This window comes from Hyperolius riggenbachi, chromosome 2, assembly GCF_040937935.1.
Source record: "Hyperolius riggenbachi isolate aHypRig1 chromosome 2, aHypRig1.pri, whole genome shotgun sequence".
Taxonomy (NCBI): domain Eukaryota; kingdom Metazoa; phylum Chordata; class Amphibia; order Anura; family Hyperoliidae; genus Hyperolius; species Hyperolius riggenbachi.
The window spans coordinates 101,589,686-101,644,140 of NC_090647.1; the positions used below are offsets into that span (position 1 = coordinate 101,589,686).

The following is a 54,455-nucleotide window of genomic DNA, read 5'->3' on the forward strand; positions in this document are numbered from 1 at the left end:
CTACACAGGTAAATTAACACCCAAACTGATCCGTTTGTGTCACAGCCTGGGGGGCCTCCATGCTGGAGGGTGATAGCAGGCAGGAAGGAGTGGGAGGGGGGATGTTCCCCCACCCCCCTCACCGGGGTCCCCGTCCCTGCTACCCCTTCAGCTAGTTTCAGAAAACTTGTTACCATAGCAGGGAGCCAGGAGCTTACCTACTCATTCGGTCCACGATCCGGTTCTTTTTAATTAATCGATTTGGATGAATCGATTTATTGAAAAGAGCCAAACTTCCCATCATTACAAGCCACTGCCTGCAATGCCGCCCTCTAAGGGCATTGCAGGTAGTAACACACAGCGATGGGAAGTTTGGCTCTTTTCAATTATTCTATTCATTCAAAAGAACCGGATCGTGAACCGAAGGAGTAGGTAAGCTCCTGGCTCCCTGCTATTGTAACAAGTTTTCTGAAACTAGCTGGGGGGGTAGCAGGTCTTGTCTGCTATACCCCTCCAGCATGACGGCTGCCACTCCCCTATGACTGGGCATACGTTTCCACGGACTGGAAACGTATGCTGCAAAAATATCTTTAGGAAAAAATGGGTGAAGGAAACAAAAATTTGATCTGCAACGGACCAGTGTGGACCTAGCCTTAATGGACAACTGAGGTGAGAAGTCTGGTATTGAATAAAAGGAAATATAGCAGTTGCCTGGCAGTGCTGCTGATCTATTTGGCTCCAGTAGTGTTTGCATAACACCAGAAACAAGCATGTGGCTACTAATCTTGTCAACCATCTGATCTGCTACATGCTTGTTCAGGGTCTGTGGCTAAAAGTATTATAGGCAAAGAATCAGCAGGATAGCCAGGACACTGGTATTGTTTAAAAGGAAATAAATAGGACAGTCTCCATATCCCTCTTGTTACAGTTGTCATTTAAAGTGTAACTGTCAGGCATAAAATGAAAAATCAAGGTACTTATCAGTTAGCCGGGCGCATCCGGCAGGGCCAACATGGATAGGGAAAGATGTAACTCTGGTGGAGTTTTGTCGCCACCTGCCGGATGCGCCCGGCTAACGGATAAGTACCAAAATCAATTCTTTATTATCTGGTAAACAAGTAATAAGCATGCTAACCAGGCAATCCAAAAGTTAAAATCTCTTACTTTTATTGTTTATAAATGATCATTCCCCAGTTTACCTGACTCTTACTTGGTACGTTGCTGCAAAAAGGAAGTTGCAGGGCATGCTGAGCTGTCGGTTTTTGTTTTTTTTTGCTTTTTTCTTTCCCCTCAGACCTAAACTAATGTACAGAAGCAAAAAAGGGCAACCCAGCATGCCCTGCAACTTCCTTTGTGCGGCAATGTACCAAATAAGTCAGGTAAACTGGGGAATGATCATTTATAAACAAGAAAAGGAATAGAGATTTTAACGTTTGGATTGCCTGGTTAGCATCCTTATTACTTGTTTACCAGATACAAATAAAGAATGGATTTTTGATTTTATACCCGACAGTTGCACTTTAAAGTTCCTCTTTAAAATCAAATCCTTATCAGTCAGACCAGCTTTTACTGATTGTCACTCTGGTCATGCTGGATGAGCTCACATAACCTGACTGGAAGGAGATGAAGCAGTCTGCTATGACACCTATAGGCAGGAAACTGATTACCACTCTTACAGAAACAGCAATGTACTGAACACTGGACAAATGGTTAAATTAATAATCATTGAAATGGAAGGTGTTATACCAATATGCATGATCAGGTCAGCTCACACAATACAGCCAAAACCTGTAACAAGTCCTATGAAGATGACCAAACACTAAAGGCCGGGTCACACTATACCTCATTGAAACTGAAAACAGGTGAGTTTCACCCTGCACACTGCAAATACATTTTCTGATTCTGATTTCCCCTGAATACATTCAACAGAAAAACGGATCAAAAAACGCAGCATGCAGTAAAGATTAAAAATCGGAATCTGAGGTAAAAAACGATTAAAAATCAGAAATGCATGCAGTGTGCAAGAGGCCTTAAACAGGTCAGTTATGTTGGCATCAGTTTCTCATCCATTCACGTTTGGTTCTGCTTTGCCACCTGCTTGTCATACCTGTCGCAATAAGTGTTCCTCAGCCACAGCTGCCACAATTGGTCGATACACGAGAGAAGTACCGCTATCTGTATTGGGGCCAATTAAACTAACGGCAACAAGCTTGTGTAGACGCTGACACTGTAGACACTAGTGCATTGTGGGTAACCACAAATATTCACTTATAGCTGAATAATTGCAAATTTCCTTCTGTTTTAAGAAGGCAAATACACCAAGCTTTGCTTTTTTAGTAGAAGGTCTTTTTTGTCCCTTTTATCCACCTAGGCTATATACATTCCGAGTGGTTTGGGTCACCCTGAGCTGCTTGGTTACTCTGTTGTACTGGTCCAAGCCCTATTTCATACAGCCTTATCAATCCCTGCTATGTACTGATGAGGACCAAAAGTCTGAAACAGGCTGTCACATGTGGGTTTGATATGGCTGTGTAAAACTTAAAGCTATAAGCTTGCTGTACACCAGCGGTTCTGGATGCTTGCTTGGCTTACCAAGGGCCAAAAGGGATAATTTGCATATTCAGTAGTAGTGCATTGTGGGTAACCACAAATGTTTACTTATAGCTGAATTATTGCAGATTTCCTTCTTTTTTAACCTCTTGCCGACTGCTCCATGCCAATTGGTGTGAGCAGTGTGGCAGCCCCGGGGACCGCTCCACGCCCATTGGCGTGAATGGTCTTCTATGGGGCTAGCAGGAGATGGCACGCATCTCCTGCTCGGGGGGCGGAGCTCCACCCCACCTTCAGTCTCAGATCGCCGCTCGGGAGGACTATTAGACGCCGTCTAACTACTTTGTACAGCGCCGCGGTCTGCAGCAGCGCTGTACTGGGGACAGCCGTGCGACACGGCTGTCCCCCTGGGGGACAAGAAAGCGATCGGCTCTCATAGGCAGAAGCCTATGACAGCTGATTGCGTGATTGGCCGGCAAGAGGGAGGGAGGGAGGGTAAAGTTTAAAAAAAAGTAAAATTTATTTAAAAATAAACAAATATTTATATAAAAAAATAATGTGGGGGCAATAAGACCCCCACCAACAGAGGCTCTGTTGGTGGGGAGAAAAGGAGGGGGGAATCACTTGTGAGCTGAGTTGTGCGGTCCTGCAGCTTTGCCTTAAAGCTGCAGTGGCCCAATTAAGTAAAATGGCCTGGTCACTGCGTTTACATTTAGTCTGCGAGCCGCGATCAGCGGCTCGCAGGCTATTCATGGAGACCTGCTCCGTGATCTAACAGGAAACGGCCGCTCGCGCGAGCGGCCTTTCCTGATTAATTAGGGAGGCACCTGGCGACGCAGATGTGCGTCGCTGGTCCTCCAGCTACCACTTTGCCGCCGCACGGTATGAGTGTGCGGTCGGCAAGTGGTTAAGCCACATTTCCATCATTCATAAAGCGAAAACAGCTGACTTTACCGAGCACATAGCTAAATCTCTATTCATAAAGATTCCCGAGCAGAGCGATAAATTACCGCCTTGTGCGGTGATTATGTTAACAAATGTTCCTAAATATCAATTCATAAAGATTAGAGCAAGCGGTATGAGGATGGGGAATACCGCTTCCTTGGATGGAACAGTAACCATGAGGATTACATTTATAGTGGATCCTAGATTAACTTTTACACACTGCATAATTGTGTTCCTTTCCTATTGTTTATAAGGCATTCCTCAAGCCAAATACATTTTTGTTTTAATACTCTAGTTCCCTATAAACTAAATGAGCCACACCCACAGGTTTTCAGAGAGCCTTGGCATTTTCAGACAGTAGCAAGGGCTTATGGGAGCTCAGTCTGGGTAGGACTGAGGAGGGGGAGGTATTACTAGCCAGAGGATTTCAGAGGCAGAGCGGAGGAGGGGGGATTAGGTTGGGGTTTTTTTTTTGCTCAAAATGCTGATAAGCCTGCCGCTGTGTAATGTTTACAAACATGGCTGCTGTCATTGTATCACAGGATTAAATAATCATATTCTATTAAAGCTGTTTGCAGCTAGATTTGCTGTGTAAATGATCTAAACTTTAGATAAGATGTATAGACAAGTTACTTGTTAAAGCGGATCCGAGATGAAAAACGAACTAAGTTAATGGACAGACCTCCCAAGCAGCAGCGAGAGCAGCGCACGGAGGGACTCGGGCAGCTTCTCCTGTTACGCCAGCCTAGTTCGGGAAATCACCATACTTCTAGCGCAATTGTAAACATTTTTTATGAATGACCACACAGAAGTCTAAACTACCAAATGCAGTGCTTTCCTGCACTGATTTTGTTTACCGAACACCCTTTATGAATGATAGCCATGTGCTTCTGTCTGCTTTTCAGTAACATGTATCAATCTGTTACATTGATGTGCTGATAAAGAGGACAGAAGCCCACTATGGAACGAGCCCTTAGAGCTGGAACTCACTAGAGCGTTTTGTTCTTTTTTAGCATTTAGGGAAATTGCTAGCGTTTCAAAGCGATGCCTAAATGCTCTGCCAATGTAAATGGATGAGACAGATTCCACTGGAGCAAGTGCGATTAGGCATATTGCAGTCGCAGGACATGCAGCATTTCGGGAGCATTTCCATTCTAATGTATAGGAGCAGGAAAATCGCTCCCAAAATTGCTTGCAAAGTATACTAAAAATAGCTAGCGATTGCGATAGTGCTTTGTAGTGGATCTCAGGCCTGAGGCCCTGTTTCCAATGGGGGGCTGTTTGTGCCCAATTTTACATGCACGAATGCAGATCCGGAATCTCAGACTTTCCAGATAAGTGTTTCAGATTTTTTTTTCACGCACTCCGCTTCACAGGTGCTGGCATCCGTCTTTGAGATGGACAGCTGGGGCTAGTTGAAACCCACCTTTAAGCCTGGTACACACATCCAATCCTTCATGTAGTGGGACAGCTTATCTATTCAAGCTTTTCATAGAATTAAGTCTGCTACATGAAGGTGGTAAAATCGGTCAGTCATTGGCCAATTAAAATGTGATGTGTATACCAGGCTTCATTCACCCCAAATGAATTTCAACTATCCTAGTAGGGATTAGACATTTACATCCCATTGACATCCCTGGCAAGCAACTGCGTGTAAATGTCAGGAAATTCTTTCTATGACTGAACTGCATTTAGTGTTGATGATTTTTACAGTATAATCTTGTTGTAGTGTGAATTAGCCCCAAGAGTTTACTATAAGAGCTTTTCTAAGCGTTTTGTGATTTTAAAAGCTCTTGGTAATGTTATCCTATGTGAGTGTTCACACTGGAGCGATGTGATTTTGTGAAAATCCCCCATAGCATTGCATTAGCAAGAGCTTTTCAAAGCACTATCGTTTAAAAAGCTCTTGTAGTGTGAATCAACCCTAAGGGACCGCATGGAAAGTGGTTTACTGTATCAGAAATTCTACTATAAATGGCCCAGCATGCCTGTACTTTATCTACTGCAAAGGACCAATTCTGTCCTCCCATTGGAGGTACAGTACTAGCACTTGCATTTGGACTACAAGGTTAAGTATACCTTAGAGCTGCATAGCCAGGCTGGACATATTGCTGGTACAGTATCCAGGGCTCCTTAGAATTTGCAGCTGTCACTGAATAGAGGTAGTCACTCTCTTCCTGTGAGTGGCTCTGATACCTCTGGGTGTGGGACAGAACTAGCCTGAAGGGAGCAGCTGGCCATGGGTTTCACACTGGTATCATCTCCGTGCATGCATCATATGTCAGTGTTCTCCCCTGGATTTTTAACCCGGTGCTCCACCCTGCTAGTTTTTTGGTGAGCACCTGGGTGTCATCAGCTCACCTCCTCCTCTGTTCTAAGCAGAGTTGTGCAGAAAAGTGCTGGCCCTGCATTCTCTCATCTATCCCCACCCAGCTATTTTTTTTCATGCCACCTGGATGAAAATAATTTCTGGGGAGAACACTGCTATACTGTATTAATGCAGTTGTGCACCCAAGAAGAGTGACTGCTGTAATTAAGATGGTTTTTATCAGTTGCATTCCTATAGGTACATACACACATTGGATTTGCGCAAACGACCTGTCGTTTGGACGTCCAAACTACCGGTCGTTCGGACGTCAAATCGGGCGTGTGCACAGTCTGTCGTTCAGCTGATAGGAACGGACTTGAGCGATCCGCTTGGTGGATCGCTCACGTCCGCTCTTATCAGCTGAATGACAGACTGTACACACGCCCGATTTGACATCCAAACGACGGGTTGTTTGCGCAAATCCGTATGTATGTACCTTTAGATTGTCACATTAAAGATGGGGAAAGGTTTGAAGTTAGTTTATTGCAGTATAACTTTTACATCACTAATAACTGCCAATTTAACATGGTTTTTATACACTTATATCCTGTGTATATATATCTTCCTCTTAAGGTGGCCATACACTCGTTAGATTAGCAGCAGATAGATTTCTGATCTATCTGATGTGTGTAGGAACATTTTTTTTTTTTTTACTAGGAACAGACTTCCAATAGATTTCAGTATGAAATCTATTGAAAATCGATCTGATTGCATTTTTTTGCCATCAGATTTCCATTAGGTCCAATGCAAAATAAGCAATCTCAACAGATCGACCTGGATTTTCCAGCATGTCAGATCGCTTGATGCTTTATGCTGCTGTTATTTTCAGGAACTCCTTAGTCAGGATAGATCCATCCCTGGGGTTGTTTAATTGGAGATTGCAAGACCAACTAATTACAAACGGAGACCTGTTATGCTCTTTAGGCTCAGACACACTAAGGCCTGGTGCACACCAAAAAACGCTAACAGATCTGCAAAATGCTAGCAGATTTTGAAACGCTTTTTCTTTTTCTATAGCGTTTCAGCTAGCATTTTGCGGTTTTGTGTAGCGGTTTTGGTGAAGTAGATTTCATGTATTGTTACAGTAAAGCGGTTACTGAACAGCTACTGTAACAAAAACCGCCTGGCAAACCGCTCTGAAGTGCCGTTTTTCAGAGCGGTTTGCGGTTTTCCTATACTTAACATTGAGGCAGAAACGCATCCGCAATCCAAAATCTGCAACAGCCCGGGAGTATGCGTTTCTGCAAAACGCGTCCCGCTCTGGTGTGCACCAGCCCATTGAAATACATTACCCTAGTGGATCCGCACCCGCAAGCAGATCGGAAACCGCAGCAGAACCGCTCTGGTGTGCACTAGGCCTATAAGCACTTTTCTGAGCGATTTTTGGCCACCAGAGCTTTTAAAAAAAAAAAAAAAAAAAAACTGTTCCCCCCCCGTCTTGCATTAACATTGCGGTAAAATTGTGTGGTGTTTTTTTGGAACAATTTTTAGTGAAACTGATATGCAAATACAGGTAGAAAAATTAGTAGAATTGTAAATATGCTTGTAAAAACATACAATAAACATACAACAGTTTCTTGAAGTGGGATATACAAGTTCAAGAAGTACTAAATTGTGCAACCAATCTGGTCTCTATCAAACTAGCTCAAGGTGTTTTTGGTTTTTAATTGTGATTTTATTGTGATTTTAATGTAAGTCAATGGGAATATTTTTAAAAAGCTCTTAGAGCTCTGAAGGCCAAAAAGCGCTCAGGAAAGAGGTTATAGTGTGTCTGATCTCTTAGGCCTTGTTCACATTACAAATTGCCAGCGCTGAGCGATTTGGTTAGTGATTTTTAAAAGCGACTCTGGAAATGAATACAATGTATTTATTTATAAAAGTGCTTGGGAAATTGCAATTCAAAGCACTTTTTCAAGCGCTTTGTGATTTCTCTATAGTGTACTTTTTATTGAACACAAACGCTTAGAAAATGGTACAGGAGCTGCGTTTGCGATTCAATAGAAAGCAGAGCGCTCAAGTATGAACACTCATAGAAAATCATTGCACAAGTGCTTTTAGGCCTCATTCACACTAGCAAAACGCTAGTGCTTTTGCTAGCGTTTTGCTCTGGCAATTTTTGGCGATTAATGTGAAAAAATTGCCATTCACACTTGACGATTTTTTTCACGATTGCGTTTAGCGCTTCTATAGCACTAAACGCAATTGCCGGGAAATTGCCTGAAAATGGTGCAGGATACAAATTTGCGTTAATCGCTGGCGATTAACGCAAATCGCCCAAGTGAGAATGGGCACATAGGGTATTATGGCACTAGCGCTTTAAATAATGCTAGCCCTTGAGCATTTTGCTGAAATCGCCGGCAAAACGCTCAGATATGAACGGGGTCTAAGAGCGATTTCAAAAATTGCGCTTAAAAAAAAAAAAAAAAAAAAAAAAAAGCTCATAATGTAAACAAGCTTTGTGTTATGGAAGAAATGTGCTTTGCAAATCCTGTTGTCGGTCTGTATTCACTTGATGGATGGCAATTTTAGAAGCAGAATCGGCCTTCCCCTCCCCCCCCCCTCCCAAGTATGGCATAGTTCTACCTGGAATTGCTTTTGGAGCACACAGGCATTGGCAGTAGTGTGAAAGAGGTTGAAACTCTCTATTGAAGGAGGGAATTGTCTGGCATTATGTTGTTCAGCCAGTTCCCATGGTATTGTCTTATAGTGGTGCTGCTACCAATTCTTAGTGAATAATTTTTCTGCTCATATGTACACTCATCCAGTTTTAGCATTTCCATGTAATATGAGAGCTTACGTGTACAAACAATCATAGTATCAAAATCTTCTGACTCATGCTACATTTAGGTGGCAAAATCGGCCTGTTGATATGCGCCTGTTCTTGTGTGGGGCAGGTGCACACCCAAGCATGTGCAGAAGGTACTGACCCATTAGGGGTCGATGATCCTTAATAATAGCTGTGGCTGGTTGGTGTAATGGTTAAGGGCTCTGCCTCTGATACAGGAGACCAGGGTTCGAATCTCGGCTCTGCCTGTTCAGTAAGTCAGCACCTATTCAGTAGGAGACCTTAGGCAAGTCTCCCTAACACTGCTACTGCCTAAAGAGTGCATCCCAGTGGTTTCAGCTCTGGCGCTTTGAGTCCGCCAGGAGAAAAGCGCAATATGTTATGTGTCTTGTCTTAATGACTACAAGCGGGTCCCTGGAGAAGACCTGAGCTGCAGCGAGGGACACATTATTTCTAGGGGCTGGAAGAAGCCCAAGTAAAGTAAAACTACATTTATTTGGTTGCCTTGCTTATCCTTAATATAGGCTTATATTCTGAAATTTATCGCTGGTGCTGACATCTTTAGTTATTTCCCACAATGCAACAAGCGTCACATTCAGCAAACTGTGAGGACCATGGTCATGACCTCACACTATGGGAGTGGATTCACAACAATATCATCCATACAGACACCCCCCCCCCCCCCCGATGTTTTATTTGCAAAAAAGGGAAAGATTTCTTGTGGGAAAGGGGGTATTGGGTTAAAGTTCAATCGTTGGTTAAGGTTCCTCTTTCAGAGAATTAGATTTAATATTTGACACTTTTCATAACTGAGAAAGTTCCTGTTGAATTGTAGGAGAAAAAAAAATGTTCACAATCTTCACTGGAGGTTTATATGGCCAGAGGTCAGAAGACTTTCAATTCATATTTGTGTATCTAAATAATACACTGCTCTAAATAAATAAAGGGAACACTTAAACACCACAATGTAACTCCAAGTCCTGTGCTCTTCACAGATGAAAGCAGGTTCCCACTGAGCACATCACAGATGTGACAGAATCCAGAGTTGCCATGGAGAATGTTCTGCTGCCTGCAACATCCTCCAGCATGACTGGTTTGGCAGTGTGTCAGTAATAGTGTGGGGTGGTATTTCAGCTCTCCATGTGCTTTCTAGAAGTAGCCTGACTGCCATTAGGAGGAACCCAGGGCCAACTGCACCAGCATATTGTCTCACAAGGGGTCTGAGGATCTCATCTCTGTATCTAATGGCAGACATTGCTAGACCTCCTGGCTGGACTGTGTCAGCAGTTCCTGCAAGATGAAGGCATTGATGCTATGGCCTGGCCTGCCCATTCCCCAGACCTAAATCCAATTGAGCACATCTGGAACATCATGTCTCGCTCCATCCACCAACACCACAGACTGTCCAGGACCAGGAGTTGGTGGATGCTTTAGTCCAGGTCTGGGAGCAGATCCCTCAGACCATCCGCAAACTCATCAGGAGCATGCCCAGGCATTGTAGGGAGGTCATACAGGCATGTGGAGGCCACACACTACTGAGCCTCATTTTGACTTTCTTTAAAGAGAATCTGTACTCTAATATTCTTACAATAAAAAGCATACCATTCTATTCATTATTTTCTCCTGTGCCCCTCTGTGCTGTTTCTACCACTCTCTGCTGCAATCCTGGCTTGTAATTAACAGTTTTAGGCAGTGTTTACAAACAAACTAACCAGCTTCTAATAGGCTCAGCTAAGCATAGTGTCTGAGTCATTCAGAGTGTGCAGGGGGCCTGCAGAGGGTGTGTATCGCTTCTACCAATCACAAGCAGCCCTGCACATTCCACACAATCAAGCCTTAGCCCGACAAACAGGACAGAGGAAAGATACATTGATTTATTACAGAGACAGTGCAGTTAGGAAAGACTGCAGTAAGCCAGAGCAGATTAGAACAGGCATAGGAACTTATAGGATAGAAGAACTAAGGCTGAAAAATTTGTTACAGAGTCTCTTTAAGGACATATCAAAGTTGGATTAGCCTGTAGTGTTTAGTTTTTTTTCCACTCAAATTTATCAACCCATGGAGGTCTGGATTTGATTTCCATTGATAATTTTTGTGTGATTTTGTTAGCGCATTCAACAAAAGAACGAAGTATTTCATAAAAATATTTCATTCATTCATATCTAGGATGTCTTATTTTTGTGTTCCCTTTATTTTTTTGAGGAGTGTATGATGCTTACTACATTTATAACGGAACTATGCAAGTCTTTCAGTCAGTTTCCTGCGCTATTAAACCTGTTTTCGAGTTGATTTGTGAAGGTCAAAGAAAATCATTGGGAAGAAGCAACGCAGAAATGTGTCACCTAAACTAATTACAGATTGTCAGCTAAGCACAAGTAACTCATGTATATGCCGTGTTGTGCAGCATGTGTTCTAAGCTCACGTTGTTTTAAATTCACTCATTGGTCAAATGCTCTACATTCTAATGCTGGGAAGCAGCACGGTGGCGTAGAGGTTAGCTCTCTCGCCTTGCAGCGCTGGGTCTCTGGTTCGAATCCCAGCCAGGGCACTATCTGCAAAGAGTTTGTATGTTCTCTCTGTGTCTGCGTGGGTTTCCTCCGGGCACTCCGGTTTCCTCCCACATTCCAAAAACATACGGATAAGTTAATTGGCTCCCCCTAAAAAATTGGCCCTAGACTACAGTACTTACACTACATAATATAGACATAAGGCAATGGTAGGTATTAGATTGTGAGCTCCTTTGAGGGACAGTTAGTGACAAGATATATATACACTGTACAGCGCTGCGTAATATGTCGGCGCTATATAAATACTAAATAATAATAATAATAATAATACACCATTAGTTTTTTTGGCATATAATTTCCTACAGGTCTGATCTGATTTCGATCATTTTCCTAATTTTCTCATAGACGTAAATGGAAATTGAGCAGAAAAATGATTGCAAAATCAATCGGCCAGTAAATCTGCTGAAAAAACTCATTGTGTATTCCCAGCATTAGAGACAGGGATTGTTGCAGCCAACTGAGGACCCCCTGGAGTGTTTGTGTGTTTGGTTGATTTTAACGCCTGATCTGGTCTGGCCCTTAGTCATGATTCATAAACATACTGTATCAATCCAAATAGACAAAATGTCCATATACTACCTAGTAATGTACCAGGGAGATGGATACAGGACATATGCTCTGAAATTCCATAGCACTTATTCAATTCTCTATATGTCCAAGGTTTTCTCTTAGGAGATAAATTTTTATCTTCTGTTAAAAGAGAGTCTGAAGCCTAATAAAATACTTCTTACCTTCTACTTATGTTCAGCAATATCAGCAGTCCTGAAACGCTGCAGTCCTGCGGCAGAACGATGCCTCTATACCCCCCCCCCCCCCCAATCCCCGGGGCAAAAATCGGGGAGCGCTTCCTCAAAGAGGCAGAGCTCAGCGCTGTAGCTCTGTCTCTACTGTAGTCAATCCCCGCTGATTGCCACCTCTCCCTGCACCTCTGTCTTCTTTCACAGAGAGGGGCGGGGAGAGTCTGAGATCCGCACAGAGATTGACTTCAGTAGAGGCAGAGCTACAGCGCTAAGCTCTGCCTCCCCGGGCAGCAAAATACACGACTTTGAAAGTCGTGGATATTTGTCCCGGGATTTGGGGGGTATAGAGGCATCGTTCTGCCGCGGGAATGTGGCGTTTCAGGACTGCTGATATAGCTGAACATAAACACTGGTTCGCATGACAGCCGGGGGCCCCAGTCTCTCTCACCGGCTGGGGCCCCCAAACAACCATACGATACCCAGAGGGAAGTGCAGGTGGGCCCTAGACCTCACCCCCAGGGAATTCACCCCCACTGCCTCTGAACTGAAAGCTAACTGCAAAACACACAATTTGCTCACTCCCAGCTACAGCACTTTCCTACCTTTACCTGGTCAGCAGGCGCCATTTAGCCAATCAGGTATACTGTCATACACCCTTTGCCTGCTGTACCAAATCTAGCAGGAATTGCATAAATTAGCATTCAGGAGGGAGGCTTCGGTTGGACATAATCGTAGATTACATCCTTTACAGGGACGCCCTATGTAGGCACATCTCCCGCACAGTCCCCTCCCTAAGCACTCACCTGTCAACTGCATCCTAGAAGCTGCAAAAAAGAAACTTATGCTGAACATAAGTAGAAGGTAAAAAGAAGTACTTTATTAGGCTTCAGGGTCACTTTAACCTCCCTGGCGTTCTATTAAGATCGCCAGGGTGGCTGCGGGAGGGGTTTTTTTTAATAAAAAAAAAAATCTATTACATGCAGCCAACTGAAAGTTGGCTGAATGAAAGCCCACTAGAGGGCGCTTCTGATCGCCTCCGGCGATCAGAAGTAACAAGAAAGGCCGCGATGAGCGGCCTCTCTTGTTTCGCTTTCCTCGTCGCCATGGCGACGAGCGGAGTGACATCAGCCGACGTCTTGACGTCAGCCGCCTCCGATCCAGCCCTTAGCGCTGGCCGGAACTGATTGGTCCGGCTGCGCAGGGCTCGGGCGGCTGGGGGGACCCTCTTTCACCGCTGCTTGCGGCGGATCGCCGCAGAGCGGCGGCGATCAGGTAGCACACGCGGCTGGCAAAGTGCCGGCTGCGTGTGTACCTTTTTATTTGGAGCAAATCGGCCAAGCAGGGCCTGAGCGGCACCCTCCGGCGGTAATGGACGAGCTGAGCTCGTCCATACCGCCCAGCAGGTTAAAAAAACCACTGACCCGTACAAAATAAAAACGTATTAATAAAAAAATGTCCAAATACCTCCCACAGAGTTACCCTGGTATTCTGTCATTTTTACAGGGTCCAGTTCAACTGCTGTCCATTGACGAAAAAGTGTGTCCTCCTTCCGGGGTCAGCATTTCCACTTCCTGCAGTGTCCACACTTCTCTGCTCTCTTTGCACTGAGAGCTGGGATGCTGCTAACAACTGTGTGCATGTAGGGGTGGAGACTGGGCCCATGACCGATATGAAATTCACTTTTTATCCTGAGTTATCTCCTAGGTAAGAGATTATTTTTTCTCTTCAAAATAACTTTTAAGCATTTTATAAGTGAAAAAGTACTATCAAAATTATTTTAGTACGGCATTTTTTTTAATCTTTGCTTGCTGGTGGTTTATAAAGCATGTTATGACAAGGTGTGAAAATATCACCTAGAAGAATGCAGGAGAAAAAAGTGAATTGTGTATGGGCCATGTGTTCAGCATGGAACCTGTACTGAGTAAAATTATTGAAAATAAACACATGAGGTAACTTCAACTGAACATGACATAGTTACCTTGCCATCAGTTCCTCTCAGAAGCTCACCATTTTCTTCTGACAATGATCCCTACCAGTTCTGACAACGTTTTGTCAGATCTGAAATATATCAGTTGCTGTCAGTAAAATATCAGTTGCTGTCAGTTATAGCTGAGAGGACAACTGAAGTACCAGGTAATGTCCATGTTTCCCCATGGCTCAAGTGGGCTATGTTACAGTTTAACCAGCCGGGCGGTATGGACGAGCTCAGCTCGTCCATCACCGCCGGAGGCTGCCGCTCAGGCCCTGCTGGGCCGATTTACATCAAATAAAAAGCAGCACACGCAGCCGGCACTTTGCCAGCCGCGTGTGCTGCCTGATCGCCACCGCTCTGCACGATCCGCCGCGTGCAGCGGCGAAAGAGGGTCCCCCCAACCGCCTGAGCCCAGCGTAGCCGGAACAAAAAGTTCCGGCCAGCGCTAAGGGCTGGATCGGAGGCGGCTGACGTCCATGACGTCACTCCGCTCGTCGCCATGGCGACGAGGTAAGCAAAACACGGAAGGCCGCTCATTGCGGCCTTCCGTGTTACTTCTGGCCGCCGGAGGCAATCAGAAGAACGCCTCCGGAGCGCCCTCTAGTGGGCTTTCATGCAGCCAACTTTCAGTTGGCTGCATGAAATAGTTTTTTTTTTATTAAAAAAAAAAACCTCCCGCAGCCGCCCTGGCGATCTTAATAGAACGCCAGGGTGGTTAACTGTGTGCTGACCAGAAAGCTGTTGGTGTAATGGCCATTTTTAAAATGGAGGACGGAAAATTCCCTTGATCACAGTGAACAAACAGGATGCAGAAGAGGAGAAAGACACTGAGGAGTAGACTACATGGAAGGTAAGTATGACTTGTGTATGCTTATTTTGACTTTTAATTTTCAGTTCAGGTTTTCTTTAAAGTGCTGCTATAGCATGGAGATTTCATATGGATTTCACAAGATGAAATTAAGTATTAAAGGTTATAGATGGTGCAAGACTGTTTCTTTTAATGTGGCTCTGTGCTGACTGGTCCTTCAGGTGAAACTTCAGTAAGTAATATGAGGACTTCTAAAAACCACAAAAACGTTATGCAGTAGAAAAATAGCTTAATTTACTTTTATTGACACAGTGTGATCCTTTTTGATAGTCTATCTTACATAAGCTGATGCTCAGGACTTAGGGCTGGCGCACACCACAGTGGTTCTGAAACGTTATTTAAAACACTTGCAGGGGGGAAACCGATTGGCTAATGAAAGTAAATGGGCTGGTGCACCCCAGAGCGGTTCATTTTTTCCATAAACACAAACTCCCGGGTGTGAGGATATATTGGGGTGCTGATGATGTTGGGATACTACAGGAGTATATTTCTATCATTTTTCTAATCTGCTGTGAATTATGTCAAAGGTGTAGATATGCCAGTTTAGATGCATGGACTGTTCATGTGATTGTGTGTGGGTCAATAGACCTACACTTGCATTGAATTCTTCTGGAAGCAGGGGGCTTGGACATTTAGCATACATTTCCTCTGGACAGCCAGAAAACAGGTAATTAGATAACACTTAATCAGACAGTTGCTTTGAAGCCTATACAGGTGGTCAGACCCTGTTGTCTGAATACTGTCTCAGAGGTGTATTGTGCTTGGGAGCAATTGTCACCTGGACTGGCTGCAGTATGCGTTGAAGCAGCTCACACCAGCCTGAGCCAGGACTTTACATATGACATCCTACTGGAATATGAAAGCCTTGCTCAAGTTGTCACCTGGGGATGGAAAATCTCTGTAAAGATCAAAAGCGTACAGGAAAACGCCTTGAAATTCGCACGTCACAGCTAGCCCAGATGTGACAAGTGGCTCGGCAGACCGTGATGTCACAAACAGGGAAATTGCGTTAGTCTTGGGGCAAGAAACTGCCTCTGGCCAGGAAATGGCTTACTATGCCAACAGCAGTCAAGTCCCCACCTTTGATCTGCTGTGAAATACACTTTTAAAACTAGTTCCTCCCCTTTCCAATGAAGTTGCAGCCTCCAGGCGTATATCCCAGTATAGGAAGCAGGGCCAGATGCCTAAAAAATTGTAGCTCTCTGGAGAAAGCACTTTTACTTTGTAACTTTTTTTACTTTTTTTTTTGTACATCTTTTGTATATATTATTTTCTGCATTGTTCCATTTTTTTCCTGGAAATATTAAATTGTTATTTAATAAGATTGACTTCTGCTGTACTAAACTAACACTCATAGCCTAGAAGAGACTGAAGTGTAACCGTGTATAAGTTCAGGCCTGATTGTATGATTGAGCGACACTACCGTATGAGATTGTAATTGCATTGTGTGTATGGGGCACTTCTGCGCTTCAGCCGAGTGGGAAGTCTAACAGTATCGTTCGGAACGACTGTTAGTGGTTTTACTTCACTACAGTGTAGGATTGCAACTGTGTGGGTGTGCGTGGCGTTCTCGTATTCGGCCTAAAGCGCAAAGCTGACCCAAATACGAAAACGCAGATTGCGTGTTGAGCACTCGACAGCTGAGTGGATGTGTCTAGCAACGGCTAGTGGTGGCAGTGGGAAGTGTTTGAGGGGTCCCAGCCTTGTTTGTAGCTTGAATAAGGCTGCTCCCCGCTTGATCTAGTCAAACCCGCAGTCGGGAACCGTATATGCAGGCGTGCTGCGGGCCGGTTCCTGACACCGGGCTGCAGCATTTTTTGGATTTCTGAGGCATTTCTGCCTCAATGTTAAAGTATAGGAAAGTGGAAAACGGCTCTGAAAAACGCTAGATCAGAGCGTAACAGCTTTACTGTAACAATATATGAATTCTGCTACACAAAACGCTCCAAAAATGCCAGGCATGTTTAGAAAACCTCTCTAAACATGTCTAGAATCGCTCTGAAATCTGCTTCCAAAACCTCTAGCGTTTTGCAGATCTGCTAGAGGTTTTTGGTGTGCACTGGGCCTAAATCATAATGTCAAGCCACATATATATTCTCTTTGTCTTTTGAAGAATTTTCAACTTGAATTATGTCATTGTGATACTTATGAAGTTTTGAATTACATGATAAAACTTCATGCAAAAAGGATCACACTATTTTTGTATACTTGCGTGTTTGCAACAAACCCATTGGTTTTGATGTGGCCAAAAACACAGTCCTGTAACATATGTATAGTACTTCAAATAATATAAACATCAATACTATGATACAATGCACATTGCCTGGCATGTATACCTATACAGTGAAGCATACAGTAAGTACAATGAAAGTATGGTTCACTGCCATTATAAACACGCACGTTTCGGTGCATTACTCCCTCGGAACCCATGATAGGAATGTCATTGCATGCCGTCGCAGTGCAGTGATATTGTCTCTTGCGACAGACAGGACCCTTAGGCTAGGTTCACAGTAGGATGTTGTGTTGTGATGTGACGTTAAAGTCGCAACACAACAAAAACTGCACATTAACGCAATGCTACCATCACATTAAGTAGGTACAGTAAAGCATACAGGCAATGAAAAGTTTGCTTTCCTGTACTTGGTAACGTGTGCGTTTAGAGGTAATGCACTGCAGCAGTGCGTTATCATAACGCAACACGTTACCATGCAACGCGAACGTCGCATAGACTTCTTATTTCAGTGCAGTAAGCTGCATTATAAGTTTTTATAACGCAGAACCACAACGTCCTACTGTGAATGTAGCCTTAAGTTTTATTTGTTAACATTCATCTTTTGATATATTTATTCACTTTGTCAGAAATCACACATGCATTATTTAAAAAAAAATTCTTTATTAATGTAAATATCTATAAAATGTCCCAGTGTTCACACATTGTGAATCTTTTAATAAATATATTACATCGACTTATCTTCATTCTTTGAGCATTCGTTTAATGCAAGGGGTTTGTGACCCTTCCAATGAACAACACCGAACCTGAAAACAAGTACAAGATAAGCACATCAGCAAACAGAGGTTGTAGCGCTAATGCTAGGTACACACCATACAACTTTCTGTTACTGTGTTTCCCTGAAAGTATGACATCCCCTGAAAGTAAGGCCTAGCATATATTTCGCCCTACCCTAAAATAAGACCTAGTGGGTGGGGCAGCGGCAGTCCTGTTCCCCCGCCACCGCATTACCTCCTGGCGGCCCCCTCTTTAAGAAAGACTCATCCCCGTACTCTGCAGCACCACTGCCCGGCGGCATAATCCAAACCGCAGATTAGCAGTAAACTGTAATAAAGGCAGCTAGAGTATCAGTATAACAGCGTCGTATCACTGTATCAGCGCCTCATTATACTTCCTGTGATGTTCCTATGTCACTTCCTGTATACGGAGGCAATGATACAGTGACACAGCGCTGTTATACTGATACTCTAGCTGCCTTTATTACAGTTTACCGCTAATCTGCAGTTTGAATTATGCCACCAGACAGAGGAGCTGCCAAGTATGGGGATCAGTCTTCCTTGAGGAGGGGGCCGGCAGGAGGTAATGCGGGTACTGGTACCTTAGGTGTGAAGAAATGTAAGAACTCCCCGAAAATAAGACCTAGCACATTTTGTAATGGAAAAATTAATATAAGGCAGTGTCTTATTTTCGGGGAAACATGGTAGATTTATCTGCCAGATCAATTTTTTTCCAACATGTCCGATCTTAATTTCGATCGATTTTCTGATCATTTTCCAAAAAAGTGAACCGAAATCGATCGGAAAATCGATCGAAATTAACATCAGACATGTTGGAAAAAAATCGATCTGGCAGGTAAATCTAACAGAAAATTGTATGGTGTGTACCTAGCATAACTGATTTATTACAGTAAATGTGCAGTGAAGAGCTGCAGTATATACTCCAGTATATTCTACAATCTGTTTTGCTATACATGATGAGAAATGGTCAAGACAAATGATTCTGAGTTGATGTAATATAATGACATTTTTTAATGCAGCTTGAAAACGGACCAATCAAATTCTACCTCTTTGGGCTCTGATTGGTCCCTTTTCAAGATGCATACATTTTCATCTGAAAATTTGCTTAATCCTGCATCAACTCAGATTTATTTGCATCACATTGACCATCCCTGCACCTGGTTTTGTCTATAGCAATAAAATATTTCTTACAAGTGGAAATTAAAGGCAAATAATGATAACCGTGGCCATAAATACTGTACCTGAGCTGGCTTGCCTTAGGAAAAAGAAGAATGGCCTATCTGCTTTAAATACCGGCATGCGAGATCTCTTCAGCAACACCATAGCTGTGAAAGACATAGTGAACATGTAAAGTAATAACATTATATACATGCAGCTTATACTTATACTGTATAGATATAAAATGTATACGATACAGCTATATACTTTTATCTAAGTTGTTGCCTAAACTAGTTTTACTTGGTCCATAGGGATGGGTTTCCTCCCACATCCCAAAAACATACAGATAAATTACTTGGCGCGCCCCTTAAATTGGCCCTAGACTATAATACATACACTTCACAATACACACATATACATATGACTATGGTAGGTATTCTACTGTGAGCCCTTCTGAGGGACAGTTAGGCCTGGAACCCAATGCAAAACGCTATCGCTAATCGCAAGCGCTAGCATTTTGTATGAGCAGTTTGTCAGTGGTTTCATGCGCGTTTTAGGAAGTGATTTTACAAAGTGTATCAATTTGCCAGTGGTTGTGTAGCGATTAGCGTTTTAAAGTCTGATTGGTCCTTTCAATTAATTTTAATTTTGTTACAGTGTGTGTTAACGTTAAAACGCTAGCAAAATCGCTCCATGCAGGTTTTGATGAGCGATTACGCCAGCGTTTATATACTTTACATTGAAGCACTAACGCTCCCAAAATGCTGCATGTCCTGCGTTTGCGATTTGAGGAATCGCAAACGCTCCAGTGGAAGTTGCCCCATCCAATTACATTAGCTGAGCGTTTTGGCAAAACGCATTCTGTAACGCTCCAAAAATGCTCTCAAAATCGCCATTGTGGGTTCCAGCCCTAAGACCTCCTTTCCACGGACTGTTGAACTGTGTGCTCAGCAAGCCGTTACCAGGTAGCAGTGAGCAGTTACCAGGCAGCAGCAAGCAGTTGTGGGAGTTTGAGAGGCATTTCACTACCTATCAACAGTCCGTGAAAAGAGGCCTTAGTGATAAGACTTAATACTCTGTACAGCGCTGCAGAAGATGTCAGCGCTATATAAATACTAATTAGGGGTGGTAAATAGGGATGGTCAATGATATGCAAATAATTCAAAGTTTATGCAGGATTATACAAGTCAAATATGCAAATTAATTTAGATTGAAAATTACACTAATCGGATTTCATCTTGCAGAATTTGATTGGTCTGTTTTTAAGCGGCATAAATATGCATACAGAATTTGCATATTGCCACCAATGGGAGTTCAGCTACATATAGCTCAATGCCCGCGCCCCAAAGTACCTCCTTAGTGCCGCCATAGCGACCAACCCAAATTATCAGAAGCGCCATGCCCCTAAATGAACTGATTTGGAATGCACCACCCTCAAAAGCTCAAAAGGACTTTTTTTTCTCATCTATTTTTAATATTTCCTATGGTAATCCCAATACACAAAAAAGTGCAAACAAAGAAAGTTGTAAAAGTAATAATGACAAAGCCAATCAATAACAACATATTTTGAATGCAATTTAATGTTAGGTAAGGTGAGAAATAAGTAAGACAAGATCATTCATGATAAGGGATGGGCAGTAACATACAAATAATTCCAAATTGATGCATGTTTATGCTAAAGTTATGTAAATGTATGCAGCTTGAAAATGGACTAGTCAAATTCCACACCAGCACTCTATTTTCTAGCTGCTCAAATGTGCATAATATTAGTATAAGATAGTAGAAATGTTCATGCACCAATGTATCAATATGACGTGCAAGGATCCACTCTGGAGTAAGAGTAATCAGCCGTAATTCTTCAAGATCCGCACCATCAGATAAATCACTTTATTAGAAATTTAAAATTTAAAACATGATAAAAAGCATGGGTCAAGCCAGATGACGCACAGGCATTTCGGACTAGCACAGTCTTTTGTCAAATCTTGGGTCTATGAAGATTTGACAAAGGACTGTGCTGGTCCGAAACGCCTGTGTGTCATCTGGCTTGACCCATGCTTTTTATCATGTTTTAAATTTTAGGTTACACATAATATTAGTATAAACATGCATCATCTCATAATTATTTGCATCTCATTGACCATCCCTACTTGTGAGGTATGTTTTGTGGTCATCACCTCTATGTTTCATATGGTAGTATGTTGACCTTAAAGAGAACCAGAGATGAGGCATCCTCATGTATGTACCATATATATCAGTGGGAACATTAGAGAAAACACCTACCCTGCTGTCTGCTTCATTCTTCACTGCTCAGCCAGCTTGTTATCAGCCCTGATAAAATCCCCGACTGAGCATTCCGTCTGATTCCTGAGCAATCATTATAGCATAGCCACAAGGGGGCAGGCTTGGGCTTGAAAAGACATCAGAGAAGACAGACTCAGCTATAATGATTCCTGAGCAAAGCCAGACTGAATGCTCAGTCGGTGATTTTATCAGGGCTGATTAGAAGCAGGCTGAGCAGTGAAGAATGAAGCAGAGAGCAGGGTAGGTGTTTTCTGTAATGTCCCCACTGATATATATGGTAAAATACATGAGGGTGCTTCGTCTCTGGTTCTCTTTAAAGAGACCCACCAAATATCTTTATTATCTTTAGAAATATATTCTATAATATTGTAAGTTTCTGTGTGATGGTGTGATGTCATGGCACGCTACCTTTGACCAAATTTCCAATAAAAGATATGTGAAGGGATCTCAAACTTGAGTAGCAATTAAACATGCAAATTAGCTTGTTAAAATTGGACGTTTCCGTACGTGAATTTGCAATCACATGTGACTTCGCATCCGAAAAAAAAGCATGTAAATTTGCTTCTAGTGGAAACAGGCCCTTACAGAAAAATGACCTGGTACTCCATGATATTATTTGTACTAGTTTACAATAAGAATATATAAGGTAGGAATTATTGTGAGCTCCTCTGAGGTTTAGTGACATGACTATGTATCTGCAAAGTGCTGCATCACCATCTATATACTGTAAAAACACAATAACAATAATTTGGGTAACTTATTTTGAGTACTTTTTACTTTCTGAACACTTTTTTTTTTTATAAGGAAGCATATACAGTGGGATGCGAAAGTTTGGGTAACGTTGTTAGTCGTCATGATTTTCCTGTATAAATCGTTGGTTGTTACGATAAAAAGTGTCAGTTAAATATATCATATAGGAGACACACACAGTGATATTTGAGAAGTGAAATGAAGTTTATTGGAGTTACAGAGAGTATGCAGTAATTGTTTAAACAAAAGCATAAATCTGGGCTGAAGGTATTTTGGACCATTCCTCTTTACAAAACATCTCTAGTTCATTCAGGTTTGATGGCTTCCGAGCATGGACAGCTCTCTTTAACTCACACCACAGATTTTCAACTATATTCAGGTCTGGGGACGGAGATGGCCATTCCAGAACACTGAACTTGTTCCTCTGCATGAATGCCTTAGTGGATTTTGAGCCGTGTTTAGGGTCGTTGTCTTGTTGAAAGATCCAACCCCTGTGCAGCTTCAGCTTTGTCACTGATTCATGGACGTTGGTCTCCAGAATCTTCTGATACTGAGTAGCATCCATGCGCCCCTCAACTTTGCCAAGATTTCCAGTCCCTGCACTGGCCACACAGCCCCACAGCATGATGGAACCACCACCATATGTTACTGTAGGTAGCAGGTGTTTTCTTGAAATGCGCCAAGGGCTGTGGGCTATTTTACTTCCCCACACAATTCTGCCTCCCCATTTCTTCCCCCATTTTTAGCACTTACATTTCAGCTTTTTATGGCTTTATGTGCTTATAATATAGTAATTTTTCTAGTTTTTACGGGGCACGACTCAATCACACTGAGACCAAGGGTTTTCACTTATTCTCACCTTTTCAGGATCTCCTGATCATCTATCCACTTTCTGCTCTGCTTTGCTTGGCATCTCTTCTCTTCCCTCCTCTTTTTTAACCTCTTCCCCTTCCCACTTTGAACCTAAGGTGTGGGTCTGTCTGAGTCGGGCCCTACTCATTATTGGCCGCTAGGGGGAGTCTCTTACTCCCCCCTGTGGGACCATTTTTACGCATGCGCCGCAAGCATAATAATGCAGTACGCATGCATCCATGCGACATGCGTACATTACAGGTGCCATGCGGAATTACGTGCGCGTGTGGTGTACGTTGACGCAATGCGTCAATACGTACGCACACGTGACGCGGAAGTATGGGCGTGCTGCCGCCGGAAGTAACGCTAGACGCCGGCTCTGGACAGTATTTAACCAGAAGCCTTTGACCATTATGGTTGCAGCCTCCGTAGAAGCGCTGTTTAGCGCGAAACGGCCGTCAGGCATCCTGTGCCCAGTACCCATCACCACCTACGCCTCCTCTCACCAGGGTATGTGTTTTACTCCATGTTATTTTGCAAGATGATGCACGTTTGCACTTTACCTATGCCACAATAAATTGAACACTTGCAGCAGTGCCAGCTTTTCTGCTTTCTTTGTTTGCTTGGTCTTTAGGTTGACTCTGACTGTTTTCACCATTCGTCGCTTCTATTTATCCAAGATTTTTCTTGGTCTGCCACTTCGAGCCTTAACTTGAACTGAGCCTGTGGTCTTCCATTTCCTCAATATGTTCCTAACTGTGGAAACAGACAGCTGAAATCTCTGAGACAGCTTACTGTATCGTTTCCCTAAAGCATGATGGTGAAAAAATGTTGTCATTTGAAAGTTGTTTTGAGACCCCCATGTTGCTGCCCTTCAGATAAATTTAAAAGAGGAGGGAAACTTACATTTGCCCCCTTAAATACTTTTTCTTATTATTGGATCTACCTGTGTATGTAGGTCAGGTGTCACTGAGCTTACCAAGCCAATTTGAGTTCCAATAATTAGTTCTAAAGGTTTTGCAATCAATAAAATGACAGTTTATGCACCTGCCTACTTTTATTTAAACAATTATTGCGCACTTTCTGTAAATGCAATAAACTTCATTTCACTTCTCAAATATCACGGTTTGTGTCTCCTATATGATATATTTAACTGACATTATTTATCGTAACAACCAACGATTTATACAGGAAAATCATGACGATTAACAACATTGCTCAAACTTTCGCATCCCACTGTACTTTCAAAATCTGACACAGTTGTGAACACATATACTTCTTCTTCTTTGTGGGACGTGCCCAGAACAATGTACAGTAAGTATGGAGCCTCTGCTGTGTTTTCCTGTAATAAACCACCCCTACTGCATGTCTCTAAGCAGCTATAAATTACCTGTAACTCCTGAGGCTCTTGTACCCCCTTCTGCCACGTCAATCTCTGCCTTATGAATGGCCTGAGAGACGTACAAGTTGCTGGTCTCTGGAATAAAATTTAAACACAATATTTATATTACCACTGAGACTTCATTTTACCTCAGTATCAGAAAATAACATATAACAACCAGCGGACCTAAGCCTGTTTAAAAACGGGCTCTAGGTCTGTGTTTTTTGCCGCCCGCTGCGCCTGCCACAGCGCACGCCCTCCGCCAAGCGCGCGCACCCGCCGCCCGCTCGGCTCCCTGGCCCCGTCCTCCTGTCTCTGTGAGGCTGGGTCCGTGCTGCACACATGCGCAGTAGCAAAAAGCACGGACAAAGCTACACAGGGACAGCGTGACGCAGGAACACAGGGGTTTTATTATAGAGGATTCATGTTCTTCTTGATATTAAGTCTAAAATCAGTGTGCTGCTTGTGAGATGAATCTCAAAAATAAATTCTTGCTCTAAAACATTACACACGGTAAAAAATTAATATGAAACTGTATAAGATTGGTCTGATATCATTTGAAGGCATACATACTGTCAAGAACCGACCCCGTGGCACGCCTGCAGATACGGTTCCCGACTGCGGGTTTGACCAGATCGAGAGGGGAAGCAGCCTTATTCGAGCTAACACAAGGCTGTAACCCATCAAAACACTTTTCACTGCCACCACTAGCTGCCACTAGACACTTCAACAATTCCCACTCTGTTGTCGAGTGGCCTGCACGCAGTCCGGCGCTTTCGTATTTGAGTCAGCTTTTGCGCTTTAGGCCAAATACGGGAACGCCACACACACACAATACAATCACACAGTAGCAAGGCACAATCAGGCACTGAACTTGCAACGCAAATTACACTGCAGTCTCTCCAGATTATGGGCCATATGCAATTCACTTTTTCACCTGAGTTATCTCCTAGGTGATAATTTTCCTCTTCTCTTTAAACTAGCTTTTCAGCATTTTACAATTGAAAAAGTACTCACACGTTGGTGAAAATGTACTAACACATTTATTTTGAGTATTTTCTTGCTTGCTGGGGGCTTAAAATGCATTTATGACAGGTTGTGAAAATATCACCTAGGAGAAAACTAAGGAGAAAAAGAGAATTGCATATGGGCCTATGAGTTTGGGCTAGTACAGCAGAAGTCAAACTTATTAAATAAAGATTTACCATTCCAGAAAAAAATGGAACAGTGCAGACAAGAATATATTCAAAAGGATTTACAAAACAAAGTAAAAATTACAAAGATACACAAGAAACTAAGATACACACAAGACAGTTTGCATAAAAATAAAAACGGGAGTAAACGTTACCAGCATGAAGATCAGAGCGTTGTTTGTGAGGAGCACGCAGTTTCCGACCAGTAGTCGGGGCAGTTCTAGCGTCGTTGCTATCTCCTGGGAACTACAAGTTGTGAAGGTCCTATGCTGGTTCTTATAGGCCGATTTGTGGCCTGGGGCATTTCATGTTTAGTCCCAAAACTAATACAATTTCCCAGATTGTGACATCACCATCTGCAGGAACCCCTGTCACATCTGGGCTAGCTGTGACATGCAAATTTCAAGGCTTTTCCTGTGCCACTTTTGAACTTTGCAGACTTCAAATCAACTCAAACACTTCATCTTTCCAGACTCAGTCTGATTGTATATTGGCTTGTTTACATATACACAAAGTTCAAAGTAATGCAACACCTTTTCAGCAGATCCAGGACGGAATAGAAGATCATTACCTAATTACCTGTATCCTTGCTGGCAGCTAGGGATGCTCATTCGGATTCCGAGGAAATGCAATTTCCGAAATTCCGTTCGGAAATTGCATTTCCGCATCGTAATACGGAAATCAGTAATGCAAATGCATTAGGCGGATTTCCGCCGCAAATCGCGGAATTTCTGCCGGAAATTGCGGAAAATCCGCCCGACTTTAACATCGATTTTCTCAAAAACTATAAGGTCTTTTTGAAAACTTTTTTTGCATCTTGTTCAGGAGATTCTATTTAATAAACCCTGAAAATTTGGTGTTTCTAGGACTTACGGGGGCTTTGCTATTAACCGCTAAAGTCGGCGGATTTTTACTGTAATGTGAAATGCAGAAAATCTGCATCTGCCTTTTTTTTTCTGCATTTACATTACAGTAAAAATCCGTTTTCAAAAAGACCTTATAGTTTTTGAGAAAATCGATGTTAAAGTCGGGCGGAATTTCCGCGATTTCCGGCGGAAATTCCGCATCGGAATGCAGAAATTGGTAGCGGAAAGCGGAATCGGTATTTGGCAATGGCGGAATGCGGATTTACCGCGGAATCGGAAATTGGCATTTCCGACCATCCCTACTGGCAGCTGCAGTGTTCAGATATAAACTTCTAGAATTCATGGTAGAGTTGCCATTTTCTTACATTTTAATTCAAGCATTAAAAAATCACAACCTTTCCACAGTGTTCCATCCATACTAGTGGAGACTGACAAATGTAAGTGCCACAATGTACTGTATGTTTCCACTGGCATACTCAGTATTTAAATAAGGTCTTTTGCAATATCAGTGTGCAGAAAAGACTTGTCCTTTTAACAATATCGCCAGTAAAGTTGTTTTCGCAGCATTGGTCATCTTTTTTCCTCAACTTTTGTTTGGCATGTGTACAGTGCATATCTGAGTTAAGGTAAAACATTCTGTGCTCAGCACTAGACAGAATATGCGAAAATAAGGAAGGAAGTTCTGTACAGTGTCTGAAGCAACAATTTATTCCAACTTTATTAAGTCAGGTAAAAGCCATACAGCCAGGTTGCTGACTTGTTTCGGGCATGCAGGTCCTTAAAGCGGAATATAACCCTGCATTTCAACTTTGCTCTAAAACATTATTTACAGTATATTATATGCAACCAGCATTTTTTTTTACTAGACCAGCATTGGAAGGGTTACACAGGGCTTTAAAGTTCCTGGAGATTTCTGCAGACGCATCCGAAGCTGAAATAGATACATTTTGTTTACATAAATGTATCTAAGTGTTGAATGTGACTCATCTCTCTGACTGAGAAGGAGTTTGGAGGACAGCCAAAGAGACATCAATAGATACATGTAACTAAATAGAATGTATCTATCTGAACTTCTGCATAACTCTCCACGGACCTTTAAACCTCTGTGTTTAACCCTTCCAATGCTGGTCTAGTAAAAAAAAAAATGCTTTTTGCATATAATATGCTGTAAATAATATTTTAGAGCAAAGTTGAAATGCAGGGTTATATTCCGCTTTAATCATAGTACTGTGCTATGATTAAGGACTTGCATGTCTAAAACATGTCAGCTACCTGGCTTTTACCTTATTTAATAAAGTTGTTGGAATACCGAACATCGTTGCTTCAGACATTGTGCAGAACTTCCTTCCTTATTTCTGTCTTTGTGGGTCGCCTGGTTCCAGCACTGTCTGGGTGGCTGAGGTAGAGTGGAATTCACCTTGCTCCTACATAGAATATGTGAGTCCCACACTGTGATCACAATAGGCAGACCAACACGTAATCATATATATCTGCAATTGTTTAGAACTGATGTCTATAAAAAAAAATAAAAATGAATGGACATGTGGACTCAGATATCAGAATTATTACATGTGTGATATCAGTGTAAATATTGCAGAGGATGTAATCTTTACTGATCTACAGAAAGGTGTTACATTCTTACCTGAAATCCCTTTGAAATCTGCTCTTTTGGGATCGAAGAGATCTAAGACTCCCAGGGCTGGTAATACCACCTTTAGATCGCTGTAGCTTTGCAATTTGAATCTGAAAATTAAAGTATAGTGCGTCAGTAATGACTATGCAAATCACAAAAAAAAATAATTTGAGAGTAAGAAACCAAGTCCCCACTGAAGGTATCCTTACTTTGTAGCAGTGGTGGGGCTTGTGTGAATAAGGAATCCTGAGAGCTATGCCGGCGGTAGCTTAGCTACTGGTAGGGCCTCCCTAGGCGGACAGGTCAAAGGGGGTATTCCAGACTAAATTGGATACCCTGGTCCACCAAGTCTGGGGGTTGGGCAATGGGCTAACAACCTGTTCCCTTAAGAACCTAATTGTTAAGAAACCTTCAGAGAAGCCTCGAAAATTGGTAATGGATGGGGCAGAAAACTGAAAATTGGGCTGTAGCGCCATCGGAGGAGGAGGGGGAAGAAACCAAGTCATTAAAAAACCGAACTAAAACAAAGATAGGTTCCTTACTTCAAAAACAGAAACATCTCTGCTAATCCTCTAAATCCACTATTACAAATAAGTGAACGGATGGATGGATGAATTAGGAGGTAGGTAACTAAGGCAGGTGGGAGGCTTAGCAGATGGAACATAAGCAGGTGTTCAACAGGCAATTCATCAAGCAGGATCATCAGTACGTGGGCGGATATCAGACACATGAAGGCAACAAAGAGGTTGGTGACCAATAGGAAGGGGAGGGTAATAGGAAGGGACTGCCTGCCAGGTGAGGGGAGTAAGTGGTGGATGGGTATGAGGCATGGGAGGGGATTAGAAGATAAATTTGTATTGGGCATGTGAGGGGATTCGGCTGTAGATTGGCATGAGACATGGGAGGGGATAAGAAGGTAGATTGATATCAAGCATGTGAGGGAGGGGGGCAGTTAAGATTAATCCTTTTTGGGGGGTGGTTAGGGTTAGGCATAATAAGCAGGGGAGTTGGTTAGGGTTAGGCATAATAAGCAGGGGGGTTGGTTATGGTTAGCAGGGCCGGATTTGGACTTCCCATTGCCCTAGGCCCGTTCACTTATACAAAGTCGATTAGAAAAATGATCAGAAATCAGATTAGACCTGTCAGAAATAATCAATTCGAACCCATCTATCTGATGGCAAATTGCATGGTGTGTACCAGGCATGAAGTAGCAGAACGGCGTTCATCTCCCTCTCTGCTCTTCTGTAATCACATATCTGTTGCATTTATTTTATAGTATTTAATGTACTGATTCTTTCACGGGTGTTTTTTTACTGTTTGCCAACATGGTACAAATATATATATATTTTTTAATTTTTAGTGTATGTTATTACTTTTGGTATACAAAACAGAATGTAACAATACAAAAGTATACAACAGTACATTTGCAATTATAATTATAGAGAAGTTGTCTATCTCATACTAGTCTACTGCTGCCTTTAAAATGAGCCAGCAAGGGGTTACGATTTAGCTTAGAAGGGGCTGTCATAAATCTCTCTAAGGAAAAAAAAACCTTATCTTTCTGTTTAAGATTTACAATCCAGGGGGAGAGAGGAGAAGGAATGGCTCAAGTCATTAACAGAGTCTGACCAGCAATACATTGTTTAGCCCAGCTTGAGTTGTAAAGTGGAAATAATTCTGTTAAAATATTTACTTTACTGGATCAGAAATTGTGTCTACACTGTGAACCATGTTTGTCTCACCCCTGGCAATAAACTGAAGCTTGTATGTTCAGGAGATAGCACTGTCTCATCGCACACCACGAAGTAAGGAAAATACACAGAGCTCTGGAATTCTGACTGTGTGTGCAGCAAAGCCAGGGCGGCTTCGGAGCAGGAGAAATGATTTATTTTGACATGCAGCCTCTTATCTCTCTCAGGTCCTGCCGCCCTTTTATCCTTCTGATTTTTTTCCGCCCTAGGCTGTGGCCTTTGTAGAAATCCGGCCCTGATGGTTAGGCATTGCTGGGAGGAGGGTGGTTCATTAGGGTTAAGCTTAAGTGGGGGGATTAGTTAGGGTTAAACATCGGAAGAGGGAGGGCTCTGTGTGAGGATAGGGTTAGGCTTAGGTATAGTAAATAATTGTAGTAAATGTTTTACTATCAGGATTAGCACTGCACAATAGTAGAATAATGGTAATCAGCTACTTTAGGTGCCCAATTTTGGCTGTCAATAAGCTCTCTAAAAGAGTGATACCTGGGCAGAAAGACGTCCATTTTAAATCTCTTCATTGAGTTGGTCCACTGTGCGATGCTCTTTGAAGTTAAGCGTGCTTCAATAGAAGATAACGGTGTATTCCTGTCTGTGGGTCGCACCACAAACATACTGACTGTATTTCCCAGGTAAGGCAGCTCAATCACAGTAAACTTCTCAAAAGATGCAGTTTGAAACTGACCTATGAGAAAAACAAAGATGCATATAACTTATTACACTATAAAGATTATAAACATATTACGCTATACAATATATAGTGAGGCCCATCCTAGAGCTCGGTGGTCATTTGCTCTAGAAGGAAATAGAGTGAATTTAGGCCATCTCTATTCTCTAGAATTCTACATAATATAAATTAACATGAGAGAGATCTATATCTCCTTACCATAGTTAACATCTGCAGTCTGATGCATCATGGGAACTTTAATCACCGATCCATCCATACTGTTGAAAGGCAGAGTCTGTGTGTCTGTGAAAGGGAACTGTGTTTTCCACTTGCTCCTGAAATACATTGTGCTCACAAGTGCGATCTGTGTAAAGCCTGGTGCAAAAGGCCCACATGGCACGAGTCTCTGTATCCCTCCTGTGTGGAAAAACAGATATTACAGTACATAAGGCTTTTATCTGCAATTCGGGGCAAACCCAGGATTTTCAAGTGGGGGATTCCAGAAAGGTATGGTAGGACATCATGCTGGGTACACATAATGCAATTTCCCATCCGACTGATGAGCTCTTACAATTTTTTTTAATGTCCGATATGCTCCCGACCAACAACGGGATCGATCAGGAGCAGTTTGGATACAGATAATAATGAGCACAGCTGACATTGCTAATGAAAGGGAAAAGTGAAGCATTTACACAGCAGGCACAGGGCTGTGCTCATACATGACTCTGTTAAGTTCCCCAGAGCTGCTCCATGCTCTGTACACACACGGTGCTGCCACATGCTCTGTACACACACTGCTGCTCTATGCTCTGTACACACGCTGCTGTTCCAATCCATGCTCCGTACACACGCTGCTGTTCCAATCCATGCTCCGTACACACACTGCTGTTCCATGCTCCGTACACACACTGCTGCTCCATGCTCCGTACACACACTGCTGCTCCATGCTCCGTACACACACTGCTGCTCCATGCTCCGTACACACACTGCTGCTCCATGCTCCGTACACACACTGCTGCTCCATGCTCCGTACACACACTGCTGCTCCATGCTCTGTACACACACTGCTGCTCCATCCAAAGTCAACTGTAGCGGGGAAAGAAAGAGGCCAGTGCTGGGAGCTGCAGGATAACTGCAGATATTCTGGTGTCTAAACTTGTGCCTGCCCCGAGACACTGCATCGGCCTTGGTCTGAGGGGGGATTCTGGGCAGCTGTAATCCCCCCCTGCGTTTGCCTATGCAATTATTGCATTTTTAAACAATTGGTGGTAACATATTTCAGCCCCACCCTTCTCCCATAGTCTGTATCAGGGGTGTCAAGCTCAAATAAAAAGTGGGCTACTTCCCCTATACAGTTCCCTGGCATCTAGTGGTCTCCCTCCCAGTCCCTAAATAGTTCCCTGGCGTCTAGTGGTTCCCCTCCCACCCCTAAACAGTTCCCTGATGTCTAGTGATCCCATTTCTTAACCTATACAGTTCTCTGATGTGTAGTGATCCAATTTCTTAACCTATACAGTTCCCTGGTGTCTAGAAGATGGGAAACCACTTGCGGGCCAAATTTGATGGCTCTGGAAACCAGATTTGGCCCGCGGGCTGGAGTTTGGTCTATATGCTAATCTCTCGATTGCCTCCTTTTCCCCCTTTCCCCATAACTTTACTTACAATGCACAGAGAATTTTCTCACCTCCTGCATTCCTGGTGATCCACTGGTTGATCTGACTTGCTGTCTCATTGTGCTCAGTGAAGTCATTCTGGTGGAGGCTGCTGTTTGCCCACAGTGCAGCCTCTTCAATAAACTTGGCAGATAGAGGAGTCCCTGTCTGCACAAATAAGGCACAGGCCAGATGCATAGAGCAGTCCCGGCTGGAGTTCACCAGTCCCCTGTGCACCTCCTTCATGAAGCTTTCCACAGATTCATCTAACGGGGGAAAGAAAGCACACAATCGGTATTGCTGTAATAATGGGGATGGAACAATCCCATTGGCCGCTACACTGCATAGGGTTTCCACCTTTGTTATAACCATTGTTATCAGATGGTAGGGAGGCTCATTCGGACTCCGCAGAATTGACATTTTCACATTTCCGATCGGAAAACATAAATCTGATTTCCCTGGAAATACCACATTACTGCAGCTCAGTAATTTTAGTCCAATCACCGAACTCGGAAGCATTGGACCGATCAGAGAATGCAGAATTTTTCCGCAACAATCGGATTACTGTGTAAATTTTAGACCAATCACAAGATTAGTATACTTACTGCTGAGTATTTCCAAGTCTTATGATTGGCCTAAAATTCCCATGGTATTTTGATTACCGTTGTAAAATTCAGCATTCTCTGATTGGTCCAGTATTCTGAAGTATTTGACTGATCTCGCCCGTCGGGTATCGGGACCCAATCCCTCTGGCAACATTGCTGGGCCGGACTGAACAGACAGAAAGTCATCTGCTTAGCTGATGATGTGCTCTGTTGCTATGCGGGGGGGGGTGACTTAGACATGATGGAAGCGGTGTGCACAATGGAGTTGCCTGTCGCTTGGCCAAGGTGATCCGTCGGGTGGATCGCTTGCAGAATGGCGGTCGGTAGGGATGATCACTGAGATGCAAATTGTTCCGAAATTATGCAAATTTTTATACAAATATATGCAGTTTGGACAAATCAAATCATATTAAACCCAGGTTTAAATTGATTAGTACATTTTCAAGCTGCATACATTTGCATAAATTTGCGTCAACTTGGAGCAATTTGCATATCTGCTGTGATCATCCCTCGGAAGCTGCTGTACACACGCATGATTATTGGTCGAGGTAGTCGTTACTGCCTGCCTCAGACAACATTGATAATGCGTGTGTGACTTTAGAATTGTGAATAACTAGTGGATGTGATGATGGAGAGCTTTACAGAGCATGAGGTAAAATCTGGTCACCATGTAAGCACAGGGCGTGTACCTAATCCTGCAATCTCCATTTATTTCAATAAAAATCCTTTAAGTATTTAATTAAAATCAAATGCAGACGTTTGAGAGTAATTTCCTTCAGTCACTCGGCGTGACCCTCTGCAAGTGAACTTGTTATTGTAAATAATTAAAGGATTAAGAAGGAAAGAAAGCTGATATGCTCATGGGCCAATAAATAAATCCCACGGCTGCCTGGGCTGACACATAGCTTTCATTGGGACAACTATACGACAGCGACTGCAGCAGACCTTTCAGCAGATTGTATATGGTTTCAGCGGAGAGCAATTGGATATGATCTCAGCCCTGGAATATCTCTCTCAGTAATTGCTGACATACACATGTACTCAATGAGCCTGATTTACTGATATGGTGAAGGTAGGTGGTAAGTCAGGTGAAATCAATCTGTGTTCACTTCGGGTACCCAAAAAAAATCCTTGAAGTGGAACTAAGTTTTCTACATTGTTTCCTGAGTACTAAGTCCTCAGCTAAAAAAAATCAAACAAACAAAAAAAAACAACAATTCTACTCTACTAAGTTTTTCTATAAAAATCCACTTTACAGCTCACTGGCAGTTGTGAATGACACTTGTAAAGGACAAGGGCAAGGGAACTGAAAGGGGGGGGCACTGAGGAATTCATGACACAATTAGCTTTGTAAAATGTGAAGTGACAAATGATGCATGGTGCAGAAGACAAGTCCACAATCGCAATTAAATTCCTCCTTAAAGTCCCCATGCGATGCTTAACCACCCCCTTAAAGGGATACTGTAGGGCAGGGCCGTTTCTTCGGCAGTGCGGGCAGGGCGACCGCACTGGGCGCATACCAGCAAGTAGATGAAAGGGGGCGCAGACAGAAGGACATTACCACTAGGGAGCTGGTGACGTGCGGTGCAGCCAAATGGAAGAAGAAAGAAAATTACCAGCACGATCACCTTCCTTGACTCCTCCTAGGCTGCCTGCGTCAGACTTCAAGTCATCATCATGTCACCACCACGTGATGACACCTGATGTCTTGTAGCAGTACTGCAGGCTGTCAGTGCGCAGCACCCATTGAGGAGTCTGCTTTCCAGGCTCTCCTTGCCTTGGTGTTTTCCTGCTTCCTCCTGGATGAGCGGCTGGTCACTAGAAAGTAGGCAGATCTACTTGTGACCTGTGGCTGTGTTTCTGTTCCTAAAGAGTAAGGGTTCCCAAGTCCATGGGGGTGGGGGGAAGGGGGCGCAATTTTTACACCCTCGCCCTGGGTGCAATTTAGCCTAGAAACTGCCCTGCTGTAGGGGGATCAGGGGAAAATGAGTTGAACTTACCTGGGGCTTCTAATGGTCCCCCGTAGACATCCTGTGTTGGCGCAGCCACTCACCGATGCTCCGGCCCCGCCTCCGGTTCACTTCTGGAATTTCAGACTTTAAAGTCTGAAAACCACTGCGCCTGCGTTGCTGTGTCCTCGATCTCGCTGATGTCACCAAGAGCGCACAGCGCAGGCCCAGTATGATCTGTGTCTGCGCAGTACACTCCTGGTGACATCAGCGGGAGTGAGGACATAGTAACGCAGGCGCAGTGGTTTTCAGACTTTAAAGTCTGAAATTCCAGAAGTGAACTGGAGGCGGGGCCGGAGCATCAGTGAGTGACTGCGCCAACACAGGATGTCTGCGGGGGACCATTAGTAGCCCCGGGTAAGTTCAACTCATTTTCCCTCGACCCCCCTACAGTATCCCTTTAAGGACCAGACACTTTTTTTCCATTCAGACCACTGCAGCTTTAACGGTTTATTGCTCGGTCATACAACCTACTATCTAAATGAATTTTACCTCCTTTTCTTGTCACTAATACAGCTTTCTTTTGGTGCTATTTGATTGCTGCTGTGATTTTTAGTTTTTATTATATTCATTAAAAAAAGACATACATTTTGTAAAAAAAATTGATTTTTTTTTAACTTTCTGTGCGGACATTTTTCAAATAAAGTAAAATTTCTTTATACATTTTTGTCTAAATTTATTGTGCTTCATGTCTTTGATTAATAAATAGATACTTATTGGATTATTTTTTTTTTTGTTTGGGTAAAAGTTATAGCGTTTACAAACTATAGTGCAAAAAGTGAATTTCCCCATTTTGAAGCATCTCTGACTTTTCTGAGCACCTGTCATGTTTCATGAGGTGATAGAATTCCAGGATAGTATAAATACCCCCCAAATGACCCCATTTTGGTAAGAAGACATCCCAAAGTATTCACTAAGAGGCATGGTGAGTTCATAGAAGATTTTATTTTTTTGTCACAAGTTAGCGGAAAATGACACTTTGTGACAAAAGAATGAAATAAAAAAAAGTTTCCATTTCTGCTAACTTGTGACAAAAAAAAAATGAAATCTGCCACGGACTCACCATGCCCCTCTCTGAATACTTTGGGGTGTCTACTTTCCAAAATGGGGTCATTTGTGGGGTGAGTTTACTGTCCTGCCATTTTGGGGGTACTAAATTGTAAACACCCCTTTAAAGCCTAAAGGTGCTCATAGGACTTTGGGCCCCTTAGCGCACCTAGGCTGCAAAAAAGTGTCACACATGTGGTATCGCCGTGTCATATACCCATGCTGGGTGGGAGAAATATCTCTGTAAATGAGAACTTTTTGATTTTTAAACACACAATTGTCCATTTACAGAGATATTTCTCCCACCCAGCATGGGTATGTGTAAAAATACACCCCAGAACACATTATACTACTTTTCCTGAGTACGGCGATACCACACTTTTTTGCAACCTAGGTGCGCTAAGGGGCCCAAAGTCCTATGAGTACCTTTAGGATATCACAGGTCATTTTGAGGCATTTGGTTTCCAGACTACTCCTCACGGTTTAGGTTCATGGTGATTGGCTGGCTGCAGGACACCTGCATGCAAACTAACCAGGAAGTGAAGGAGATGAAATCATGCGTCCAGGGGCGTAGCAATAGGGGTTGCAGCGGTAGCGACCGCATCGGGGCCCTTGGGCCAGGGGGGCCCCATGGGGCCCTTCCTAAACCAAAGTATACGCTGTTTATTGGTCCTGTGCTGGTAATGATCACTTCTAAAGATGCTTTGAATGGTAGTAATCATTAACAAGCTGTTCCCCATCCCCTTCTGACACCTCTGACACTGTACATGACCTTGGCAGGTTTTGTTGCGCCGTATCAGTTGTTACGTATAGAGTGCTAGGGGGGCCCAATGTAAAACTTGCACCGGGGCCCCGACCTCCATAGCTACGCCACTGCATGCGTACCTATAAAATCGCCGCCTGGAGACTTGGGCACAGGATACAGCCGATATACGGCTTACTCTGCTCCTGCACACGTCCCGGGGGCGTTAATTACTCCTCCCCCTCTAAATCGACGTGGGTGGTAGGGAATGATGTAATTTGGCCGCCAGTGTTTTAAAAGTGACTTCAGCTTGGTTCACTTCAGCTATCCTTTATAAGTTTTAATGGTACATTACCAAGAACGCTGTATCCCAGTGCGTTTTCTATCTGAGTGAAGGTGCTTCCCCGAGCTCCAAACAGCAGCAACCCCAGAGAGCTGGCCACACTGCTGGGGGAGACAACCAGGTTAGTTCTGTTTTCTGTCTCCACCAATGTCCGATACAGCCTGACTGCAAAGTCTGTGTTCTGCTCTCTGAGCTTCTCATAGGAGTGACTGTATCCCTTCCTGAAGCAAGTTGTACACACAAGTAATAGGAACACGCAGACTGGAGGCATGGAGATTGTGTGCTCAGATGATCATCAGCAGACCTGGATGATAGAAACAGACACAATGCAAGGAGGGGGTCAAATGTGACATTTCCAGGCAGCAACACACATCAGCTCGTAACTATATTTATGATTTATCTTGCTTCTACGTATATGATTGTACACGCTAGCTACTGAGTAAAGCATAGTACACACCTTCAATTTTAATTGGCCAATCACTGACCAATTTTTACCATCTCCATGTTGCATGAGAGCTTACCTACATCATACTATATGGAGTGGACAATATTGGCCAATCATTAGCCAATCAAAATAAAGGGGTGTACCAGGCTATATTCATTGTATCCTACAGGAAATCTGTAGACACTGCTACTGCAAAAGGTGGCCACTAACAAACCAGTCCACTGGACAATCAATTGTTTCCTATTGTCGCTACAATTGATTGGAAACGATCGATTGGGCTCACAAACAAATGAAAACATGCTGCTGACTGATCCAATCAGATTAGTGTGATCAATCAGTTTTCCCAATTTATCTCATTAATCTAATTGGATCAGTTAGCATGGTTTCGTTCATCAGTGGGCAAAATTGATCTTGTCAGATCGATTGTAGTAGCTATCGGAAACCATTGAACATCTGGCAGGAATGTTAATGGCCACCTTTAGGGAGCATACATTATTTTTTAAATTTTACAATGTATACTTTTATAATATTATTTACATACAAAGCCGAGATGAGGTCCTCCAGCACCCAAGGCTGAGACACCAAAGTGCTTCCCCCAACCCTCCCACTCCAGCCGTCACACGCTGATTACTATTAGACACTAAGAGGCACCCCAGGCCATCTCCCCCCCCCCCCCCCCAACACCTTGATCTTTAGTTATCTGGCTTTCAGTCACTGACATGTATCCCCTTTTTCTTATTTCTCTCTATTTCAAACACAATAGGGGAATGATAGCTGAGTGAGTTGTGCGCCCCCTCCTACACTGCGGCCTGAGGCTGGAGCCTCTCTCTAGCCTCTGCCTCGGCCTGGCCCTGTTTACATATGTCATATCCTACTGAGTCATATTGTGATTGTACAATTTCCAGCCAACTCATCCCACCTAATAAAACCAGTGTCTCTGCGTCTCATGTCCGTGTGTGTCCCTGCGTGCTACTGCGCATGTGCCGCAGGGAGAGCCGTTGGACAGGAGCAGGAGAGGCAGGGGGCCGGGTGACCGGGCGTGTGCTTCCGTGCTGATAGGTGGCGGCGGTGACGTTCCTAGCCCGTTATTAAACGGACTAAGGTGCCTAGTCTATAACATAACAGAACTGATAAGAAAAAGCAGGTAGCAGTGTTTGTCCTTTTAATTACAAGATATTAGATTTAGGCAGCAAGTGGCAGCTACGTTTTGGTTTGAAAAGAGCAGGAAAACTAAAGAAATATGTTGTTTACCCACTGAATGTACCTCATTGTGGGGTAAATTCATAAAACATTTACTATGAGTTACCTGCTCCAGTGTTCTCCCCAGAAATTTTTTCCAACAGGTGGCTTGAAAAAGTAGCTGGGTGGCATGAAAAAGTAGCAGGGTGGGGCAATATGAGAGAATGCAGGGCCGGTGCTTCTCTGCGAGATTCTGCTTACAGCATAGGAGGAGGTGAGCCGATGACAGCCGGGTGCTAAGCAAAACTAGCCGGGTGGAGCACCGTGCACTGTGCTCTAAATCTTATCTGTAAGTAAACTTGTAAGCAAATAAGCACTAAAACAAGGCATGAATAGTCATATCAAAGTCACAATAACACAATATATGACATGATAAGACAAACGTGTATGTATAGTGCCAAACATATTAAAAACTAGGCTGTGTTTCTTTTTCCTTTGCTGCCTGAAAGAGTTAACATTCAGGCATGCAATTCAGAGTTTCCCCCTTGTCAGATCTTGTCAGATAATAGCATAACCCTCACTGATAAGGAATTACAGCCATAAAACTTTTCAAGCAGATAACAACTTCTGAGTACAGATAGATAAAAAAGGTCAATAGTTCATGTATTTTAACTCTGAGCAGAGACAATAAAACATTAAGTCTAATTTGTTAATGTTTAAACATAACATAAAAACATGGGATACCTAAAAAAAGGTCATAGGAGGATTGATACAATTGCTTATCTCATCAGTGTACTTTCACTTTTGATTCTCTTCAAGTGACTATTTTGCTTGAAAGACACAAGTTATTTTATAAATAAGGTAAGAAATAAAGTGAGATAAATCATTACATAAAGTTTTGGGTATCAACTCCTATGTGTGAGAAAGTGTCAGAGTGTCAGAGTGTCTTCAAATAAAAAAAAAAAATCAATATATTTAATTTAATTGCATTCATTGTTACAGCTGTACAACCAAAATGACATGAAGTTTAGTCTATAAAAGGTAATGCCTACTACACACCATACAATTTTCTGTAATGCTGGGAACACACGGTACGTTTTTGCCGCTCGATTTCGCGCCCGATCGTTTCTCTCTCTCGATTTCGCGCCCAATTCTCTTATCTTCCATTTGTTTTCCTTATCTTTTCCCATTGTTCCCTATACGAAATTGAGCGCGGAATTGATCGGGCGGGAGATCGGAAATGATCAATCGAGCCATCTAAATGGCTCAAAAACGTACCGTCTATTCCCAGCATTAGGCATAAGATAAACTGTGAAACAATGCGTTATTAGCAGGAGTCTCCCTTCTTTGGGAAAAGGATACTATATGACAACAGTACCACATTGCTCTCTGTCTATTAGCATCATTCCTCTATCTGTAGCTCAGGCAGTGAATAAGTATGAGGAAGCTTGTTGAGATATTCTATGCAGTCCAGGCTGTCCTGAGTGACTCCTCACAGCCCCTGTCTGTGTACTTACAAGTTGCGTTGTGCTGGGTTGCTTCGCTCTCCTTTCTTCCTGCGAATCTCGTGCTTTCAGGCACTTTGATGTGTCGATATATAAAGCTAAGTCATGAGGCAGCATTGAAAGGGAGAGTCAGAGATTGTAGTCTCTATTGGTGATGCCTGTACCACTCTGACCACATTCCTGTGTACTGGTACTCTATATAGAGCCAGGCGGAGAGGCAGGTCACCAACCAGCAAATCCACTGCAAGGTACAGAAGGGGAACACTTGGAGATGCAGTCAGCAAATTTCATTCAATCATTCCAGCATTCTGTCCTGAATATACTTCAGTGAGCCATTATGCCATACATTACACTAACTATAAATAGTAAGCCTGCTGACCATGGACTGTGAGTGGCATGGATGTAGATTTATTACACAATCTAAATCCCGTTCATGTTAAATCCTGAAAGTAATGAGAAGAGCAATATATAAAACCACAAACACATGCAGCCATATAATGTATTAAAAATATTTCATAAATAAATGAAATGAACACAACTAAGAATAAAGACAAATAACATTTATATCACGCTTTTCACCTGGTGGACTCAAAGCGCCAGAGCTGCATAACCCTTAAGGTGGCCATACACTCGTTAGATAGATAGATCATCAGCAGGGCCGGCCTTTGACCTGAGCGACCGGAGCGATTGCTCAGGGCGCCGGTGCTCCAACGTTTTGTCCTACGGGTCGATTTTGCCTACTTTACCTTCTGCGCGTGCTCAGTACTTTCCACGCCCACTCTGCACATGCGCAGCACCGGCTTCCAGGGGGGCGCTCCTGCCGCCTGGCTGCATGTGGCTGCTGCGGGTCCCGACTGGGTCTGTCTCGCTCCGCCCCCTGGTGCCGCTGCTGGGGATGATGAGGGGCAAACATGCCCGTGCAGCCGCCGTGATGGAGGGGGAGCCGCAGCCGCGGGGAGGGCAGCCTGACCTCTCCCTCCCTTCCTCTCCGGGCCACCCTCTGTGCTCCCCCCTCCGATGCAGACTGCAGCAAGCAATGCAGAGAGAACTCACCTCCCTGGTTCCGATCGCCGGTGTAGTGAAAAATTTTGCTACCCATCATATTTTGCAACTTGCCATAGAGGACAGTGTATGACTGTATAGGCGTGGCTCCTCTCTGTTAACACGCCAGTAATTTTTGGCAACCACAGATCCCATTGAGCTAGAAGGGGGATTGTTCCCTCCAGGGCGGGTTATTAGTTGAGCAAGAGGGGGGATTGTTCCATGGGAGGGGGGGGTTATTAGTTTAGGAAGAGGGGGGATTGTTCCCTCCAGGGGGGGTTATTAGTTGAGCAAGAGGGGGGATTGTTCCCTCCAGGGGGGGTTATTAGTTGAGCAAGAGGGGGGATTGTTCCCTCCAGGGGGGGTTATTAGTTGAGCAAGAGGGGGGATTGTTCCCTAGGGGGGGTTATTAGTTGAGCAAGAGGGGGGATTGTTCCCTCCAGGGGGGTTGTTCCCTCCAGGGGGGGTTATTAGTTGAGCAAGAGGGGAGGGTTCTGTGTGGGAATAGGGTTTGGTTGGGTTGCATTTTCTGATACAGATAGGTTAAAGTCAATGGTTAGGTTGCACTTTCTGATAGCTATACCTATAAATAAGTGCAACCGGTTGCAAAATCTGATAAAGTTGCAAAAAATGTCACCACACCGGCGCCGCTCACTTGCCCCTGGTCGCCTCTTCTACCTAGTCGCTGATACAGTGTGTATCAGTACGCTGAGTGTGTATCAGTATACGCTGAGTGTGTATCAGCGACTAGGTAGAAGAGGCGACCAGCGGCAAGTGAGCGGCACTGGCGATCAGAACCAGAGAGGTGAGTTGTTCTCTCTGCATTGCTGCAGTCTGCATTGGAGGGGGGAGCACAGAGGGTGGCCCGGAGAGGAAGGGAGGGAGAGATCGGGCTGGTCTCCCCGCGGCTCCCCCTCCACTATGAGGGGAGGTACCTAACTATCTAATCTATACTGGGGGCAGCTACCTAGCTAGCCAATACTGGGGGCAGCTACCTATCTAACCTATACTGGGGGGGAGCTACCTATCTAACCTATACTGGGGGGCAGCTACCTATCTAATCTATACTGGGGGCAGCTACCTATCTAACCTATACTGGGGGCACCTACCTATCTAACCTATACTGGGGGCAGCTACCTATCTAATCTATACTGGGGGCAGCTACCTATCTAACCTATACTGGGGGCACCTACCTATCTAACCTATACTGGGGGGCAGCTACCTATCTAACCTATACTGGGGGCACCTACCTATCTAACCTATACTGGGGGACAGCTACCTATCTAGCCAATACTGGGGGCACCTACCTCTCTAGTCTATACTGGGGGCAGCTTCCTATCTAATCTATACTGGGGGAAGCTACCTATCTAGCCAATACTGGGGGCACCTACCTATCTAACCTATACTGGGGGGCAGCTACCTATCTAACCTATACTGGGAGGCAGCTACCTATCTAATCTATACTGGGGGGCAGCTACCTATCTAATCTATACTGGGGGCAGCTACCTATCTAACCTATACTGGGGGCACCTACCTATCTAACCTATACTGGGGGCAGCTACCTATCTAATCTATACTGGGGGCAGCTACCTATCTAGCCAATGCTGGGGGCACCTACCTATCTAACCTATACTAGTAGCCTAAGCCTATATACACTAAAGGGGGGATCTGGCAGATCCCCCCCTTAGTGTATATAGGCTTAGGCTACTAGTCTTGCAGTCGCAGATCCCCTTTTAGTGTATTTAGGCAGCAGATCCCCCTGACCCCCCCCCCCCAATTAGTGTATGTATGCATGTGTGTGTGGTGTGCAAAGAGGATGAATGGGGGGGGGGCACCAAAATCTGGTTACGTTCAGGGCGCTGTGAAACCTAAGGTCGGCCCTGATCATCAGTTAGATTTATGATCTAACTAATGTGTTTAGGAACATTGTTTACTAGGAACAGATTTCCAATAGATTTCAGTTTGAAATCTATTGAAAATCGATCTGATGGCATTCTTTGCCATCAGATTTCCATTAGGGCCAATGCAAAATGATAAGCAATCTCAACAGATCGACCTAGATTTTCCAGCCTGCCAGATCGATGGAAATAGATCAAAATCGGCCGCAATCGATTTGTAATCGACCAATCGATCGATTTTGATCGATCGATCGGCCAGAAATCGGTAGTGTATGGGCCCCTTTACTGATAAGGAATTACAGCCATAAAACCTTTCAAGCAGATAACAACTTCTGAGTACAGATAGATTAAAAAAAAGGTGAATAAGTTCATGTATTTTAACTCTGAGCAGAGACAATAAAACATTAAGTCTAATTTGTTAAAGTTTAAACATGAAATAAAACCATGGGATACCTAAGAAAGCTCATTTTTTAGGAGTAGGAGGATTGATACAATTGCTTATCTCATCAGTGTACTTTCACTTTTGATTCTCTTTAACCTTCTTGCCGGTTATCCCGCTGGGCCGATTTTCACAATTCTTTTTACTGCACGCAGCTAGCACTTTGCTAGCTGCGTGCATATCCCGATCGCCACCGATTCTCCGCTAGCCGCTGCGCCGTGCCGCCCCCCCCCCCCCCCTCCAGACCCCTTGCGCAGCCTGGCCAATCAGTGCCAGGCAGCGCTTAGGGGTGGATCTGACGTCCATGACGTCGGTGACGTCATCCCGCCCAGTCGCCATGGCGACGGGGGAAGCCCTGCAGGAAATCCCGTTCTGAATGGGATTTCCTGCTTGCAAAGATCGCCGGCGGCGATCGAACTAGGTAGGGGGATGCCGCTTGTCAGCAGCTAGCATGTAGCGAGCCCTGGGCTCGCTACATGATTAAAAAAAATTGAAAAAAAGTGCTGCACCGCCCCCTTGCCGTCAGAATTGGAACGGCAAGGGTGTTAAAGGATACCTGAAGTGACATGTGACATGATGAGATAGATATGGGTATGTACAGTGCCTAGCACACAAGTAACTATACTGTGTTCCTTTTTTTCTTTCTCTGTCTGAAAGAGTTAAATATCTGGTATGTAAGTGGCTGACTCAGTCCTAACTCAGACAGGAAGTGACTACAGTGTGACCCTCACTGATAAGAAATTCCAACTATAAAACACTCTCCTAGCAGAAAATGGCTCTGAGAGCAAGAAAGAGATAAAAAGGGGAATTTGTTATCAGTGAGGGTCACACTGTAGTCACTTCCTGTCAGGACTGAGTCAGCCACTTACATACCTGATATTTAACCCTTTCAGACAGATAAAGAAAAAAAGGAACACAGCATAGTTATTTGTGTGCTAGGCACTGTACATACACATGTCTATCTCATCATGTCACATGTCACTTCGGGTATCCTCTGTGGCCTGGTGCACACCAAAACCTGCTAGCAGATCCGCAAAATGCTAGCAGATTTTGAAACGCTTTTTCTTATTTTTCTGTAGCGTTTCACCTAGCATTTTGCATCTTTGTGAAGCGTTTTTGGTGTAGTAGATTTCACATATTGTTACAGTAAAGCTGTTACTGAACAGCTTCTGTAACAAAAACGCCTGCAAACCCGCTCTGAACTGCCGTTTTTCAGAGCGGTTTGCGTTTTTCCTATACTTTACATTGGAGGCAGAAACGCCTCCGCAATCCCAAAAATGCCTCACCCCGGGAGTATGCGTTTCAGCAAAACTCCTCCCGCTCTGGTGTGAACCACCCCATTGAGATACATTGACCAAGCGTATCTGCAGCCGTAAGCGGCTGCAAAAACGCCAAAAAACCCGCTTGGTGTGCACCAGCCCTAAGCGACTGTTTTGCTTGAAAGACACTGAAGTTATTTTATAAAAAATAAGGCAAGAAATAAAGAGAGATAATTCGTGACATAAAGTTTTGGGAATCAACTCCTATGTATGAGAAAGTGTCAGAGTCTCTTTAAATAAAAAAAAATCAATATAATTAATTAAAATGTATTCATCGTTACAGCTGTACAGTCAAGAAGACATGCATTTTAGTCTATAAAAGGTAAGATAAACTGTGAAACAATCATATCACTTATGATGAACATTTAGACATAAAAAAACAAAAAAAAACAAAAGAACCAGTTAATAGCAGGAGTCTCCCTTGTTTAAAGTGGACCCAAACTAAAAATGCTAGATTTCAGAAATAAAATCTATTTTCTAAATTATAATAATAAATAGCAGCCTTTTTTCAGCTGCATGATGACAAATATAAAATATTTTACATTTAATGAAGGAACCCTCCCTTCCTTTCATTTTGCCGGGACAGAAACCGGCAAACTGGTTATTAACATGTGTCTGACAAAGGAGGAATTGCTAATGGCTGCCACCTGTATAATCCTAGTTATAAAAGAGAAGGGTGAAAAGCATGCACTGAAATGCTCATAAGCTGGAAGGAGTTTTTATTTTTCTTTGTATGTGCCAGAGTGGTGCAACTAAATATTTTGAATTAAAAAAATGTTTGGTTTGGGTCCGCTTTAATTGAGAAGAACAGAGTAACCAAGCAGTTCAGGGTGACCCAAACTACTAGGAATGTATAGGGGGATAAAAGGAACCAAAAAGCCCTGCTACTAAAAAAGCAAAGCTTGGTGTAATTTGCCTTCTTAAAACAGAAGGAAATTTGCAATAATTCAGTTATAAGTGAACATTTGTGGTTACCCACAATGCACTACCACTGAATATGCAAATTATCCCTTTTCGCCCTTGTTAAAGGGAATATTCAGGGTGAGGGGAAAAAAAATCAAAATCAAAATCCACTGACCTGGGGCTTCCTCCAGCCCGTGGCAGGCAGGATGTGCCCTCGGCGCCGCTCCGCAGGCTCCCGGTGGTCTCCGGTGGCCGACCCGACCTGGCCAGGCCGGCGGCCAGGTCGGGCTTCTTCTACGCTCCAATCTGCGTTTTACGCGGGTGCGATGACGTCATCGGACGTCCTCCGGGATGTACTGCGCTGGCTCAGAAGTACTGAGCCTGCGCAGTACAGCCCGGAGGACGTCTGATGACGTCATCGCGCCCACGTGAAACGCAGATTAAAGCGCAGAAGAAGCCCGACCTGGCCACCGGCCTGGCCAGGTCGGGTCGGCCACTGGAGACCACCGGGAGCCTGCGGAGCGGCGCCGAGGGCACATCCTGCCTGCCACGGGCTGGAGGAAGCCCCAGGTCAGTGGATTTTGATTTTGATTTTTTTCCCCTCACCCTGAATATTCCCTTTAAGCCAAGCAAGCATCCAGAACCGCTGGTGTATAGCAAGCCTATAGCTTTAAATTTTACACAGCCATATCATACCCACATGTAGACAGCCTGTTTTGGACTTTTGGTCCTCATCAGTACATGGCAGGGATTGATAAGGCTGTATGAAATAGGGCTTGGACCAGTACAACAGAGTAACCAAGCAGCTCAGGGTGACCCAAACTACTAGGAATGTATAGTGGGATAAAAGGAACCAAAAAGCCCTCCTATTAAAAAAGCAAAGCTTGGTGTAATTTGCCTTCTTAAAACAGAAAAGGATGCTATATGACAACAGTACCACATTGCTCTCTGTCTATTAGCATCATTCCTCTGTCTGTAGATCAGACAGTGAATCAGTATGAGGATGCTTGCTGTGATATTCTATGCAGTCCAGGCTGTCCCGAGTGACTCCTCACAGCCCCCTGTCTGTGTACTCACAATTACGCAAAACAGAAAAAAATGTGTTGTTCTACCAGCATTCTCCAATGGCTTGAAACATACAACCCTCAACTCTTCTTTCACTGTGAATTTCTGGAGCTACCGTATGTTTGCACACCAGAGGGAACTTGGCTGAGGAGGCGGTTTGTAGCCACCTTGGCCAAGAATCCAGTGTGCATAGAGTAGTGAGGTGTCTTTCTGCTGAATCGGTTTTGTGGTATACCAGACCGACATGTCTGTACAGCACTCAGTTACCCTCAGTACTGCCCAGTGCCCACAGAATCAAGCTCAATATTGACTGGAGACACTATAAGGGCATGTTTCCAGTAGGAACTGTAGTGAAAATAATGTAATGAATAAAATTCCTTATTTCTTTTACAAATATTCAGTAATCATTTTTTTAGTCGGTGTTTGCCCATTGTAAGATCTTTCCTCTCCCTAATTTACATTCTGACATTTATCACAGGTGGTGACATCTTTAGTTCTGCCAGGTGATTTGTATGGAATATTTGTTCACTTAGATTTCAATGCACAGAGGGAGCTATTGCTTGCTTGGCGGTTAGAAACAGCCATTTCCCACAATGCAACAGGGTTCACAGACAGAAAACTGTTAGGGACATGGCCCTGACGTCAAGCTGTGGGAGGGGCTTCTCCACAATATCAGCCATATGTCCCTGATGATCTATTTGGAAAAAAGGTAAAGTTCTTTTGTGAGAAAGGGGATATCGGCTACTGACTGGGATTAAGTTCAATCCTCGGTTAAAGTTCAGGTTAATGTACAGGTCTCTAGGGATGAGCACTGGAGGGTCAGTATATCTCACCTTTCAGGTTGCTTCCCCTTTCAAGCGATTTAGTGTGTGTGGGGGGGGGGGGGGGATGTGTGAAAAACAAGGGGTGTGGGGAGAGCGCACTCAGGTTGTCATCCAATAAAAATGGCCAGTCAGCCGAGGAATATTCTCCCCTGGATCTGTGGCTGACTGTCCCATACAGGGTGACCAGCAGAAAGGCTTTGCCCCACTTGTACCTGGGACCAAGTCTTGGCAGAAGTCCTCCTCCACAAGGCGTGCAGACGATAGCCTCCTTCAGAGCTGTACTGACAGGCCGCTGCTCTGGTATAAGCTTAGATATTATTATTATTGTTATTCAACCTATACCAGAGCAGCAGCCTGCCAGTACAGCTTTGAAGGCAGCAGGCCTGGATTTACATCACAGGAGCCTATAGGCACAGATGTCATGGTATCCTACACTTTGCTCTCCTTGAACTTACAAACACCCTCCAAACTGCACCCCAAGTGTGCTGGCTGGCCCAGCTGTCACTTCTTTCTTAGTTCCCTTGCCCATCATAGGTAGCTACAGATGACCCTTACTATTAGGTATCTAGAGCTATCCTCAGTATTAAGTAACTACAGGTGCCCACGACTGAAAGGAGATCTGGTCTGTGGAATGCAGAGACCCAGGTGAGTAACCTCTCATTTACTCTCCTCTCAGGACTCTTAATAAATGAAGGAGGGACTTGGGGAGGGGAGTGAGCCACCTTTCCATTATCAGGCGCCTGTAGGCACATGCCTACAGTGCCTTATGGTAAATCCAGCCCTAGAAGGAGGCTATCGTCTGCACGCCTTGTGGAGGAGGACTTCTGCCAAGACTTGGTCCCAGGTACAAGTGGGACAAAGCCTTTCTGCTGGCCACCCCGTTTGGGACAGTCAGCCACAGTCAGATCCAGGTGAGAATATTCCTCGGCCATTAAAATAGGTATTGGTATGCACACCTTCAATATAGCAAGTGAAAATGTTCCTAGAGGGTGCTCAGTCGATAAACCAGACCTGGCTATAGGTCTTACAAAGTCATATATACAAAGAATGACTGGCACACCACGCAATGAAAGTTGCTTAAATATGATTGTATTGTCACTACAAGAGTGCTTTGCATATAAAGAACAGACAAATTGCAAACAATGGGCTCTGAACAAACAGAGAGCGGCCCAAACTGTGATACAGTGCAATAGTAAACAAACACAATGGAGGCATACACAACAAAAAGGGTCAGTAAAACAATCTTATGCACAAATGTTCACTGCTGCCAGAAAAATCCATATGTCAGTGCTGTACATCCGCCCAGCGGCAGATCAAAGAGAGAAGTGACTGGCAGCGTTGTGAGATGAAACACAAATTGTACAGTAAGTGTTGCAATTTACCCTGACAGCGCTGTTTCGCAAATGCTTTTTCAAAGGGTAGGATGGGGTCCCCAGGTAGTGCCATTTTTCTGGCAGCAGTGAACATTTGTGCATAAGATTGTTTTACTGACCCTTTTTGTTGTGTATGCCTCCATTGTGTTTGTTTACTATTGCACTGTATCACAGTTTGGGCCGCTCTCTGTTTGTTCAGAGCCCATTGTTTGCAATTTGTCTGTTCTTTATATGCAAAGCACTCTTGTAGTGACAATACAATCATATTTAAGCAACTTTCATTGCGTGGTGTGCCAGTCATTCTTTGTATATATAATATTCCTCGGCCAGCCATTTCTATTGGATGACAACCTGAGTGCGGTCTCCCCCCACCCCTTGTTTTTTCACCCATCCCACTGTCTACTGCAGATTATATACCACCTAGAGTGGCACTGAAGAGAGCAGCACTATCTGATAACGACTACACAGACTTGCACAGTATTGTGAAGAGCGCTCCCTCTGTCCAGCACAGGGGTTTAGGCTCCTTTCCTCTTCATTTCAAGCAATGTAGAGAGGATAAAAGATAACCAGGAATTAATCACCCCAGGTGAGTGGGCTGGAAGATCCAGTGCTTTCATTCAGGAGCAGCTGGCTGCAGAGGAAAAGGATTATTAGTACAGGTGTATCCCTGCTATTGAAGTGACTGCTTTCAGCCTCCAGCAAACCAACTGACCTCTGCTGCCATAGAAAGCACTGGATTTCTGCTTGTGTGCTGAGACCTTACATTAGGGTAGGTTGCCTCTGACCTATGAAGTTGTGATTCTGAACAGGCTGTGATTAAAGGCAACCTGCAACTTACCATTTACTTACCCACTTACCACTTACTCACAGATAGAGAGATGGATTGATCTTGGATCCCTCTGTACATAACCAGCAAGAACTTGTCAAGTATGTTCTTGTGGCTGCACTTCCCGCCCTGGGTGTATGACGAGTATGGCCGCACCTGCGCAGTATGCCAAAACCACTCGTACAAAGAGGAGAGTGTGACCATGAATTAGAAGACGGTCATGGGCTAGCGGCGATGGCTTCACTGAGAACACAATAAGCCTCTGGACCATCCAGAGGCTTCCCTTTATCTAACATTTTTGTTTTTAACTTACAGGTACACTCAGTGGCGTACCTAGGGCATTTGGCACCCGGTGCTGGGTATTAGTTAAAAGACCCCCCCCTAAAAATTGGGCGTGGCCACAACCTGCAGCGTGCTTCGCGGCAAAAATGGGCGTGGTCATGACCGGATGAGGGCGGAGCTAACTGTAATTTAAAGTATTAGCTAGTATAGTTGCCCCAGTATAGCTAGTAGTTTCCCCCAGTATAGTTGCCCCCAGTGAAGCTAGTATAGTTGCCCCCAGTTAAACGAGTTGCCCCCAGTATAGCTAGTATAGTTGCCCCAGGTATAGCTGGTTTAGTTGCCCCAGTATAGCTGGTTTAGTTGCCCCAGTATAGCTGGTTTAGTTGCCCCAGTATAGTTGGTTTAGTTGCCCCAGTATAGCTAGTTTAGTTGCCCCCAGTATAGCTAGTATAGTTGCCCCCAGTATAGCTGCCCCCAGTATAGCTAGTATACCTGCCCCCAGTATAGCTAGTTTAGTTGCCCCCAGTATAGCTAGTTTAGTTGCCCCCAGTATAGCTGCCCCCAGTATAGTTGCCCCCAGTATAGCTGGTATAGTTGCCCCCAGTATAGCTGGTATAGTTGCCCCCAGTATAGCTGGTATAGTTGCCCACAGTATAGATGGTATAGTTGCCCCCAGTATAGCTGGTATAGTTGCCCCCAGTATAGCTGGTATAGTTGCCCCCAGTATAGCTAGTATAGTTGCCCCCCAGTATAGCTAGTTTAGTTGCCCCCCCAGTATAGCTAGTTTAGTTGCCCCCAGTATAGCTGCCCCCAGTATAGCTAGTATACCTGCCCCCAGTATAGCTGCCCCCAGTATAGCTAGTATACCTGCCCCCAGTATAGCTAGTTTAGTTGCCCCCAGTATAGCTAGTTTAGTTGCCCCCAGTATAGCTGGTATAGTTGCCCCCAGTATAGCTGCCCCCAGTATAGCTGGTATAGTTGCCCCCAGTATAGCTAGTATAGTTGCCCCCAGTATAGCTGGTATAGTTGCCCCCAGTATAGCTGGTATATTTGCCCCCAGTATAGCTGGTATAGTTGCCCCCAGTATAGCTGGTATAGTTGCCCCCAGTATAGCTGGTATAGTTGCCCCCAGTATAGCTAGTTTAGTTGCCCCCAGTATAGCTAGTATAGTTGCCCCCCAGTATAGCTAGTTTATTTCCCCCCCCACTATAGCTAGTTTAGTTGCCCCCAGTATAGCTGGTATAGTTGCCCCCAGTATAGCTAGTTTAGTTGCCCCTAGTATAGCTGCCCCCAGTATAGCTGGTATAGTTGCCCCCAGTATAGCTGGTATAGTTGCCCCCAGTATAGCTAGTTTAGTTGCCCCCAGTATAGCTAGTTTAGTTGCCCCTAGTATAGCTGCCCCCAGTAAAGCTGGTATAGTTGCCCCCAGTATAGCTGCCCCCAGTATAGCTAGTACAGCCCCCCCCCCCCCAGTAAAGATGGCCAGGAGGGGGTGAAGCAGGGCTAGAAGGAGGGGCAGTGGGGGCAGCGGTGGGGAGGGGGGAAATATCCCCCCCCTCCCTCACCTGGGACCCCTCCTTCTGCCTCTCTCTCCCCCTCCAGAATAGCTGCGACAAGTGCAGGGCGGCCGGAGGCGTATAGACAATTACTCACCTAATCTCCGCGTTCCCAGCGTCATGACGTTACAGGTCTCCGCCTCCAATGCCGCCCACTGTGCTTCCACTAATCAGGAAGCACAGTGGGCGGCATTGAAGATAGAGACCTGTGCCGTCATGACGCTGCGCTCCACGCTTGGAACGCGGAAATCAGGTGAGTAATTGTTCATACGCCTCCGGCCGCCCCGCACTTGTCGCCGCTATTCTGGAGGGGGAGAGAGGCAGAAGGAGGGGTCCCAGGTGAGGGAGGGGGGGGATATTTCCACCCTCCCCACCGCTGCCCCCACTGCCCCTCCTTCTAGCCCTGCTTCTCCCTCCTGCTGTGCTGCTGTGGGGGGTCGTGGTGACACCCCCCTGGGTGTCTGACACCCGGTGCGCCCCGCCCCCCTGCGCACTATGGTAGGGACGCCACTGGGTACACTTTATAGTAAACCAGTAGTTTTTAAAAAAAGCAAAAGTGTGATACTCACCTCAGTAGAGACATCCTCCTCCCGACCAGTGATCTAGTGCTGGGACTCTCCAGAAGCTTACGCCTGTGCTCCCGTCTGTGAACAAGAATGGCCACACTGTGCAAGCACTTTGCACCTCTCAGGCTTGGCCCAAAAAAACCAAGTCTGATTGACTCCATGCTACTGCACAGGTACAATGCACCCTGTGCCTGTGCAGTACAGCCACGCTTGTACATGAAGGGGAGCGCAGCTGCGTACCCTCTTCGACAAGGACTGGATCAGTGGGGGCCAGAAAAGGATTAAGACGAAGTGGGTCCCTAGGCAAGATAGCAGTTTTTGCCCACAACTGATGATAACCTGGCTTTTTAGTAAGATTTGGTGGGGGGTAGCATCCATTAGGCGCCTGGACTTTTTTCAGGTCCTAGACAACTACCTAGGGTTGCCTTGTGGATGATCCAGCTCGGGTGGAGGTGAAGGGAAAGGTTTTGGATCATCCAGAGCAGTGCTGTCCAACTTCATGGGCATGGAGGGCCATTTTTTTTTCAGACCCCATGGTGGAGGGCCGAAGGTTCTTGCTAGAGCCGCAGACCCCCCCCCCCCCGGAAAAAAAATGCGATTAAAGGACAGTTAGATTGGCAGCACTTTTCACAAAATGCAATTTAAAATAATGGTTAAGTTGTGTGGCGCGCATAGCACACCAGATATCACAAGGGTTCCGTTGAGCGGCGCGCACAGCGTGCCGCGCCGAAAAATGGGTTTGGCCATGGACCAGAATGCGGGTGTGGCCACGGGTGGAGGCAAATTTACATGAACTTAGCAATAGATTAGGACAGTGGTGGTAAACCTTTTGGAGGCCGAGTGTCCAAACTGCAACCCAAAAGTCAAATCATGAGGCCCCCAACAAGGCACATTCAGCAATCATGAGGCCCCCAACAAATCATGAGGCTCCCAACAAGACAAAATCAGCAATCTTGAGGCCCCCAACAAGGCAAATTCAGCAATCGTGATGCCCCCAACAAATGAGGCCCCCAACAAGACAAATTCAGCAGTCATGAGGCACATAAATAGAGAGCATTTCACATAAATAGGCAGAATGCCCCTTTAATATGGTAGACACCTCTTACCTGGCTTCTGTATTCTCCTCTACTGGCTGCTGTGCCTGGCTGGCCTGGCAATAGCGTTTTCGGCCAGATTGGTGATGATGTGTGGGCTGAAAGGCCTTGCGGTGCTGCTGTGGCCGGGCTGGCGGTGATGCTGTGGTGTGGCCGGATGAGGTAGTGACAGGTGTCCCCCCAGTTAGATAGTGACAGGTGCCCCCCCAGTTAGATAGTGACAGGTGCCCCCCCAGTTAGTGACAGGTGCCCCCCCAGTTAAATAGTGACAGGTGTCCCCCCAGCTAGATAGTGACAGGTGTCCCCCCAGTTAGTGACAGGTGTCCCCCCAGTTAGATAGTGACAGGTGCCCCCCCAGTTAGATAGTGACAGGTGCCCCCCCAGTTAGATAGTGACAGGTGCCCCCCCCCCAGTCACATAGTGACAGGTCCCCCCCCCAGTTAGATAGTGACAGGTGCCCCCCCCCCCAGTTAGAGTGACAGGTGCCCCCCCAGTTAGAGTGACAGGTTCCCCCCAGTTAGTGACAGGTGCCCCCCCAGTTAGAGTGACAGGTGCCCCCCCCCCAGTTAGAGTGACAGGTGCCCCCCCAGTTAGAGTGACAGGTTCCCCCCAGTTAGAGTGACAGATGCCCCCCCCCAGTTATAGTGACAGGTTCCCCCCACTTAGAGTGACAGATGCCCCCCCCCCAGTTATAGTGACAGGTTCCCCCCAGTTAGAGTGACAGATGCCCCCCCCCCCAGTTATAGTGACAGGTTCCCCCCAGTTAGATAGTGACAGGTGCCCCCCAGTAAGTGACCGTTGCCCCCCCCCAGTCAGCGTCCATTACCTCGCTCCTGTGCCCCGCTGCCTCACAGCTCAGACCTCACAGATCGCGGCGACTGAAACAAGCAGAGTGCGCGCATAACACCCGCGCGGCAGAACGTCACATGGGGAAGTGATTGATTTCACTTCCGCATGTGACGTACTCCGTGCGGGTGTTATGCGCGCGCAGCGCGCTCTGTCTGCCTCCTGTCGCCGCGATCTGTGAGGTCTGAGCTGAGCTGTGAGGCAGCGGGGACACAGGAGAGGCCACACAAGAGAGAGCAGGCATGGCGCCCATAGCGCACGCCATGCCTGCATCTCGGGGAGAGGAACGGGCCGCAACAGGAGGCCTGGCGGGCCGGATGCGGCCCGCGGGCCACCAGTTGGACAGCACTGATCCAGAGTATTCCCCCTATTGAGGTAAGTACCCATTTGGGGCCCTTTTTCCCTGCAGGTTCACTTTAGGCCTGGTTATGTTTATTTGAGTGCTGAAGTTATTTATATCATGTCTCAAACACAATAACTATCCTTTCCGCTATGCTCCTCGCTATTATCTGTTATGACATAGATGAGGGCTGGAAACTCTTTTTC

At 44.6% G+C, this 54,455-nt stretch overlaps 1 protein-coding gene across 4 annotated transcripts; it reads right to left on the bottom strand.

Moving 5' to 3' along the window:
• Nucleotides 1-17,647: 17,647 nt before the first annotated feature.
• On the bottom strand, nt 17,648-40,046 carry SERPINE3 (serpin family E member 3). Of its 4 annotated transcripts, none has more exons than XM_068265052.1 (10): nt 39,890-40,046; nt 38,500-38,719; nt 36,761-37,052; nt 32,035-32,268; nt 30,570-30,767; nt 30,170-30,368; nt 27,945-28,045; nt 24,253-24,339; nt 19,043-19,126; nt 17,648-17,810 (listed from the first exon to the last, which is right to left on the bottom strand). In XM_068265052.1, the coding sequence occupies exons 3-10, from the start codon at nt 37,017-37,019 to the stop codon at nt 17,767-17,769; spliced, it is 1,206 nt and encodes a 401-aa protein (XP_068121153.1). In that variant the 5' UTR covers nt 37,020-37,052; nt 38,500-38,719; nt 39,890-40,046; the 3' UTR covers nt 17,648-17,766. The 4 variants fall into 4 exon arrangements, with proteins under 4 accessions (XP_068121153.1, XP_068121154.1, XP_068121152.1 ...); XM_068265053.1 differs by having other exon boundaries at nt 38,500-38,730; XM_068265051.1 differs by lacking the exon at nt 38,500-38,719.
• Between the last annotated feature and the right edge of the window lie 14,409 nt (nt 40,047-54,455).

Excerpts from the sequence above, each read along its gene's own strand:
- SERPINE3 (XM_068265051.1), bottom strand. The coding sequence starts at position 37,019 with ATGCCTCCAGTCTGCGTGTTCCTATTACTTGTGTGTACAACTTGCTTC. Across the intron at positions 28,046-30,169 it reads ATGGACGTCTTTCTGCCCAG|ATTCAAATTGCAAAGCTACA; the intron begins GTATCACTCTTT and ends TTTAATTTTCAG. Across the intron at positions 17,811-19,042 it reads CCTAAGGCAAGCCAGCTCAG|GTTCGGTGTTGTTCATTGGA; the intron begins GTACAGTATTTA and ends ACTTGTTTTCAG.